This window comes from Apium graveolens, chromosome 9, assembly GCF_009905375.1.
Source record: "Apium graveolens cultivar Ventura chromosome 9, ASM990537v1, whole genome shotgun sequence".
NCBI lineage: Eukaryota > Viridiplantae > Streptophyta > Magnoliopsida > Apiales > Apiaceae > Apium > Apium graveolens.
Genome location: NC_133655.1, coordinates 202,133,757 through 202,205,845, shown reverse-complemented (window position 1 = coordinate 202,205,845; position 72,089 = coordinate 202,133,757). Strand labels below are relative to the sequence as shown.

At 33.1% G+C, this 72,089-nt stretch overlaps 4 protein-coding genes across 5 annotated transcripts; all 4 read left to right on the top strand.

The window, feature by feature from the left end:
• The first annotated feature begins 25,237 nt into the window (after positions 1-25,237).
• Positions 25,238-36,897, top strand: LOC141684817 (chromatin remodeling protein EBS-like). 2 transcript variants are annotated; one of them, XM_074489946.1, is made up of 8 exons: positions 25,238-26,510; positions 26,603-26,671; positions 26,977-27,026; positions 30,682-30,819; positions 34,568-34,910; positions 35,002-35,070; positions 35,372-35,480; positions 36,630-36,897. In XM_074489946.1, exons 5-7 carry the CDS (start codon positions 34,585-34,587, stop codon positions 35,451-35,453), a joined length of 477 nt encoding a protein of 158 aa, XP_074346047.1. In that variant the 5' UTR covers positions 25,238-26,510; positions 26,603-26,671; positions 26,977-27,026; positions 30,682-30,819; positions 34,568-34,584; the 3' UTR covers positions 35,454-35,480; positions 36,630-36,897. The 2 variants fall into 2 exon arrangements, with proteins under 2 accessions (XP_074346047.1, XP_074346046.1); XM_074489945.1 differs by lacking the exons at positions 25,238-26,510; positions 26,603-26,671; positions 26,977-27,026; positions 30,682-30,819 and adding an exon at positions 33,779-34,129.
• LOC141685877 (chromatin remodeling protein EBS-like) lies at positions 25,411-27,055 on the top strand. Its single transcript, XM_074490954.1, has 5 exons — positions 25,411-25,498; positions 26,159-26,265; positions 26,368-26,510; positions 26,603-26,671; positions 26,977-27,055. Exons 1-5 carry the CDS (start codon positions 25,411-25,413, stop codon positions 27,053-27,055), a joined length of 486 nt encoding a protein of 161 aa, XP_074347055.1.
• A 5,695-nt stretch (positions 36,898-42,592) lies between the features above and the next one.
• On the top strand, positions 42,593-43,525 carry LOC141685876 (protein FAR1-RELATED SEQUENCE 5-like). The gene has a single exon (XM_074490952.1). The coding sequence runs from the start codon at positions 42,593-42,595 to the stop codon at positions 43,523-43,525; it is 933 nt and encodes a 310-aa protein (XP_074347053.1).
• A 6,419-nt stretch (positions 43,526-49,944) lies between these two features.
• On the top strand, positions 49,945-52,100 carry LOC141687231 (chromatin remodeling protein EBS-like). Its single transcript, XM_074492435.1, has 4 exons — positions 49,945-50,290; positions 50,377-50,445; positions 50,737-50,845; positions 51,948-52,100. Exons 1-4 carry the CDS (start codon positions 50,043-50,045, stop codon positions 51,972-51,974), a joined length of 453 nt encoding a protein of 150 aa, XP_074348536.1. The 5' UTR covers positions 49,945-50,042; the 3' UTR covers positions 51,975-52,100.
• The last annotated feature ends 19,989 nt before the right edge of the window (positions 52,101-72,089 follow it).

The following is a 72,089-nucleotide window of genomic DNA, read 5'->3' as shown; positions in this document are numbered from 1 at the left end:
TCAGAAAGGCACTTTTGACATCCATTTGATAGACCTTGAAATTGGCATGGGCTGCATAGGCTAAGAAGATTCTGATGGCTTCAAGTCTTGCAACAGGAGCAAATGTTTCATCAAATTTAATTCTTTCTTGATGACAATAGCCCTTAGCAACCAATCTAGCTTTGTTCCTGACTACTATGCCATTTTCATCCATCTTGTTTCTGAATACCCACTTGGTGTCTATTGGATTCTTTCCTTTAGGCTTGGGTACCAGCTTCCATATATTATTCCTTTTAAATTGGTTTAGCTCCTCTTGCATAGCTAAAATCCAATCAGGATCCAATAAACCTTCTTCTACCTTCTTTGGTTCTTCCTTTGACAGAAAGCTGTTGTATAGACATTCTTCCTGAGTTGCTCTTCTTGTTTGAACTCTAGAAGAAACATCACCAATGATAAGCTCAAAGGGGTGATCTTTTGTCCATTTCCTTTGTTGAGGTAGATTAGCTTTAGATGAAGAGACCTCATTGTTGTCTTGATGTGTACTTGAGTTTTGACTAATTGAAACTCCCCCTGAGTTTATGAATCTTTGATTTGAGAAAGGGGAACTTTCTGTAGGTGATCTGTCTTGACTTCCGGCACCTTTTGATAACCCGACTGGTGGTGAATTTTGAGTATCGACGGATGAAGCAGGTTGTCTCCCGACGGATAACGCAGATTGTCTTCCGACGGATGAAGCATTGTACAACTCGACAGATGTTGAGTTTTGTACTTCATTAGTGGTAGATTTATCTATATTATCCTTAGATACATTCTCTTGATCACTTTCATCATCACTGTCATCACTAACCATCTCCACATTGTCAAATTTGAGGCTCTCATGGTAATCTCCATCCTTCAGTCCTTTAATCTTTTTATCATCAAACACAACATGTATTGATTCCACAACAATGTTGGTTCTTAGATTGTAGACTCTATATGCTTTACCAACAGCATATCCAACAAAAATTCCTTCATCTGCTTTAGCATTAAACTTTCCATTTTGATCAGTTTGATTTCTCGGGATATAGCATTTGCAGCCAAAGACATGAAGAAAGTTTAGAGTTGGCTTCTTGTTCTTGAACAATTGTAGGGAGTCATGCATCTTGCTTGATTAACCAGAGAAATGTTCTGAGTGTAGCATGCAGTATTTACAGCTTCAGCCCAGAAATATGTTGGTAGTTTAGATTCTTCAAGCATTGTCCTTGCAGCTTCAATAAGTGATATGTTCTTCCTTTCCACTACTCCATTCTGTTGTGGAATCCTTACTGCTGAAAACTCATGCAGAATCCCTTTTTCCTTACAAAATGTTCTCATGACAGAATTCTTGAACTCAGTTCCATTGTCACTCCTGATTCTTCTAACTTTGAAATCAGGATGATTGTTGACTTGCCTTATGTGATTGATGATGATTTCACTAGCCTCATCTTTAGACTTTTGGAAATATGTCTAAGAGAACTTTGAGAAATCATCTACAATTACTAGGAAAAATCTTTTCCTTGAGATGGACAATACATTAACTGGTCCAAACAAATCCATGTGAAGCAGTTGCAAAGGCTCTTCAATTATTGAATCAAGTTTCTTCCTGAATGATGCTTTGATCTGCTTCCCTTTTTGGCAGGCATCACACAGCCCATCCTTTGAAAACTCCACTAGAGGAATACCTCTGACCAGTTCTTTCTCTACCAGCTCATTCATGGTCTTTAAGTTTAAATGGGATAGCTTCTTGTGCCATAGCCAACTTTCATCCTGACTTGCTTTACTGAGAAGACAAGTTACAGACTCTGCTTGGGATGAATTGAAATCAGCTAGATACACATTTCCTTTTCTCACACCAGTGAGTACCACTATGTTGCTTCTTTTATTAGTCACAACACAGGCTTTCGAGTTGAAGGTTACTGAATTGCCTTTATCACAAAGCTGGCTGATACTCAACAGATTGTATTTGAGACCATCCACTAATGCAACCTCCTCAATGATGACATTGTCCTTTGAAATCAAGCCATATCCCACAGTATAACTCTTGTTGTCATCTCCAAAAGTAATACTTGGGCCAGCTCTCTCCTTAAACTCTGTGAGCAGGGTAGAATCACCAGTCATGTGTCTTGAACAACCACTATCCAAGTACCAAAGATTCCTTCTATTTCCCTGCACACATCAAAATCAAATCAAGTTAATTTTGGTACCCAAGTTTCCTTGGGTCCTGCCTTGTTAGCTTTCTTTTTCTGTTTCTTAGGTCTTATCTCATTTGACTTAGGAATTTCAGATTCATCCTTAGTCATTTGGGTTGGACCTTTGAAACCATTCATTGTAACAGAATTATCATGCATATTGTGACTAACAGGAAATGGCATGCTTGGTGTAAACATGTTATTCCAGTAAGGCATGCTAAATGGCATTTGTGGCATACTATATGCAGCATAATAAGGATTAGGTGCAAATGGCATATTAACAAACTGTGCATTCATGTTCTGTGTAGGCATAGCATTAACAGGCATGGGAGGTATGGCATTCATGTTAGGAAATTGAGACTGAACAGATATGGGAGTAGGCATGGCAGATTTGCAATTAACAGATAAATGATTTACACTACCACACTTGACACAGATTTTTCTAGGAGCACATTTATCAGGTGTGTAGTTATTGTGTTTGTTAATCCCTACTTTACCATTCCTATTGTTTTTCCTTTTAGTCTCTGTTTTTACCTCAATTTTCTCAAGTCTGTCACTTAACTGTTTGACAGTCATGTGACCAACATTAGCCTTTTTTTCTTTCTTAACTTGACTTGACTCTCCTGAAACAAAGTTCTTGGAAACAGACCCATACTTCTCATTCAGCTTAATTAGTTTGGTTTTGCTAATGGGCTTGCTCACAGCCGACGGATGAGGATTTTCATCATTCGATGGATAACACTTTTTGTTATCCGACGGATAGTCCTCATCATCCGTCGAGTCTACATCTGTTAGTAGTCCATCTACCAAATTAGGTTCTAGTTTCTCTTTGTTCTTTTTCCAAGATTCATCACAGAAAGACTCAATTCCTTGAACTTTGGTGATTTGAGCATGGACATCCCTGGATGTTTTCCACGCTTTAATCACCTCTTGTTCACGCTCGAGCTGCTTCTTTAAGATCTCTTCCTTTTTCAAGGACTCAGTTAATTCCTCCTTGGAAATCTTACACTCAATTCTTAATTTCTCAAAATCAATAAACTGAGACTCAAGCACATTATTCAATTTTTTTCTTTGATTTTAGCATTTTCTTTAGTAAGAGACTTAAGTGTAACACGCAAATGATATAATTCTGTAGACATGTCATTTATGGCATCATTATACTCAGCTTTAGATAAATATGCAAGGTTTGTAGTAATTACCTGATTGCTTGAGGAACTTGTCTCTGTCTCATCAGACTGGGCCATTAGGGCTAGATTGACATAGCTGACATCTTCATCTTCATCCAGACCATCTGTTGCCCAGTCATTTTCTTGTGTAATAAAAGCCCTTTCCTTTTGTTTGATTAGATCAAAGTATTTTTGCTTATAATCCACAGACTCAAACTTTTTCTTACTGGAATCTGACTTTCTACACTCATTGGCAAAATGCCCTGCCAAGCCATATTTGAAACATTTGAATTTTGACTTATCCACCATGTTTTTATTTGGCTTGGCTGCTCCAAAGTTCTTCTTGAATTTGAGCTTGGCAAATCTCCTGAAAGGAAATGCTAGGTGCTCATCAATGTCCTCCATGTCATCTTGGCTCAATGAATCTTCACTTTCTACTGCAAGCCCCTTGCCCTTGTTCTCACAGACCTTTGAAGTTGATTCAACAGCTTCCATCTTCACTTCCTTCTCCTTTTCCAACTCAGCAACTAGTGCAATGGATCCTCCTTTCTTCTTTCCTCTCTCCATCCTTTCATCCTGCTCTATTTCAAGCTCATAGGTTTTCAGGATGCCATACAGTCTCTCTAAAGTAAACTCCTTATAATCTTGTGAGTTTCTTAATGAGACTATCATTGGTTTTCATTCCTTTGGAAGAGATCTAAGGAATTTCAGATTAGAGTCTTTAGTCTGATAGACTCTCCCATGCAACTTAAGAGAATTTAGTAGTTTTTGAAACCTACTAAAAATGTCAGTGAGAGACTCACTTTCCTCATTGTGAAAATGCTCATATTGCTGAATCAAGAGCTGCATCTTATTTTCTCTAACTTGCTCAGTACCATCACAGATTATCTATATAGTATCCCAGACTTCCTTGGAAGTTTTGTAGTTGATAATATTGTCAAACATGTCTGCATCAACTCCATTAAACAGAATATTCATGGCCTTTTATCCTTCCTGACTTGTTCAATGTCAGGATCAGACAAGTCAGGATCAGACCATTCATGCCTTGGCTTGGGAACTGATGGCTCGTTTCCTGTTGCAGCTCTCATTGGAACATGAGGGCCTCTTTCTATGCAGTCCACATAGGCCTCATCTTGAGAAAGCATATGAAGATGCATCTTTACCTTCCAATGATGGTAATTATCTTTATCTAGAAAAGGAATCTTGACTCCAACATCCTTCTTGTTCATCTTGCTGAATTGTTTTGATCTTTAAACTCTTTGTTGATTAAGAGCTTGCTCTAATACCAATTGTTAGTCCCTTAACAATATAGCAAGAATTATAGAAGGGGGGGTTGAATGGAATTCTTGAACCTTTTTCTTAAAATAAAAATGTTCAAACTCGAATACAAATATAAGTGTTTTGATTAGCACAATGCGGAATAAAAACTTAATTGAATCAAAATATAAGTAATTAAAAACAAGAGTCTTTAAAAACTTTCTGGTGGATTTAAACAATTCCACCAGAGATATATATTATATCGAGAGAACTCTGTGTGCAAGAATGCTCACAGCTGCTTACAAATTTGAACTACTGAGAATACAGAGAAATGCTAATAATTCTGCTTACAATTGTTTCTCACTTTTTGTATCTCAGATCTTAGTTTCTATTTGCTACTTCTTGGTTTATATAATACCAAGATTACAAAGTCAAAAGATAGAATCATTATAAAAACTATCAGTTTTTATGCTTTGCTACTTTGTTCTGTATTACCCAGTTAATAGGCTTCCTCATTCCATTTGCATACATCCTGACGCATGTGACCAGTTGTCACTGTCAACTGATGTTTGAATTCTTTATCCGTTGGGTTCATGATCATCCATCGGATTGTTGATCATCCGTCGGGTTGTTGATCATCTGTCGGGTGCTTTGTAGTTTATCCGTCGGGTAGCAATCAGGCACTTGACTTCATTTCACTTATGCAAGATTTACAAGACATCATCTACGTACAATTAATCAACCTATTCTGCATATCTAGTTAAAGTCCACATGACTTATATGCTACTACAGACTCTATACAAAGGTGTATGCAGAAATGTGCTACAGACTCATTATTACATAAGCTACTCACTCGATGGATAATAAATTATTATCCGTCGGGACTATAGATTTATCCGTCGGGACTAAAATTCTTATCTGTCGAGTGCCACATTATTTCACTAAGTAAAATCTACTTAGGTGTTTTGTTTGTGAAATCATCAAGTACACAACATATGCACAACAGCTATTCAAAGAAGGAGGAAGAGAGAAGAGAGAGAAGCATATCTTCGAGCTAACAGGAAAGGAAGTAAATGGGAAGATATAAAGAAAAAGATGGACAAACCAGAAACATATCACTATTCAGACCCTGGTAACTCTAATCTGCTGAGAACTGTGGAACATTACAGATGGAGTATGAAAATATCCATGACTTTAATGATCATTTCAGCAAAATAATTATTGGAACTACTGTGAACATTCTAAAGAATGGATGGAAGATCACTATCAATCACAGAGATGGTCTACAGATGAAAGTGTCTACCAGTGTACTGAAGAAGTTGAACATTGTTGAACTGTTTGTCCTAGCCTAAAAAATTCCATGGTTGAAATTGAATGAGAATGAATATTTCAGAGACAAACTTTGGAGAATGATGATGAATGTATCTCCTCAAGCCTTTTTGTATCCATTCGTGATCAGAGTAGTTGCAGATGGCAGGTTGTAAAACATCACTATATCTGACCAACATCTGAGATCCATTCGATATCTACAACTCACTTTTCTTGAAAGTCAACTCAGGAGTAAAAGAGCAAAACTGGAGGCACCAGGAGTCAAGAGATCAAAAGCAGACCTTAAAGCTGCTGAAGTTCTATATGCTTAATGACAAAATGATCAGAGGTACAGAGAAGGACATGAGGAAAGTTGGAAGAGCTTATCATGAGATAGTGCTAATTAATGGAGAATCAGAAATGAATCTTCTAAAAGTTAGTAAACCTATCATCAACAGTGAAGGGGAACTAGTCTTTGAGATTAATCAAGCAAAAATCAATATCAATGATTTCAGAACAAGCTCATCAGAAGCAATTTATCAAGCCTTAATGGACGTCAAGCTCTCCACATGTAAGGAGGATAAAATTGCATTGATCCCAATCCTAAGGATACTTGATGAGGTATTGGAAGAAGAGTCAATCAATGACACCAAGAGAGTATGAGGACATCCTAAAAGGATAACAGTCTTCGTAATGTCCAGAAAATCATTGCTATTATTGATCTTGTTCCTAAATGCGCCAAAGTCAAATACCTTGAGATAATGCTTCATGAACTGAATAATCCACCTCCAGTCAATGCACTTGAGATAGAAGCTCGTGATTGTATGCAAGCTAGATTGAATGAGCTAAAAGAGTCTCCTCCAAAACCTTCAGTTCCTAAGAAGAAAGTCTCTAAAAGAAAATTCGATCAGCCTCAAGAAGGAGAAGGAAGCAGGAAGCAGAAGAGGACAAAGACAAAGAAGACATAGAGTATATGTTCAGGCTAGAGGAACACTTCTTTGTAATTTGTATCTTAAGAAATCTGAAAATGGATATGTATTCCAGAATGTATTTAATATCTTTATCTGTTTTATAGTTCGTACTTTTTCTTATTATCAGTTGAGTTATCTTTGGGGATTTGCTTGTCGAACTCTAACAATCAAATAGGGGGAGATTGTAAAGCATAATGTAATGTAACATGTAATCGAGGATTTATAACTCAACATGAAAACAATAACAGATAAACAATATTAAACTGTGAAGCACAGGGACCCTACAGATGAAGACAGGATAAACACAAAGAACCAAATGATGTGATTAACTCATTAAATCCTCTAACAGATCATGGGAAGAAGTTTATTGTCATGTTCAAATAGCCATGAAGAATAAGACATCAAGGGACTTTAAGCATCAGTTGCATGTATTGATTTCAAGTGTTACAGATCAAGGGTTCAGTGAGAGAAGCAATGGATAAACATCAGTCTATATCAACTCAGAAACACAAGACAAATTGAATTAGGATACTCTCAATGCTAGCTGTTTTTGAACCAGACCAGTGCACCAAACATCAGTATTCAAGAAAGTATTGTGATTCAATTACAGAAGAAAAATGATTGATACATTGAAGAATGGTTTGACAAATAGCTAAAATACTCTAAGTCATGACAGCTCTCTCTATCTAGTCGCCACAGGAGTACTTATCGCCACAGAGCTGTTATCAGAGAAATGCACAAAACAACTGTCACCATAGAGCTGTCGCCACAGAGCTGTCACCATAGAGTTATGCACAAGATAACTCTGTCGCCATAGAGCTGTCGCCATAGAGCTGTCACCACGGAGTTATGTACAACTCTGTCGCCATAGAGCTGTCGCCACAGAGCTGTCACCACAGAGATATGCACAAGACAACTATGTCACCACAGAGCTGTTGCCACAGAGAAGGCACAGAGGATGCTGTCGCCACAGAGCTGTCGCCATAGATGTGTTGTTCACTGATTTGAAGTGCAGCAAATTTAATGAAATGAGTGGATAAGAATTGGCCACCCATTCATTGAATGTGAAAAGTCTACAGAAGCAAATTGAATGAATTTTCATTCAGTTAGTTATCTTCTTCAGCAAACACAGAAAGTTTATGAGAGCTCCATTAAAGCTTCACATTTATTATCTTTGTAAACATACTGTTATGTTACTGAATTTATTGTAGTTAATCAATACATTGATTAGATTGTAGCAACCTCAAGGTTTATATTAATAAAACAATATATTCCTCAAATTTTTTTGTGTTGTTTTTGATTCTGTACTTTAAACGAAGAACTTGAAATGAATCGAAAAAGATTGTAGGTATCGGATTCAATCCCCCCCCCCTCTACGATACTTTGGGACTAACAGAGTCCTTGAATTGGACTGAAGTTAGGAGACTTGGTGTCAAATCTCTGAATTAGAATGGACTTTGGAGTCCTCCAATGCAGGAAGTTGATTCCTTATCCTATGGGATTTCTTGGAGGACAGTCTCCAAGGAATTGTGTCATTATTTGGACTTTATCATCAGCTGATTTATCCCTTATTAATTAATTACGAAATTAATTAATATTCAGGGTTTTGGGCCCTTTCTAATGGGCTTAACTATCAGCCCAATTCGGGAATATTTAATGCGATATTAATTATGCAATCAGGGTTTATTTTACTCCCTATCACTTTGTTTTCTTTAACAAAAATCTCACTCAATAAAATTATATTCACCCCATTATCAAACTAACAAAAGAATACATGCTTTTAATACTTAACTGATCTAACAACAAAATTTATTATGTGTTATATCGGGCTGTAAAATGATCTGGGTAGAACCGTGCACCCCTGTACTAAAGTATCGGATGTCGGGATTATGTTATTCGGATAAAAACTGATCCCGTATATATGAGCTACAGATCCATGCCAAATATGAGTATGCATGTCACGACTGGGATTTTTGTGAAATATATATTATGTGAATAAAATATAAATTATGTGGATTATGTGCAAATTATGTGAATTAGTGAATGCATATTTAAAAATATATTATTCTAGTTTAACGAGTCAGTATCAGACTTAAGATATGATGTGTGATTTATATCTCGATTGAAATATCAGTTGGTCCATTATATGGGACGCGATCCGTAATGACTGATTAAATGAAAAGTAAAATTAAAATTATGATTAGGAGAGGAATTTAAGTGAAGTATGTGAAAAATATGAGATGAAAAGTGGTTTTATAAGTTGATATGATTTTTGATTAAGGTTATGTAGAACAGATGTATTATTTGAATTATCGATTGAACGATAATTGCGAAAAATAGTTATAAATAGAATTTAAATGGAAAAATATTTGAATATGAGATTTTATTGATGTTAATATGTAAATATATGTTATTTGACCCTTATGTGTGCATATTTATAATTGAGGTATTTTTAAATATTTTTAAATATTTTATTTTATAAGAAATGAGATTTATTTGATCTTTAAATATTTTTCTAAAATAATCAGAGTATGATCAAGTTATGAAACATATTTTATTATCTCCGAAATAGTCCTAGATACTTTGTAAAAATAAGGGTCAGATTTATTTTAAGGTCTTGGTATTTAAAATGTTTTTTTTGAAGGTTATTTTTATTTTGTGCGTTAACTTGCGAAATTCGTAGAAAATAAACCGCTCATTTGAAAATTATTTTTAAATTATGGCTGTAAATATAATTTCATTATCTTTATTTTAAAAATCAGTTTCAGATATATTTTTATCTTTTTCCGGATCCTAATATTTTATTTAATTTATTTTCAACATTTGGCACCAAAAGAAAATCAAAAATTAGATACATAAATGCCCTGCCAATTTCAGTCCATATGCTCCATCTCCCTCTTTCTTTTCTTGTTGCAGTCTTTCGACTCCTCTCCACCTCTCTCTCTCTCTCTCTCTCTCTCTATCTCTCTCTCTCTCTCTCTCTCTCTCTCTCTCTCTCTCTCTCGGGTATTTCTCTCTCTCATCGAGTTCATCTCGATTTCTTGCTTGATTCTTCGATCTCAGGTCGATTACATGCCCCTCCTTGCTTCCTATATACATGCGTGTGTATGCATATATGCATAACTCGAAATTTCAAAGACATATATCGACTAGGGTTCGATTTTTTTCCAAATTGTTAACTTCAGTTTTGATGAATTCTTGATATGGTTCACTGATAATGAATGATTACATGTTATATTAGCATTATCGATAGAGTTTTCAGTTGAAAACCCCTAGGGGCACCACCGAGGCTCTTTCGCCGCCGACAATGATAACCGGAGAGCCGGCGGTGATGTTATTACTGAGCCTAATAAATTATAAATTTAAGAATTTGTTACTTGCATGTCATGATTACGAAATTTTAGATTTTTGTTTTTGGTTTATGAATTGAATTTTATTATTAATCGATGTTTATGAGTCCTTAAGTTGTATTTAAGTTGTTAATTGTGTTGCATGTCAAAAATATGAATTTTCAGATTTTTATATTTGGATTAAATGTTTCGATGTGATGAGTTTTATTCAAATATAGAAATTAAATGATTTCCGGTGGTAAATAGTTATGTGATAGATGATGGAATATATATGTAAGACGAATCATAATGTTTGTAATTATGACACTCTATTTTTGAAAGTTGTATAAGATAATAGGTTTGAAGATTTTAAAAGATGATTACAGTAATTGTAAAAAATTGAATTGTTGGGTGTTTGATTGGTTAGAGTATGAAAAAAAAGGTCATGCCAAATTTTTGGCAGGACTTAGAGATAGTAGATAAGAGCTCGATAAAAGTTTTGTATTAAAATTGTGTATATGTGATTATATGTATATGTGGCAAGGTGGATATTAAGTACATGTGTATGCATATGAGTATGTTATTTAGTACGAAAGGGTAGAAAAATTAGATATCAGGGGAACGCCATTCGATTATAAGAATCCATGATTAGGGTTTATTGTTGATTGTAGATTTGAAAAGCAAGAAAACACGAACTAGAAAAGGAAAGGAGGCTCTAAGTGACAGTAACCTGATTCAGATAAAAGGGAAATCTTTTTAGGCAAGTAACTATACCCTTCTTATAATGATAAAGATTATGATTATGAAATAAAAAAATGGATTAAATGATAGTATGAGTTCTGTTAATGTCACACATTTACCTTGCTTACCTGATTCCCTTCTAGATATTTATCAACCCTAATTGTAACCTAAACAGTGTACCGTTGATAACCTTTATGTTCTGTTGATATACCTGTGTTGATTGAATACATATAACTTATTGCTACTCGTGTTTAATCGATAACTTTACATTGATACTGTAAGCCTTCCAGACCCGGGTATAAGTCCGGGGGTTACGAGCTAATCACCAAACCTGTACAAGCTTATTAATAAATAATAAAGAAATGAAACTAAACCCCTTAATTACTACCAGGACCTTTTTAGGTTGAAGTATGAAAATAAGAACCACTAACTACTTTTATTACAAATCAACATTTAGAATCTCACAAACTTTCTTTATTACAAACCATTATCTAACTCATTTTAAAATAAGTTCAGCTTTTATTCAAACACACATACTATCTATCAACACTCCACCTGCTCGGGCAACTCAAAGCTTTCTTCCTGGATTGGGATCAACACCATGGGTATAAGAGGATCTCGAGGCTTGACTCGCTTCTTTACCACTCGTGTCCTGACGGGTTTCATATTCCTTCTTAACTGAAACAATAATGTGAATAACAACAAAAAGGGGTGAGCCAAAATTGCTCAACAAGTCTACAAAATATACACAATGTTAAAGCAATATAACTGAATCTGTATCCCAGGTATATCTGCAAAGATATAACATCATAAGAATCAAAAGAAGGCCATTGCTGGCGAATACAAACGAACTACACTGGACTCAAGTTCGCAGCTATACCCTGCTGATCAGCCAGGATACAGTGCAGATCTATATCTCACTATATAGATCCCGTCGGGCACCCAGGCACTACGGCCCATCTCAAGGATCCGGTTATGTCCCGGTCCTTAGGATTAAGTAAACTTAATCCCCAAAAGTAATGTTATCCGGTCCCTGGAATAGCAACCGGAATAATCGGTATACTTTGATATATTCTAATCACCAGAATATATCAATAATTGTGAGTAATAATTGGAATATGGATAATGAATTCAAATGAAAAGAATAAATCAAGAAGTGAAATGAAATATGAACAAGAGAATTAAAAGAGTGCAATTGTGATAATAATCTGAAGAGAATATCACTATTCTGAAAAAATAGAATAGAGGAGAAACTTGCCTTCTGAGCGACTTACTGCAATTAAATCACTTACATCTATCCCCTACTTGACCTGCCTTGCTGGCTTAGTTTCTGTTAGCAAAATAGACTGGTTAATTCAGTTTGTACTTCGGTTGCACCTTAAATCGACTTCATTTTGTTCCTACTATCTACCCATACGCTTATAACCGACTCGAATATTACATATAAGCAAGTAAGATTCGATTAACCACATAATACACATAAGCACATAAGCACATAATCGTTTTTATAGTTAAAATAATTTTTAGAATCAAAATCGACTCGCTGATTGCTCCATTGATCACCTTTTTCTTCAGTTCCCATTTTTCCGGAATTTTTCGAACTCGTCTCGGCACGTATTTCGACTGATAATCAAGCAATCAATAGAGTCAACTAATTTTGAGAAGAAATTAGGTCTTCATATTATTTTTAGTGAAAAGAATTCATTTTTCTGAGTCAACAGGCTTTCGTTTCGCTCAAATCGGACTAACGGTTGAATTATTATCAATTAAACACTGATAATTCAATTTATTATTCAATATAAATAATTATTGCTAATTTTTTGAATCCCAAAATAATTTTTAAATAATTATTTAAGAAAAATCAAAGTCAAAAATAATTTTTTTTTATAATTTTTGGAGTTAAAATGAAGAAGTTATGATTTATTAAAAATTATGTGACTAATTATCGAAATAATTAATCACTTTTTAAATATTTAATAAATAAATAACTAATAAATAATTAATAGATAATTATTTATTAATTTAAAATAATTAATCTCTAATTATTAGGATTTATTACTATTTATTACACTTATTTATAAATTAATAATACTTACTCGATTAAATCAATTATTTACAAATAATCACTCGATACTATTAACGGATACGCTATTTATCGAATAACTACTAACTGCTCGAATTATAATCTACTCAACGATTAAGTACTCGTATAATTACGAGCTACTCGCAATTCTCACATAATTATCGAACAATTACATTATTATTATTGTACTTATACGATTCGTTAATCAATTAATTATCGGTATTTAATTATACGATACGAACAATTACTGTAATATTATTCGAATAACTAACGCTCGAATAATAATTCTCATTATCGAATCACTACTCGTATAGATACGAGTTACTCATAATATTTACTAATTATCGGATCATTAATCGTATTATTTAATCCTTATTTATTAATTAATTACCTAACTATTAATTAATTACCTAATTATTACTTAATTAGATAACTAATAAATAATTAGATAAATAATTAAATAATTAATTAAATAATTAAATTCGAATTTATAAATTAATAAAATAATTCAGAAATTAATAATACTATTTTTCAGAATTTAGAACTAATTTTTAATTAATTATTAGAATTTTTAAAATCTGATTTTGATTTACTAAAATATAAATAAATAATTAATAAATCAAAAACACAATTCAGGTAATTGGTTAAGGGTTTAGGGGATTGAAGTCGGGTCGAACTCCCGGGTTAACGGGTTGTCCACGAACCCAGTCGGGTCGGGATGAACAGCCACCGCGGCTCCACCGCCGGTGGTTGTTCCGGTGACAACACGGCGATGAAACGCCTTGATTCCGGCTCGATACTTCTGGGCTTTCACTCCTCACGACCCCAGGCCTCCTCCTCCTCCTTCTTCCATCGACCACGACGCCAAGAAGCCGAGGAACGCCGCCGCGACGGCGGTTTTCCGGTGACGTCAAAACCAACACCATACTTGACGAAACAGACATGTATCAACAGGGAATTTAACGATCTACACACTCGTAATCATCAAAACATCAAACAACACACAGAAATTCAAACCCGAATTCAAGAATTAAACCCGAAAATTATGAAATAAAAATCAATACCTCTGATGATGATTTTGACGGGATAATCTGATAGAACAGGCTTCGGGCTTCAAATCGGTTACTCACACTTCGATTTCTGACACTCCTATCACGATCAAATCGGCTTTGATCCGCAAGAACACTCAACAACCCTAATTCCTTTTCTGAATTTTCTGATTTATTTTTCTGATTTTTAATTAAAATTAACTGATTTAATTAATGATAAATCATGTATTTATATTTATGAAAATAATACCCCTAAATAAAATTAAGGGTCTAATTACACTCCTAATAAAAATATTTGGCCCCAATTTTTATATTTTTGGGTATTAATATTGAATTTTTAAATATTTAATAAATACAAAATAAATGTCAAAAATTCCCAAAAATTGTGAATATTACAAAAATGCAAAGAAAAAATGATATATGATAATTTCATGATCATATAAAAATAAAAATGTGATTTTTGTGGGGTTTTTGGTACCCGAAGGGGTCCGGAAAAGTCGTTTTTCGCGAAAAAGGTAAATTTGTAAAACGTCTAGGGGTTCAGAATAACGATATGGTATAAGGCATTTTTGGCAAAATAGGGCCAATGATTTTGTTTGAAATACGGGCTTTTAAAACATGGTTTTGAGCTGTACGAGTTTTGATATAAGATATATAATTTACGATAAAACACTCAATAAATATCCAAAACACGTTTGGATCAAAACAGATAATACGTAACACGTAGCAGTTAAGGTTTAATGACTCAACACATTTAATCACATATAAATGACATATTAATACACATATTTTATTATAAATATGATATAATATAACGTAAATTTTCCGGTCGTTACAGATACAACCAATGCTGATCGATAACCAGTGATTATGAACTTGAGCTTTATTTTATCTCATGTTATTGATACCTATGTTAATTCTCTGATCATTCCCTACCTATTGATTCCCTATATATTTTTTGTTATATTTTCATACCCTGAAATAAAACTAAGAATGGTTTTTGACTTGAAAGAGTCTGAATGATTTCAAAGGTCGGTAAATATTTTAAAATGAAATTAAGTTCTGAAAAGTGAAATGATTTTTCCAATATAAAGGGTGTCATTGAAATCCTAAATATTGGAGGCATAAGCGGCCATATATCAGTGGTCCAGCCAAGTGTATAGAGTCGGCGCCTTGGGTACCTTTAATGACCAGATGGAGGTCAGTATGGACTGATCACTCGTATTATTTGTTTATGAAATTGTTATATACTCTAATGGAAAGTTATTAAATTTACTTTTAAAAAGAGATATTTGTGCAATAGCACTGTTTTATTTAGAAAAAAAGTGAATCCAAAATTTTGAAATGACAATGACTAAAATGTTTTTAAAAAAAAAGATGTCTTGAAAGGAATGGTAGAACCCTGTTTAGTACCATCCTCATAACAGTTGGCTTAAACCCTAAATCACATCAAAACTAAGTTAGGATGGTTAATTAGACTTTTACTACCAAGATTAATTGTTATAATTGATAGTTTAGTTACTTGATGAGCTCTGTAGCTCATCTATTCTGTTTGATCTAATCTTTGGTTGTTAAGAAAAAAGATGGCAATCCTTAGGTGCATAGCGTGGAAGAGTGTTTTTAGTGTCCCCTTACAGACTGTTAGGTTTGTTGTTATAGCGCAGGTAGATGGCAAGTGGGAGGATTTCTTTGGTTTTAATTATGTAAATTTTTATGTTAGGTCACACACACTGTAGAAGGGGGTTGAATATAGTGTATAGTACAATCAAATCAAATTAAGAACACAAGTATGTAACACAAAATAATCTTATTAATAAAACAGTATTGCAATGGAACCGTTCTCTCTCAGTGATGAACAAATATCACGAGAGCTGCTAGGGTTACAATGAATAATATTCTCGATAAAGATAACACTTATAGTGTAAACCCTATGCTATGTTTATATACCACACAGTTACAAGATAATCTTCTAATTGATATCGAATATGATTCTGTATCCTAAAATATATCAATTAGTTATCTTTTCCTCCAAGTCTTCTATTCCTCATAGAATTCTTCTCCATGCATATCTCTTCTTATTTTAGTCTTGATCTTCTTTCCTTTCAATCAGTCGCCTTCCTTATCTGAAAGTCTTCTTAAGTCCTGATATTATCTCCTGATGAATATCTTCTGATATCTTAAGTTCTGATATCTTAAAATCTGACTTCAGTATAAGTACTGATTTCCAGTTAAGTCCTGATTTATCCTGTTAGTCAAGATTTGAAAACTAAACATAAATCATTATTAGACATGACATCACAAATATATCTAACAATTTCCCCCAACTTGTAAATTAGCATAATATACAAGTTCAATAGATATTTGATGATGTCAAAAACATTAAGTACAAATGCATATGAGAATTTGACTAAATAACTACAACTCACAGTCCTTGTAGCTTTTACCATCCTTAAAGTCTGATATCAGCTTTAGCCTGTATATTCTTCAAAATTTAACAGTTGTAGTCCTTGACTTGGCTTCAGTTTGTGAACTCTTGAATGTCAAGAGTTGTTCTGAGATAGTTCTTCAAAAGAGTTCTCTTAGCATATTCAAGTTCATTTATCATCCTCCTTTTAGCATCTTTAAGTTCAACTGTATCTTCTCATGTCTGAAAGATAGCAGCCCTGAGATCATTAATCTTTGCTTTCCTTATTTCCTGATCCAGTTTGATCAGATAAGCTTTGTCAGACTCCAGATTAAATTCAACACCCTTAATACCCAGAAATGTAGTGATCTTGGCGGTATTATGCTTAATCTCAACTAATTCACCATTGTGAGCTCTGTACTTTGGATAGTATGGTCTGTCAGACTTTACAAAGTAAAGTTTCTTCTGCCTTTGAATATCAGATTTTAAGTAACTGGAAGCACCATCTGTTGACCTGTTCTTCACTTGAAGTAGAAATAAAACATGTTGCAGTTCTTCATAATACTTCAACCGAATTGCATCCTTTCTTATCTGGAATACTCTCCCATCTGTCATAAAATAAAGCATTATGTCTTCTTTCAGCTTGGAATTGTAAACCATCTGTACAGATTCCAATTGATTTAATCTTTCTGGAGTTGTCCCTACTCCTGGTTCAGAAAGAGATGTAGGATCTAAGGTAGAGTTGTTTACTCTTTTCTCATCAGCATTACCCAGTCCTGTTTTATCTCTAGCTCCTTCCCTTGGAGCAATCTACCCTTAAAAACATTTGTTGAAGTCTTCATAGGTTGAGCAGATTGTTGAGCTTTAGTAAATCCAGGTAGTAGAATTTTTGAAGGTTTAACATGAGCAATGTCAGAGGTTTCCTTTTCTTCTGATGTCAAGACAACTTGAGCTCTGTCAGAGGTTGCTTGAATATTGCTTTTCTTCATCAAAATTAGACTTGTATCTTCATCAGATTTTGCTTCCAGATCCATAGTTGGTATATATATCTTTACAGGTTCATCAACTTTTGCCTTACCCTTGAATCTAGGATCAACTTCCACCTGTGATTTGGACATAGCCTTAGATCCCTCAGTATCTGTCCTCTCTTTGATCACAATGCCCTTAGGCTTAGGTGGTTTCTTTGCAATGACTTGAGCTTTAGACTTTGACTTAGATATGTCATTTTCAGCTTTCAGTCTAATCTCTTCTTCCTTCAGGCTTTCAAAATCCATGTCTGGATTATCCTTTAGGAACAGCCTTTTGGAGATCCCTTCATCAAGTTTCAGAGTTTGTTCATTAGAACTTATCCTTTTACCAGTATCAGAACTTGTTCCTCTCCCAGCATCAGAACTTGTTCTTTGACTTGTAGTTCTGGCTTTGCTTGATAAAGAACCCCTGCCTTGACCTAGACCTCTACTCCTTTCAGAGTTTCCCTGGTCTTCATTATCGTCATCCTCACCCTTCAGTGGTTGATCAGTTTTGCATTTGGACTTAATCACTTTCTCCTCCTTTTTGGCATCATCTGGTAGAAGCAGGGAGACAAGCAATTCCACAGATTTTTGGATTTCATTGAGTTGGTCTTGTTAAGCAGCTTGATTCTTTAAAATATCAGATAGTTGAGCTTGCTGCTTTTCTTAAGTCTTTTCTATATACTCAATGCGGTCAAAGGTCGGCTTAAAAAACCTTTTCTTGTCCAATTTGACATTCATGTCTTGCTGAATCAGTGTTTCTTGAATTTTGTTCACCTTGGCTTGAGTTATTGAGTGTTGACCTTGAGGGTTCCTGGTACTCAATGCAGTACCTCTAAGCTGTGCTTTGAAGTCATCATTCATCAGCATCTCATCAGCTTTAGCCAGGTGCTCAGCAAGAATATTTGCAGTAGGAACAAAATCAACTTTGTTCCACTCCTTGATCCATTCTTTTCCTCTGGAGGTTTCACTCTAAGGTACAGGTGCATCCTCTCTCACAAACTTTTTAATCAAATCAGCTTTATCAACTGTTTATAGAGGTGCATGTCCTGAAGGACCAGCTACATCAGCATTTTCATTTGTAGCAGCTTCACCAGTACTTTCAATATTTATTTCAACAGAACTTGCAGAATCTTCAGTATCAGCATCTTGTGATAGAATAATTGTATGTGAAGCAATAGAAGATTCATCTGTATTGACATCAACATCTAGCAGTGGAGTTGTTGGTGGAGTTTGTTGAGGAATGGTTGGAGCTTCCAAGTACAGAACCTCAGGCATATTCAAGTTGTGAATATCTATTTCAGCACTTGTACCTGGATTATCAGCATGTACTTGATCAATGATAGGAGACACTGGAGGTGTAGGCATATGTTCTTGAGTATTCTCTGGCTCTTGAATAGGAGATTTGTGAGCTTCAGTAAAGTCTGGTTCAGTAGTGGGAAGAGATTTAATCACAATTGGGTCTTTTGAGATCAGAGATTCCTGACCTCCTTCCTCAGCTGCTGCTTCCATTCCTTCTTCAGAGATTGATGATTCTACAGCCCTCCTTGCTCTTTGCTTTTTAAGTCTCTTAGCTGATGGAGAGACTCTGGGAGCTTGATCATAAGAGTTTAGCTTTCTAAGCCTTTTTAAGGGCCTAGAACTCCCAGTTTCTTGAGCTTTATGAGAAGAGACCTTCTCAGCTACTTCAGCAACAGGTTCTGATGGTTGAACCTGTGCCTCATCATCAGACTCATCTCTTAAAATTATCTTCCTTCTTTTTTGCTATGCTTGAGGTACTGTCTTAGTCCTCTTTGCTCTAGAAGGAGAAGGATTCACTTGATTATGTGTTGATGGCTGTGGTTGCTGTATTTGATTAATGGTTGGTTCTGATGGCTGTTGTGTGTTGGTGGGTTGGACATCAGGATATAGCAATGAGTAGGTTTCATAATCAGCATTTACCAGAGCTTGCTTTACTGATAAAGGAATTATAATGGGTCTCAAAACTCCCTTCTTGTTGTCAGCAGTTAAGAGATCAGTAAAAGCCCTCTTAGCTAATCCAAACGGTTCTATGTGATTACTTGCTAGTTGTTGTTCATCTGATGTACAGTAACTGTAGATTAACTGACAAAACCTAGCAAAGTAAACTACATTCCTGTCCTCATGCATCCTATCTCGTATAAAACATAACACAGTCTTTGCCATAATTAAAATGAGACTGGTTTAAGAGTGCATACCCAATTTGTTGTGTCAGAATGGGAATGACATCAAAATTTGAGCACTTGTTGGCAAACGTCTTCGTGATGCAATCGAAGAAAAAGCTTCATTCTCTTCGAATATGTGGGCGTTTAAGTTGGCCCAACTTTGCCAAACTCTCCTCATAACCTAAATTAGCCATCATTTGTTGTAGCAATGGCTCCTCAACAACAGAACTGAATTGACAGTTTTCAGGTAGGTTTAGAGCTTTTCGAACTGTGGCCGGAGTAACAACATACTCAACCACCTTTGCTGTAAACACGATGCTTGGAGTCCCATGCTTACCACCATCATCATAAAGTCCCGTTTGCCAAAACGTCAGAACTTGATTTCCAGATAAACTGGATGGTTGCGTCAAAGCGAACCCAATTTCACTATGAGATAAGAAATCCTGTATAAAATGAAGTTCCGAAGGAGCTTCACTCTTAGTGAGAATGGCAGCGTAGTTGTTGGGGACGAACCTTGCTCCATTAAAGATTATATCCTTGGGTGCCATTGAAAATGAGTGAAAATTTAGAGTGCCTGAAAGGTGTTTGATAAAATGTCTGGATAGAAAATCGTCAGAGAATATGAGAAAATAAGAAAAAGAGAGAGAGTATTGAAAGAAATGTAAGTAAAAGATTTTTAAAATATTTTATCTCTTTTACTTATACGCTCCACTTGACAGCAGTTATTGAGAAGTGGAACAGACTATACACCTGTCAGCCATGCAGTAATTAAGACAAAAGTTAATGGGCACGGGAAATAAGTAATGATTACTATGCACATGCAGTTTTTCAAAAAAAAATTGTTCCCACTAAACAAATGATTATTACTGTCTTTATCTCACTTAAACCAATATTCTGATAAAATATAACCGTTCAAGTATTGACCCAAAAATAAATCAAGGAAATAAATACTGCCACGTAAGCATCGGAACTTGATTATTATCAGAATTTAAAAGTCATCAGAATATGGCTTCTTTACTCAAAAAGTGAATGTTTGTTCCTGTAATTCTTCACACAAATACTGATATGGTTACCGTAGAACTTAATCATCAGAACTTCCATCAGAACTTGTCCTCAGAATTTATGCAACTGACACTTAAACTGTTCATATAAAACAACATTGATCACCACAGTAATTTTCATCATTCATATGGAGTGTAAGTGTGTGCATTAAGCTAAATATCAGACAAAGAGTAAAGTCTAATTCACTTCAGTACATCTTAGAAATAAGGCATAACTAAGAACTTTGCTCAAAATATGTCATTAGTCTGAAGTCTACTATAGAATGAGTTCATGCATGAGTCCACCTCAACTGTTTTGTGCTCATTTTATGCATCTTTTGAAATTCCTTTTTACAGTGGCTTCTCAGTGTAAGTGAGTCACGACTGCTTATCAGAATTTATGCTGTTATCAGAGTATTTCTCCAGTAATCAGAGAATATGAAAAGTCACCAAGAAAATTTTATTTTGCTTTTCTAATGTATATTACTTAATACCAGCAATGCACTTGGGTCTTCCCTTCCACATACATTTTTCTCTAGATCTCAAAGGAGTACCTGATATGTATTTCTCTTCTTTACTTTTTCTTTTGATAAGTGAGGCTTATCAGCACTTAGTACATCCATAAGATTTACCAACATCAGAACTTAACAGATAAGAAGCAATATTCTAGTTTGTGACTTAGTAATAAGATACACAAAGTAAACCTATCCAAGCTCAATATCATAATTTGCTTATTTCAAAAGATTTCCACATAAACAATTACTTCAAACATGGGATCTTAGGTATATTAGAGACTACTAGGTTAACATCTAGAACAATTATACTCATTGGATTGAATAGTCACAGAAACATTCATATCACTGTCAGAGTTTAGAAATTCACATCAGACAACAATCGACACTTAGGTAAATTTCAATTTAAGCACAGATTACATAAAGATAGTAATATCTGTAAATACTGATCATAAAGTCTGATGAGTCAAGATATCAAATGAGTATGATGGGAGAACTTAGCTATTTTCTGGGCCTTCAAGTCAAGCAGAATGAAGAAGGAACTTTTATTTGTCAATCTAAGTACACCAGAAATTTGTTGAAGAAATTTGGAATGCAAGACTGTTCAAGTGCATCCTCTCCTATGGCCACTGCAACAAAATTGGATAAGGATACTGGTACATCAGTAGATATTACTGATTATAGAGATATGATTGGCTCACCACTCTATCTAACTGCAAGTAGACTTGATATTATGTATGATACCCGTCTTTGTGCAAGATTTCAAGCAGATCCAAGAGAGCCTCACTTAACAGCTGTGAAAAGAATTTTCAAGTACCTTAAGGGTATAGCTGATCTGGGATTGTGGTATCCTAGGGAATCAGACTTTAAGCTAATAGGTTACTCAGATGCAGATTTTGCAGGGTGCAAAATTGACATGAAAAGCACAAGTGGAAGCTGCCAATTTCTTGGAGGCAGGTTAGTTTCTTGGTTTAGCAAGAAACAAAAGTCAATTTCCACATCAACTGCAGAGACAGAGTACATTGTTGCAGGAAGCTGTTGTGCACAAATTTTTTGGATGAAGAATCAGTTCATGGATTATGGGTTAACATATTCTAAAATACCTATTTACTGTGATAATCAAAGTGCTATTGCTATGACAGGTAATCCAGTTCAGCACTCAATGACAAAGCACATCAGCATTAGGTACCACTTCATAAGGGAGCATGTGATGGAAGGTACAATATAAATCTTCATGTTATATAACATACATATTGTACCTGTAAATATATGATATTTGCATGATTTTATTGAAGTAATGATATTTGTGAAACATGTTTTGCAAGATAACACGTTTTAGAAGATATTTTATTTGCAGTTAATGAATGAACTCCGATGACTCCAATTAAAAGGTGGACTCCATAGAACTTTACTCTGATTTGGTAATACTTATTAATATACACTATATAAGTTAGTGATACTACAATTTTAAAAAATAATGTAATGATTGAAGTTTATATTTTTATTGATATATATCGGCGTGTTAGCGAAAAATTATTATATTTAATTAAAAGGTAAATTTTAGCTGAGATCAATAATATAAGAATTGTCATTAGTCTGTTAACCAACCAAAAACCGACCAAATCCAACTAACTATATTCAGATTTATGTTATTTTAATATGTTTAAACCCAAATCAATGGTAAAATTGTATGTGTCAATGACAAATAAATTATGTTAGCTTGAGGCCCGTTATATCAACCAAATCCAGCTAATTATACTTACTATTTTGTTTAATTTTACTTTAGCCCGAGGTGATTATTATTTTATTTTAGACCGAATGGATAATATGTATTATTTTGTTTTAGTTTGATGACATTATATTTATTACACAAATTTTCTTTCAAATTTTTATTTTGTTATAGTCTGGTCCAATAATATAATATTTTTAGTGGGATCAAAAATATTTATTATTTTATTTTAGGTCGATTCTTCAAATTCAACTAACAATATGTAATTTTAAATTTTTTTATTATAAATTAGATCAATAGTATAATTTTGTTTAGTCCGGCCGGGTGAATTTTGTATATTATTTTGTTTTAACAAAAATCATTAGACATATTATAATTATGTTATAAATATTTATCTATTTATACGAAAGTTTTACTTTAAATATTACGGTGACCACTACCATAAATTATCATTGTTTTGTATTTAGTATAATAGTATAATTTTTTTAGCCTGGTCTGGTAAATTTTATATATTATCTTGTTTTAACGAAAATCATTAAATATATTATAATTATGTTATGAATATTTATCTATTTATGAGAGTATTTTATTTTAAATATTACTATAATTACGGTGACCAGATCGACTACCAACCAAATTTTCATTATTTCGTCTTTAATATAACAAAAATCATTAGACATATTAATTCTGTTATAAATATTTTTCTATTTATGAGTATTTTATTTTAAATATTACTATAATCGACCAAATCGACTAACGACCAAAACTATACGTAAATTGTGGTCAAACTTTAGACAATTTGACAATTAAAAATTAAAAAGTGCTACTAATTATAGACAGAAGTAAAAACCGGCGGGAGAAAGTAAAAACTTTGAGAATTTTCAGGAGAGAAGAGAAGAGATGGGAGAAAAAAAGAATAGAAGAGAAATAGTAGAAGAAAATGTGAGAAAATCTTTACAAATCTTCTCATTTTTTGAAAAAAAGTTTCGTATAAAATTATAGAAAATTTTCAATTCCGATTATTTCTTCTCTCAACAAAAATCTGGTGAGTCCGAAGAATAATAGTAAAATTATTTTTCTCTTCTTATATTTTCTCTCCATTTTCAAACTGTGCACAGCGTTACCTATTTCTCCATCAGTTTGAGTTATTTTTATTGTGTGCCATTACGGACAATGGGGATTTGCTTACGAAATTCACGGTGTTAAATCTGGGCAAACATGGTGCAATTTGCCTGATTGCAGAAGTATAAGCAGTTCTGTTTGGGTTGGATATTGTCAAAGACCAAGAGGTTCAGTTTCATTATTAACTATATTATATTCTCTCTACATTATATGTTTAAAATCACACGATCACTACTGTTTCATGTTCAAGCAAAGCCCATTTTCTCAATTTCAAAACTTATTTCACCTGGTTGTCAGATTATTTGTTTCAGCAAATACCATTTAAGTGATGAATATGTTTACTTTACATGCATTTAAGACAGTGATGAATATGTTTAGGTATTAATTTAAGGTTTTTGAAGATGGGTAGTTCTTGATTTAACCTGATTGACTCTGTGTTTTGATCCCATTTTAAAACTTGGTGCTCTTGCATATACACGATATAGACTGGGTTGAAATTGTCCTGGTATTATTTTAAGGCTCTGAAGGAGGGGTAATGATATTGTAATCCAAATCAGTAGTTTGTACTTTGTAATGTAACCTGATTTTTGTACATGCATAGTTCTGTTTGTGTAAATCTCTTGGGAAAATCTAGAGACCTATTGACCCATGCCTTAAGGGAATGTGCCTAGTTATCTCTCTGACTTGAGATTATACAGCCATTTGAGTTGTGTTCTTTTCTTTGTGTGGTATCTTTGGTGGATTTTATAGTGAAAATGAATGTGCATCATGCCCGACTACAAAATCGTTGTGTATTAGAAAGAATGAAGTTAGTACTTTTTTAGTTATACTCTTCAAAATACTATAGACATCGTATATCATATTCAATGTATTGAATTGAGATTAGTAATTTCAGTATAATCTATAACAAAATCCGAATCAAATCAATATTTATCGGTTTGTATATCTACATAATTACTTTTTCTTTCCGCAACGGTTACAAAGTATGCTAGAATGGAATTCGAATTGTTACTATTAAGCTTTGATTTTCTTTAAGAAAGGCGTTTAGTATTTTTACTATTTTTTTTTTCGACTAGCTAATTGTTTTGAATATATGTGTATATTCTACGTTTTACATTTTTTTTCCATATACTTAATCCCAAATCCTCCGGTTTAAGGAATAATCTAGAAGTTTACCTAGACTCTCGGTTCCTCTCGCAGATTATATATACCCTATCTTCAGGCCTTCACTAATATTTGTAATTGCTCCGTAGACATTTTATTTAAATATTGCGCCTTCAAATTTTGTCAATTACATACACCACTGTATTTCGAAGACAGATGGGCAATCTTTCAATGTCAGATAATAGAAAGCGAAAACAGAACACAGATTTTTACAAAATTAGTGGAAGCAGCGAAATTGTGAGGGGTGATGTGTGTGTGTGTGTCTGTGTTTGTCTGTATCTGTGTAAATGCAAAGATCTGTAATGTCTGTGTAGATGCACAGATCTTACATGTAGAGGCATCGCGCGTGCTTGTGTGTTTAGAGATTTAATTTGATTTTATGATCTTGACGATGGCTTGTGTGTTTAGAGATTTAATTTGATTTTATGATCTTGAGGATGGGATATTGGTTGTTGATTTAATCGTAATCCAACATTTTTTTTATGATCTATTTCATTTTTTCAAAAGAAACAATTTGAAAATATGTAGTTCTACACCTGAGATCCCTGTTTCGAAAGAGACGAAGCTTAAGGATAGATAGTTCGACGTCGATTAATCAGTTTAACAGGCACTTTTTTTTTCCTTTACATATTCATGGTGTATGCGATTTTTTATTTTAGGGATATATGAGGATCCTTTGTGGCAATATCTGTTGGTACATTTATACTTTAAACTACACTGAATTGAGTTGTTAAAAAGTTAATATCATATTGTTAATTTACTTTAAGTGAATTCTTGGTGATGAAAATGCCTATACATGTATAAGTGTTTCTATGTATTTAGGGACTGATCAAATGGCATAATGCAAAAGGTATTGTGTTACTAGTTAATACAGTATATCAATGATTTTGCTGATTTTCTGTAGCTGGAGATTGTGTACTCATAAGATCATCTCAACCTGATAAACAACCCTCTGTCGCTCTTTTCGAAAAACTAGAAAAACTAGAAACTGATATAGAAGGTGACCTTATGGTTAAACTGAGGTAGTACTGCAGACCAGAGGAGTCAAGTCTTTGGAGGAAACAATTTCATGGCGCCAAGGAATTGCTTTTGTCTGATCACTTTGAAACTCAGAGTGCTAACAAAATTGAGGGGAAGTGCATTCTTCACTCGTTCCTGGACTACACCAAGCTGGAAAATATAGGCCCTGGGGATTACTACTCTCGATTCGGGTACAGAGTTGGTACTAATGAAGTCACGCCCCATCGTGTTCCAGTGTAAGTACTGTGTCACTCTTCCTGATTGTTAAATATATGTTTGATTATTGGAAGACATGGGTTATCACTTTTTTGCATTTTAAAAATTGCAGCTACTGTAAATGCGAGATGCCTTACAATCCGGATTGGTTGATGATGCAGTCTGATGGCTGCAAAACATGGTACGAGCATCTATATTATATAATTTACATCAATTCCCTTGTGAATATGCCATATGTTCATTTTTAATAGTTAGAGAATTGATATCTTGAGGAGCATACTTGCAACCCTATCTATACTGAAGTTGAATTTAAAAGAAAAATTTCAAGATGAAGTCTTCTTCTACCATGAGCTATCTTTAAATAATAGGAGTAAATATTATTATCTCATTATGCGTATTTAAAGAGTCACTTTTAACAACTTGATACCTATGACTTTCACAGAAGTTTCTAAAATATGCTAATTTTGTTTGATGTGCTCCTTGTAGGTTTCATCCTGGCTGTGTGAATATGACTACTGCACAAGCACGGCAACTGAGTAAGTATCTGTGTGATGAATGTTCTTAACAAGATGGGAAGGACTAGGGGTGTACGCGGTTCGGATCGGATCGGTTTTGGGGTAAAAGTCGAACCAAACCGCGAAGAGCGGTTTTAGAAAATTGTCATCCGCAACCGCAGTTGCGGTTAACCGCGTCAATTGCGGTTGCGAATTTGCGGTTATTGTGGATCGGTTTGCGGTTCAACCATTTATTTTAAAATAATTAATAATTTGCAAAAAAATAAATTTGGAATATTAATAAATTCAAGTTGAAGTTATGTGAATTTACATTCAAAAATAAAATACAAACTAGTGCTCCGTGTGGAGCAAGGATATTAAAAACATACAAAAATATGGAGGCGAGAGAAAAGAAAAAAGAAAAAGATAAAAAAAATTACATGTTAATTACATTTTCCATTTGTTTGGTTATATATTTTATAATGATTCTGAATCTTATGAACGAAATCTTAACATTAACCTAAGATTAGTTAATAAATGTGTATACTTATTAATTTATATGATATTAACTACATTTTTGGAAGTATATTTTATTATAAATATATGTTGCGAGTTGCGGTTGCAGTTGCAATTTTCAAGAATTTAAAACCGCATCCAAACCGCGAATGAGCGGTTTTTAAAATTTAAATCCACAGCCAACCTGCGTTTCGCGATTATCCGCAAAATGCGGTTCGGTTACGAGCGGTTGAGCGATTAGATGCGGTTGAGCGGTTCGTCTGTACACCCCCTAGGAAGGACTCTCCTGGCCAGTGGCCAGTGAGGGAACTTTTTGTCTATTTTGCCTCTTTTGTACCTATAATTTAAGGTTCCTGCACATTGTTTACATTGTTTATTTATACTATACATATTCATTGATTTATATATTGCCGTAAATTTTTCTGAACCCTGTTAATACAATATTATTTTCTTAAAAGTTTTTTCCTTTATAAATGTTAGGAGCAGGTCTTCTCTTAAATATCAATTATTTTTTAAACAAATAATAGGAATATATCACTAGTTATATATATGTGTGTGTTTGTGTGTGTTGTGTGTTCCGGTAGAAATGGGGTACAGGAAGAAGGTGAGTGTAACTAGCTCTTTATTGGTTCTTGCCTTCAAACTACATATAGATACATTTAGTATCCTCGTTAAATGGATTAGAGATAATCACCTTCAGTGAATTCATTGGTGTTGGTCGGCGGAGATGTGGTTACTCTGTGGATGTGAAGGAGGGTGTAGAAGAAATTTTCTTTGGAAATAATAAATAATTCCTATTTCTTTTACAATAATTCAATATTTAATTGTTATGAAATTATAACAGATTTTTATTATATTGATTTTTCTGTTTTGTATTCAAATATTTATATTTTGTAGTGGAAAATTTATTCTTACGTAAATTATAAAATAAGTACTCAAATAATCTTTTTGTCTTTTCAATTTTATTTTAAGGTTGATGTAATTAAAAATAATTATTTTCACAAGCGAACAAATAAACATTGCAATAGTTTTGGCTTCAAATATATCATTTTGGTTTAAATTTCCTTAATTAAATATTGGATCCTAACTCTTGATTCTATATTCAAACTAAAATTTATAAACTACAACATGAATGTAGGTGCATACACAAATCATATATATAATGACAATTTTCCCCCGAACATTCTTACTATTTCTAACAGAGTGCAAATTAACGGTGGTACACCAATTGCACAAAATTTAATAGTACATATACAAAAATTGGATAATTAATAGTTTATGTACACAAAGTGCAGACTGTGTATAGTTCAAGTACACAAAAATGCATTTAACACTTAATTATTCTGTGTAAGCTAGTTTGTTGTCTATGCAAATTAACGATGGTACCAATTGCACAAAATTTAATAGTACATACACACAAAGTGGACAATTAATAGTTTATGTACACAAAGTGCAGATTGTGTATAGTTCAAGTACAAAAAATGCATTTAACTCTTAATTACTTTATGTAAGCTAGTTTGTTTTCTATGCAAATTAATGGTGGTACACCAATTGCACAAAATATAATAGTACATATACACAAATTGGACAATTAATAGTTTATGTACACAAAATGCAGATTGTGTATAGTTCAAGTACACAAAATGCATTTAACTCTTAATTATTTTGTGTAAGCTAGTTTGTTTTCTATTTAATATTCTAAATGCAGCACAACATTTATAATATTAAAATAGATTTTTATTGATCTGTATTTGAGACATAACTTTTATGGATGAGTAAATTTTGAAACTGGCAAATGTTCTTTTGTCCAAAAGTCATTGCACTCATCCATTTTATAGTTTCCTTGGTTCACATTGCATTTTCTGTGAACAATCTGATTTATATTTTTTTTCCTTAAGTCATGCATGGTAGGTATTACATAATAAGCTGTGATCTGTAGTTCCTTATACTATGATATGGGTTACATAATCAGAAGGAATGAAATGGATGTGACTAATTTTATTAAGATAGTACATTGATTTTGGGAAGTGAATGTTTTAGCTTTACTCCTATGACCAACGTGTTTTAACCTGGAAACAGAGGTCACTAAACAGTGAACTGGTGGGTGCAAGAGGTTTTGCAAATTGCTTTTTGTCTTTAATGTGAACCAGCTTTATACCCATGTGATGTATTTACAAATCGATAATACATGTATTTTTTTCCTAATTTATTTGTTTTTTTGATAATTTCTAAAATATTGTCGTAATTAAATTTTAATTTTATTGAATTTTGTTTAAGATCTTTTTATCTCCATTTTGAGTAAGATAATATTATTTTTAATTTTTTTATTTGTTATATGTTTACATAAATTAAGTTTGACTAAACATGCATTATTCCTAAAGTATATTGCATTGTTTATGATACTGCCTGTTCTTTCTTTCTACCTGGTAACAGTAGCGTTCTTTATTTCTTATCACATACTTAGTTAGTTACTCATTTACCCTTGACGACCAAACAACCAAAACTCCCTTACTCCAATTATATATATCTTTAATGTGAATGTGATGTGTACAAACTACTAAGTGGCACACCTTTCTCTACTTGATACCTAAAACTTCTATGATACCGGAATTTGGATTATCTCAAATAAGATCAGGACTTGTGCTAGCCTTTTAACTTTAGCCTATTAACTTTAAACAACGCTGTGATATTGGGTGTTAATAAATGCTGTTCTGATTGTATTGTTCTTCCATTACATAGTTTAGTTATAATAATGTAGATATTACTTGCACAGAACTGAAACTTGGCAATCTTTCATTGACATTATATCAATTTATTATTTGCATTTGCTTTTTTGGACGACAAACTTAATATCATATGTAATATTAAATTATTCGTTGATGTTCTACTGATACTAATGATTGTTTATTTAAGTGAAGAACAGTTGATTAGTGTTGGACCTTTCTTTTTTCTATTTTCTTTTTGGATGATTTGGTACAAGAATATCGATATCATACATTTTGCCTTCTAACAAAACTTACCCTTGGTCACCAAATGACCACTAGTTCGCAATGTTGAATTGTTGACTTTAGTAACTTTTCTAGGATTCCAATACACAAATTACATGTTTAAATTGCTGAAATTCAATGCTGAATATGCCCGTTTATAGATTTTGTCTAAGTATGCATTTGAATTTGTACAGGTGGCCTGCAAAAGTTGAAGAACATTACTGTGGTTGGATAACTACGGCCCAAGTGGTTGGAAGAAGCAGCTGGTTTCTTCTACAATTTTGTTCACTCAACTGAATGACTTTTATATTGGACTATTTCTAGCAATTTAGGTTGGTGTTCTTCAGCAATTAAGTATTTGTTTTTACTATGCATTGTAGAAGTGTTTCAAACTTTGATGGTGACTATTTTTGGCAAGCAGTAATTGTGCAAAGAAAGAATCAGCAATTTAATTGAATTTTTTAAATTATTCTTCAGATAGCTGGTCCCTGAGCATTCATATAGTCGAGCTGCATTCATGTTTTAATTTTTTTCAGTTTTGCATAAACAAAATATCAGTTAAAGCTCTACCTTGATAGAATAATACTCTTGATCGTTGACTAAATACTTTTGACCAACGAAATAGTTCTTGCCCGAGTACTAATCCCCTTACACTTTTTGAGCAAGGGTTAAAGTTTGGTTGAAATAAGTCGATGCATGAATTTGTTTTATTATCAAATATGCACACTGTATGTGTATAATTTATTTATTTCTATGCTCCAACTTTTGTAAATATAGAATTTATATATCACACTAATTAACTTATAATCATAATCTTGTCTGTGTATTTAATCCTTCTTTATCTTATATCTAGTATTGAATTGAAGAAATGTATCATCGTTTAATTTTGCAAGTAACGTAAATTATTTGCCGAGGACGGAGTAATTGAAGGCATGAAGTGTTTGATGGTGCAATATGTGCAACTAACATGTAACATTAAATATAACCCCTTCTTTTTATGGGAGATGTGTGTTGCCATCTTTTCTTATAAGAGGTTGATTAAACTAACAGGTAATGTTAAAATAACAATCAACAAGTGTTTATGACAATTGACCTGTTGATATGGCCTTGTTTACTATACAGAAGTTTAAGTGTTTCAATTGTAACATTTGCTATTTGTAAATTTTGTGATTTTCGAATTCGTACTATATTTTAATCTTACCGTTAACTTATACTGGCTTGGTAGCCAGGAAAGTCAAGTCAGGGAGGAAGGTTATACATGTAACAAATGACAATCCATTGTATTGTCATATTTCCTTTGAGGGAGAATGGTATTGACTTGTTCACTTTACAACATTTTAAGAGTTTTGAATTTGACAATTAGAATCCATTGGTATTGTTGTATTCCCTTTGTGCCCTATGTGGGAGATATAGTAATTGTCTTATTCACTTTGTGGCACTTTTAAAGTTTCCGGTTTGTGCTTTATGTGTATCTTGACAGTAAATATATACATGCAACAAATTACAATCCATTTGCAACACGGCACAATAAATGCAGTTGGTTGGATCACGTGCATCTGATATTGTACTCGCACGTTGTTTCGTGTGCATCTGATGTCGTATATTGATAAGTAACCACACTACAAATACTTAGATGTTTAAGTAACTTGGAGCAGATAGTGAACAGTAATATTTCCAAACTCAAAGTATGATGGAGATACAATAAAATTTCCACAAGGAAGTCATATTATGTATACTTATTTAAAAAAAATTCCCAAACTTGCATCTTCTGAAACCGTCATCATTAATATTGTGAATACTAGCGGATAGTGATCGTGACACAGTTTCAATAATGTACCCCCTGTCCATGACAAATTTGTTGTTGTATTCTTGAGGATTGTTGTCTACATAGTTAATAGACATTTAGAATGTTTATGATCAGGTGTTCTGATATAAGACTAATTTCTCACTACATCGTCTTTTTGGTACGCTTGTCCTTTCCAACAATCGGACCAGAGCTTGCACAACTTCAGCCATTGGAGGCTAAAACTCAGCTTCATGCTAACGACTTTCTAAAAATTCATTCATCTATTACACAAGAAAATTGAACCCACATAAGCTAGATTCAGAGAAGTTTATAGCATGTTTTCGTAGAAATAGACTAGGTCATACTACTGTGAGAGTCTCTTGAGAAGATCTAAAGACCCTTCTGTACATGCCTCAAGAGAATTTGCCTCGTTATCTCGCTGCTTCAGATCGTACAGCAATTCGGGTTGTAAAACTGTTGTATTTTTCTTTCTTTGTGTAGTGACTTGGGTTGATTATCTAGTTGACGAAAATGCATGTGCATAAATATTTATGATTGGCCCCAAGTCTGACCCTCGCCATTACTCTTAAGGTTACAGCCTCTTACTCAATTGATTAGTTCTACCACCCCAAGGGTTTAGCGTGGACCAAGTTTATTTGTTGAAACCATAAAAAAATGCGCGGAAGAGCTCTTGACTTATTGTATGCACTTTACTGATGAGCGAAGGGGCTTTCAAGGAAGGCTATTCAATAGGGTCAACCGGAGATCGACTGAGTTGGAGATGAAGAATTCAGCGCCCTTCCGATCGGTCTCGCGATCAGTTGAGATGTTTTTAAGGCGCTTTTGAGGCCTTAATTGCGGAGAAGAGTTCTCTAATCGAAACTTGAAGTCTCTTTCCGAACAAGCCTAAAGCTTGAATGAGACACCGGGCATCTATCTTCTTTTCTTTCACATTTCCCAAAACTCATTCGATTGCTCGTGACGGGCTAGAGAAAGGTGGGGGTAGGGACTTTTGATGTAAGGTAAGATGCTAGCGGTCTAACTCGGGCAAACAGATGAGCCGAGTAGGTAGGCTTCTATCCGACAGGGTTTGATGGTTGATATCGGATAGGAAGAGAGAGATGACATTTCTAGTGAACCCAAGAAAGGAATGTAATCGAAGAGGCCAGCGTAAAAGCACAGAAAGGGAATACAATATCAATGTGTATTGGAGAGGATAAAGATACTAATTTTTTAAAATTATGCTCTTCAATACATTATAGACACCGTATATGAGATTCAATGTATTAAATCGAGATTAATCCTGTCAGTATAATTTAATAGTCAAAAATCTGATTTGAATTGTTATTTCTCGGATTGTATTTGTACATTTTTTTTACTTTTTCTTGCCTGCAACGGATACAAAGTACCACTACACTGAAATGGTATCAAATTATTACTTCTAAATCTTTTATTGTTCTTAAAAAGGGCTTTTCGTATTTTTGCGATTTGTTTCTTTCACTAGCTTATATTGTGAACATGAGTGTGTTGTGTGTCTGTGACTGCGCTTTATTCTGCTTTTTAGTTTTATTTTCTACATACTTAACCCCAAAAACTAGGGTTTACGGATCAATCTGGAAGTTCACCTAGGCTCTCGATTCCTCTCGCAGATTATAGTTAACCCATCTTCACGCTTTATTAGTATTTTTAGTTGCTCCACAGACATTTCATTCTGATATTACACCTTCAAATTTTATCAATTACACACACCACTGTATTTTGAAGACTGATGGCAAAACTTTCGATGTCAAATACTAGAAAGCGAAAACATTACCGTGATTCTTGCACAATCCAAGGAACCGGAGAAATTGTTAAGGGTAATGTGTTTGTGTGTGTGTGTGTCTATATCTGATTAAATGCAAATATCTTACCTATAGAGGCATCGAGCTTGTGTTTGTGTGTTTAAAGATTGATTTTTATCCTTTAGCTAAAGGCTAGCCGGACATTGATAAACCAGTTCAACTTGAATTTTATTTTGTTTATGAATTTTATGTTGTATGCCATATTTGTTTTAGGAATATATGAAGAACCTTTATAGCAATATTAATCGGTAGATCTTTAATTCAAATTACACCAAGTTGAGTAATTGAATTTTTTTTATCATATTGTTGAGTTACTTTAGGTGATTTTTTTGGTAATGGAAATGCCCATATTTGTTAATGCTATGCATTGAAGGACTGATTATATGGTGTAATGGAAATAGTTATATGTTATTAGTTATTACGTGCATTAATATTTTTGCTGATGTTTTATAGCCGGAGATTGGGTGCTCATGAAATCACCTGAACCCGACAACCGACCTTATATTGCTCGTGTCGAAAAATTTGGAACTGATATCAAAGGTAACTTTATGGTTACGGTGAGATGGTACTATTGGCCGGAGGAGGCAAGTGGTGGGAGAAAACAATTTCATGGGGCCAAGGAATTGTTTTTGTCTGATCACTATGACTTTCAGAGTACCAACACAATTGAAGGAAAGTGCATTGTGCACTCGATCAAGGAATATACCAAGCTTGAAGTTGTAGGTGCTGCGGATTACTACACTCGTTTCGAGTACCAAGCTAGCGCTAAGGAATTCACAAAAACTTATGTTTCAGTGTGAGTAATGTGTCACTCTTTCTGATTGTTAAATATATGTTTGATTGTATGACGACAAATATCATTACCTTTTTGCTTTTTTAAACTGAAGGTACTGCAAGTGCGAGATGCCTTACAATCCAGATGATATTATGATACAGTGTGATGAATGCAGAGACCGGTATGAACATCTAATTTTGTAAATTATGTCAATTTTCTTGTATGTATGCCACCATCTTCATTACTATTAGTTGGAGAAGAAAATTCCTCTGGAGCATACTTGCAACACTATCTATAGTAATAATGAATTTAGGAGAAAAATGCCTAGATGAAGCCTACTTCTCCCTATGTGCTAGCTTTAAAGAATAACTGTTGTTATTTCTTGATGCATGTTTACGGAGTCGCTTTTAAAGAACTTGATATCAAAGACTTCTGTAGAAGTTTTTCTCTTCTACTAACTTTGTTTTATGTGCTCCTTGTAGGTTTCATCCTCGCTGTGTGAAAATTACCAATGCACAGGAAAAGTGGTCAAGTAACTATGTATGTGATGAATGTTCTCCTTGAAAAAATGGGAAGGACTGTCCTGGCCAGGTCAGAGAACTCTGTCTATTTTGCTCCTACCGTTACTTTTGTGTGCCTCTTTCTTTTCTGCTGTGTAAGCCAGTTTGTGTTCTATTTAATTATATAAATCTCACACAAAATAGTTTCACGATTCTATTAGTACGCATTTTAGATGTAACTTTAAGCATGATAAATTTGGAAATTGGAATTATTCTTTGTGCAAAACTTGTTGCACTACCATGTTGATGTTCATCCGGTTTGTATTTTCTTTGTCCTGAGTTCAGATTGCATTTTCTGTAAAAGATCTAATCTGTGGTTTTCTTAGTAAGGATTACATAAAAATTTATTATCTGTAGTATTTTTATAAAATTATATCTGTTTTTACATAATTAGCTATAAGAACGAAATAAATGTGCTTCATTTTGTTAAGATAGTACATGCATTTTCAAAACTGTCTTATAGATATACTCGTATAAACCTACATCTATTTATCTGGAAACAGAGGTCAATAAATGGTGGAAGTGTTTGGTTAAGAGGTTTTGCAAAATGCTTTTATCTTTAATGGGAATGTGATGTATACAAGTAGCACACCTTTGGACACCTAAAACTTCTATGATACCATAACTTGGAATATCTCATATAGGATCTCAGGACTTGTGCTAGCTTATTAATTTTTAAAACCCCTGTAATCTTTGGGGTTAATAAATGATGTTCTGATTGTAAAATTCTTCCGTTACATAGTTTAGTGATATTGATATAGAAATTGTGTGTGTAGAACTTAAATTTGTCAACCTGTCATTGACATTAATATTAATCTATGATTTCCAGTCATCTTTTTCAACCACGGACTTAATATCATATGTTATATTTCATTATCTGTTCTACTGATACTAAGGGTTATAAATTCTAGTGAAGAACAGTTAATAAGTGTTGGACCTCCATTTTGTCTTTTGTCTATTTTCTTTTTGGTTGATTTGGTAAAAGAATATCAGTAATACACATTTTGCCATTTACAAAACTTACCCCTTGGTCAGCAAGTGACCACTAGGATTGAAACGCAATGTTGAATAGTGGACCCATAGTAAAATCTTGAGGATTACATGTTCAAATTGAAGAAAATTCAATCCTGAATATACCCATTTGTGTAGTTTGTCTAAGTATGTGTCTGAATCTGTACAGGTTGCCTGCTAATGCTCAAGGATACGACTGCCGTTGGACAGCTTTGGCCAAAGTGGTTGGAAGAAGCAGCTGGTTTTTTTAAAATTTTGTTTCTTAAATGAGTGACTGTAACTATATCTTGCTGCTTAGGTTGGTGTTGTTCCTCAATTGCCTGACTTTATTTTGTTGAAAGCTAGGCACTTGTGAAAGATTTTAAGATATTGCTGGTGGTTTTTGCAAAGAAAGAACAAGGAGTTCAATTTAATAAAAAAATTGAAACTTTTTTTGATATAGGCTATAGCTTTGTCATTGAGCATTCAGTCAAGCGTCTTTCATGTATTTCATTTTCGTTTCTGCTTATTTTTGCAAGAGAAAGATTACCGATTGAAGATCTACCTTAATAATTTTAATTATGAAATGATAAATTTGTGAATGCTTGGCGAAAATGAAGGTGATGCAGATTCTGGAACATTCTTGATGATCTGAGTTGGGGCTATTTTTTAATTCAGCAGTTGTAGTGGTTTCCAGGAGTATTAGTCTCAATTTAGGCTGTGGTACTAGAAATTTACGTAATTAACTAGTCCGAGTTTTAGCTTCTGGGAGCTGTAAATATCCCAGCAATGTAAGCATCTGAGGGGCTGATCAATAAAGATTTTTCTATAAAACTTCTCATATTCAGATTCTCCTTCAATTCCTATTCCTAGTTCCTACATTCTTTATTGGATGCATCAGAACAGTTGAGAATGAGTAATTATATTTTTCATTGTTCTATAGTATCTCTGGGTCAACAGTTTATAATGTTACTGATCAGTTGTGATCGTTCGTATGATATATCGTGACTTTTGGTTTGAACAAGGAAGTGTATAATTGTGCTACTAAGTTCCGTTTTAGAGCCTAAACCTCATAATGCTAGCGTCACCAGATTGATGATTCGATTGGTTTGATTATCTGGGAGAGGATCCAGTGTTGAGATCTATTTGTGGATGCTGGATGATGTTGAATGCTTTTGTAACTCGGATTTTTTGTATCAATGTAGATCTGGCAGTGAAGTTAGTTCATAGCAACGTCAGTGCTAGTTATCTCCTACGAGAGTAAAGGTGTATAGACGAACCGCTCGATATAGGGAGAGCACGGTTCGATTTGATTCAGTTTTTTGATATAACCAGAACCGAAACCGAAAATCTTCGGTTTTGAAAATCGGAAATGACAACCGCAACCGAATCACCGCCTTCGGTTTCAAAAATACCGGTTCGATTACAATCGATTTGGTTTCGATTTCAAAACCGGCAAGCGATAAATTATTAAAACTAAAATAAAAAAAAGTGTATTTAATAGACACTTTTCCTCACCTCCCCCTCTCTGTTTGCATTCATCACGTCCCTAAGTACTTGGCAGTGGCAATGTATAGCAGAATGAGAAATTTATGTTGTATTTATATTTTTCTTTAAGCCATGCACAGCACTGAGAGTGAGTAAAGATCAAAAAAAGATAAACTATGTTAGTTTTGTCCAAGACGCCAAGTAAAACATTTTATTTAAAATGGTAGTTTACCAAGAGCTACTTCCAAGCTCCGGGACTCCGTAATTTTCTTGATATCGGCGGACTTGGGACATGCCCAACTAGTACAAATCGGGCCAAAGCTAGTACAACTCGCTAATTTTTTCATTATATATTTATTTATTTATTTTATATATAAAACTTTATATATAATATAAATATATATTAATGTATTTTAATAATCGATTTGGTTTCGGTTTCTTCGATTCGATTCAACTCCAAAATCGAACCGAGCTATTAATATCGGTTTCGTTTTTTTGGTTTTTTGACTTTAACTCGGTTTGGTTATAATCGATTCGATTTCTATCAATTTTTACCGTTTTGGTTTGGTTTCGGTTTCGTTTAAATTTTTCAGCTCACCCCCATCTCTACCGTATTAACCGCTCGCAACTGAATCACATTTCGCGAAACGTATGTAGTTTGATTGCAGATAAAAAATTTAATAATCCCTTATTTGCATATTGAACCAGTTTAAAATTTTTAAAAATTACAAAATCGCAACTGCAAATCGCGAAAATATATTTATAATAAAATATATTTTATACTATATAAACTAGGAAGAAAACACGTTTATTTTGTTAAACATTTTTTAATTAAATATTATAAGATTAATAAATTAACCTCTAAATTTTCAAAAATAAAAATTAAATTACCCTCTAAGCCTAGTCCATTACATGCCTCAACGTGTAAACTCAATTAATCAATTATCTATCCACACATAACCCACTTCACTCTATTAGGGGCTCAAGAGTCGGACCCGATCTCTTAGACTCTCATTTGCGCTTTGTTAATTGTTTTATATAAATTGCATACTTTTATTACTCGATGAAAATCTATCAAACTACTCGAATTCAAAAAAAAAAAAAAATCTTTCGTAAAGCACTCACGTACAATACCAGTATTCCTTTCACATACAATACCAGTATTCCTTTCAGAATTTTTCAATAGTACGGTTTATTTAAATTACTTTTACAAAAAAAAAGCAAAAAATTCTATTTGTAAGATATCATTCTTCAAAAATTTTTGCAAAAAATAAAAAAAAAACAATTTTACAAAGATGATTATGCAACTCAGCGCACCATGCAAGTTCAAATGTAATGGAAAAGAGAATCACCAAAATGTTTTTATCCCCTTTACTCACCCTCAAACACAATTGATTTTACGAAACCGAATATTTACGAGTATTTGGGGCCAAACTATAATTGGGTATCAAGAACATGAAAATCGGAAAATTTTGGGATATCATTCAATCGAAAATAACCTCACATGCAATTAAAAACAATTTCATTTATCATTCAATAAAAGCGAAAAAAACTATCTTATTATAAAATATTATCGAAATGATTAATTAATATGATTAATTTCAGAAATACTTTTAATAAAATAAATTTGGCTTACTTTTGTTTTTAAAAGAAAAAGTTACATTTAGCTAATTTTAGTTGTAAAATGTAATTTCGCAAATAATTTTAAAAAACGGTAAAATCATAAATATATTTTATAAATAGATAGTTTTGATAAGTTCTCTATGTTTACACATATTTGTATAATAGAATAAATACAACTTCTTCTGTTTTAACTTTAGTATTAGGGATATTTGGGAGAAAAAATAAGAAAATTTGTAAGTTAACTGTCTAAACTAACGATATTTATGTGAGGATCCAAGTATATTTTAACTTAGTTGCAGGGAGATGGACCGAGTTATAAATTTTTTGCACAAAAATGGCTGACCTGTAATAATAGGCACCCGCATGACTCAAGTTTAATTTTTTAACCACCCGATTGCATTCCGTCACATGACTCAAAGAGACGTTAATTTTGAAGGGGTAAAATTGAAAAATAATGATTTTAGCTACTTATTTGATATAATTTCAACTGTATGTATACATTTATATATATAAATATATATATATATATAGGGAAATAATCAGGAGCCAACGTGGATTGGGGGGACAGCCGGCCAACCCACAGCAATGAAACATTGTGGGGGAAAGCAATGTTTCAATGCGGGTCTTGACTTCCGCAATGAAACATTGCGGGATGTCGTCATGCACAGGAAACATTGCGCATTCCGCAATGTTTCATTGTTGGGCCGCAATATTTCATTGTTGGTTCGGCTCCCAGTTTTTAATGTCCAAACTGCCCCTCTCTTTAACTTATTCTAATATTTAACTTATTTATATAAGTATAAAAATAATATTAATGTTCAACAGTAATTAATTTTTTAAAATATGTTAACATTAAATATAAGTAGTAGTAATATTTTAAAATATTATCAATTTTAATAATAAATTTATCAATTTAATTTTTTATGTACTTTTTCTTTAAATTATCGGATGAATAATTTTAGTTTAAAAAAATAATATTATTAATTTTATACTTTTTATCAACAGCCAAACTTATTTTGTGTGCAAAACTTATTTTTGTGCCAATATTAATAAGAATTGACTGGTCAATAGAGCAGAAGTTTGACCGACACACTGCAATGAAACATTGCGGCAGTTGAATTGACTGGTCAATAAAAAAGAAGCTTGACCGACACCCCGCAATGCTTCATTGCGGCTATTTCAACAGTCAAATGAATTTTTTCAGCAAAATTTTTTCTGTGCTAAATTTAATTTTGTGAATTTTAAAATTCAGATTTTCACCTATAAATAGTCCTGCCTCCTCTCATTTTTTTTCAACATTCTCTTCTCATTTTTTTTCAACATTTTCTCTTCAACATTATCTTCTCTAATTTCCGAAAAATGGTTTTCTACTATGATTATGACAATAATAAGGTAATTATCGATGGTGTGGCTTATGACGGGCCCGAAGGAGAGGAAGACATGGCAATAGCTCTCCGCCGTATTCAAATGGCGCTTGAGCGCAAGAAAAAAAAAAGAAAATGAAGCTAAAGGGAAGGCGGAAAAATCGAAGAAAAAGAAAGACGACGATAAGGGTGATAAAGGCGGTTCTTCCAACACCGTTAAAGTTTGATCATTCTCGTCGACATAAAATGTTATTATGTATTTTTTTTGAAAAAATATTTGAATGTACTCCATTTATGTTTTAATGAAATAAATTATTTAATGTTTTATTTTTCTTGTACTTGTCCAATTTATTTTATCAATTTTAAATTTTAATAAACAAATATAATACTAAAATTTGAAAATGTGAAAAACTAAAAAAATGAAAATTTATCGAATTTTCGTTATCTATAAAAAAATATAAAATAATTTAGCCCCCAAAATGTTAAACATTTCTTGGTAACAAACTATATATAAATACCGTATTTTATTTAAGAAATAATTTTTCTTAATTATTATAATCATTATATTTTAACATTCATATAGTTGGATCGTTAAAATTTGTACTTTACAACTTACACGTCAAGAAATATCATTTGACATAACTATTATCGAAATTTTCACAAAACTATGTAAAATAGTTGCATATTATAATTAAGTTACTCTTATAAACATTTATATTTTCAAAATAACATTTAACATATTAAATGAAATATAATAAGTCTAGAAACTATTTTTTATATTTTTTTTGATTAATTTTCTAATTTTAAAGAAAATAACAAAAATAAACATCCCAACCGCAATGTTTCATTGCGGTGGACACTTCCCCCGCAATGAAAAATTGTTGGGGTACGTTGTAAAGTTTTTTTTAAACTGCAAATATTTACAGTTGTTGGCTTGGGAGTTTGTACAGTGCCGCAATGTTTCATTACGGCCATCGCAATGAAACATTGCGGGCGTGCATTTAATGCACACACCTACCTTAAAATGTCTGTATTTTTGAAACATTGCTGTTTCACTGCTTCTTAACATTCTGCTCAAATTTATTCTTCTGAAAAAAAAGGTTACTATTCAATATCCATGGCTTCTTATTTATTTGATTATTCAAGTTCATCTAGTGATCATAACGATTTTAATTATGTTACCCCTCACACAAAAAAGGGGGTTTATCGTAAAATCTTTAATGATGATGAAGTAATAGATGTTGATAGTATTGAAGATAAAGTTAATGATCCGGGGAAGCGAAAAACACATAGTGATGATGATGTTGGTTTCGGTTGGAAGAATCACGATGTTCACGGTGATTCCGATGATAGTAATGATTCTTTTAATGGCGATGATGATGATAAAATTAATGATGAAAATTTTATTGGAAATATGAATGATGTAGTTCCTTGTGTTGGTATGATGTTTGATTCGTTGGATGAAGCGGAAAGTTTTTATCGAGGTTATGGTCGAAGTATAGGGTTCGAGATAATTATTCGAAGTAGTCATAAGCATTCAAGAAATGGTGGTATATCGTCACGTTTGTATATATGTCGAAAGGGTGGAAGATTAGGCCCAAAACCCTAAGAAGTTGAAGATAGGGCTAAAGGGAAACGACCTCGAGATGTTATTTCTCGAACTTGTTGTCGTGCTCGTATGTGTGTTGCTCACAAAGTAAGCTCAAACAAATGGGAAGTAACCAAGGTCAACCTAGAGCACAATCATGCTATGGTTACATCGGATAAAGTAAATTTCATGCAAAGATCACGCAATATAGATCCGTTTACCCGATCTTTGATTGAGTTATTCAACAAATCGGGTATCGAGACCCCGAAAGTGATGAATTTACTTAGTGAGACGTGTGGTGGTATTGAAAAAATTGGTTTTTCCGCTCAAGACGTACGAAATGTAATACGTGACATTCGAAGACGGGTTTTTGATTCCGGTGATGCGGAGTGTGGATTGGTTTTGTTACGAGACTTGCAAAAACAAAGTGATGGCAATTTTTTCTACCGAGTGGATGTGGATGAGGAGAATCGGGTTAGGGGTTTGGTGTGGGTTGATCCTCGTTCGCTTAATGCGTACAAGAATTTTGGAGATGTGGTGACTTTCGACTCGACATATCGGACTAATAGGTATGACATGCCTTTTATTCCAATTACGGGAGTGAATCACCACTACCAAAATATTTTGTTTGGATTTGCACTTATAAGGGACGAGAAAGAGACTACTTATAGATGGGTTTTGAAGACTTGGTTGGAAGCGGTCGATAACAAGCCACCTATTACCATTATTACGGATCAAGACATCGCTTTAAGTAATGCCATTTCCGAGGTTATGCCTAACACCAACCATACATATTGTACGTGGCATATTAGTAGCAAGTTTCCCGAGAAACTATCTACTTTGTATACTCAATACTCGGAGTTCAAGACAGATTTTAATGCATGTATCTACAAGTCATTGTCACCAACGGAATTTGAAGGTAAGTGGGAGGACTTGAAAGAGAAATATGATCTTGAAAATCACAATTGGCTAAATGATATGTATGCAATTAGACGGCAATGGGTTTTTGCTTTCACGAAATAACATTTTGCCGCCGGTATGACTACTACCTCAAGGAGCGAGTCTATGAATTCATTTTTTGATGAGTATGTGAAAGCGTCGACCGGTTTGAAAGAATTCATTAAGAATTCACAAAAAGCTTTGGACTCACAATATTTACGGGAGGTTCAAGCCGATTTTGACACCGAGTACAAGGAAAGGAGACTATTCTCTAACTCGTCAATGGAGATACATGCCTCCAAGATATACACAAAAGAGATGTTTAAGCGATTTCAAAAAGAGCTTCAAAAAAGTCAATCTTTTGTTGTGAAAAGCATGAAAGGTTGTGGAGATTATCTTTCAAAGATGTATTTGGTAGAAAAGTCCACCTTGTCGGAGATTAATAGAAGGAATTTTTTCTTGAAGGTTTCCATCGACGGGAGTTATTCTTATACATGTAAAAAATTTGAACATTCCGGGATGATTTGTAGACACATGATCCGTTACCTTAACAAGAAATAAAAGACGATGATACCGCCAGATCTTGTAACAATGAGGTCGATAATAAATGGAAACAAAGTTGCGGGACCTCTACCGTGTACCCCTCAGATGCTTGGTAATGTTGTAGAATCTCAAACGGCAAGATATAGTGGATTGTGTAAAGCTTTCCACGGTTTATCCGTTGTTGGTAGTTGCTCCGTTCCGCGGTACAATTACTTGATGAGCGTGATCAAGAGAGAAAAAGAGTATGTGATTAAGTCTTTTCCGGGAGAAGAGAGAGAGAAAAAAATAAATGAGGACTATGAAAGTGATGAAGAAGATGATCCGTTATTAGATCCCCCAAGGTCACAAACAAAAGGACGTCCAAAAGCGGGTAGATTCAAAAGTGGTATCGAGACGTCAAGTTCAAATAAACAATTTCGAAAGTGCAGTTTTTGTGGGGCGAGGGAAGAAGGCCAAGATAGAAGAAATTGTCCCTCGAGATTATTAGGAAAAAAAGAAAAAAATGATTGTAATTTCTTATCATGTACTTCAAAATATTAATGAATTTTAATTAAATATTTTCAATGTTGTTAATGTTAGTACTTGTTGCCATTATTAATAATCCCAAAAAAAGAAGTGACTCCAAAAAAAAATTTGAAAAAAAAGTTATTTTTGAAGATTTTTTTTTTCAAAATTGGGCAGAAAGTTTTCTGTAAAACAGAAAAAGTATTATATAAAAAATAAATCATTTGCAAGTGCAATGACCAATCTGCAAATTTATGCAAAACCCAGATTACCCCCGCAATGAAACATTGCGGCATCCGCAATGAAACATTGCGGGCGTAAACTGGGCTTTGCCGAATTTTGCAGATTGGTCACTGCACTTGCAAATGATTTATTTTTTATATAAAACTTTTTCTGTTTTACAGAAAACTTTCTGCCCAATTTTGGAAAAAAAAAATCTTCAAAAATAACTTTTTTTTCAAATTTTTTTTTGGAGTCACTTCTTTTTTTGGGATTATTAATAATGGCAACAAGTACTAACATTAATAATATTGAAAATATTTAATTAAAATTCATTAATATTTCAAAGTACATAATAAAATTTGGAGGTATAATATTTGTGTTTATTTGACATTATTGATGTTTAACATTATTAATATTTTCAAATATTCAAATATTTTCATTTATTATTAAAAATATTGAATAATTAAAATATTTAAATATCAAAAATATTTTCCTTTATTATTTTAATATTTATTATTAAATATTTGAAGGGATTTGAATTTATTAATTTCATTTAATATTTCAATACTTTTAAAATATTGAATATTAAATATTAAATATAATATTTAATTTACTATAAAAATATTTTATAGTATTTTTTAATATACAATGTTTAATCAGAAATATTAAGAATAATATCTTATTAAATTATTATTTATGTAGATAAAAAAGTATTAATAAATGAATTAATATAGATAAAGGGCAGAAAGGGAAATGGAGTATGTGGGCCAGGCCGCAATATTTCATTGCGGTTGCCGCAATGAAACATAGCGGCAGTAGCGAATCCCAGCCATTCATCTTTTCCTTCAACGGTCCTGATTTGTTGGTTGTAAGTGGACCCTATCCAACTATGGCTGTGGATAGGGTCCCATATATATATATACATATATATATATAGCCAAACCCTCGAGACTTCAAGATAAACCATGAAAAACCAAGCCAATGAATCTGGAATATTGCAACACAGCATATCATAAAATTGTCCCACGAAATCACCCTCATCTGCATAAGAACACAAAATCCAAATAATCACACCCCAGAAATATCTACCCAACCCTTCGAGATAAAACTCCAACCTTATATCACCAAAAACCAGCTCTAAATCTCTGAAAACAACCCGAAAAACAAACCAAAATCCCCAATTGAAAACGCAAGACCCCAGGACCCTCCCCTGCCCCTGCAACTACACCACCCCAACACCCCTGAATACACTTCCTTAAAAATACAGGAAGCGCCAACTAACCCCAACCACCAACATCCCCTTCCCTTTGACCATATCTAATTATATTTAAGTATTTATAATGGACATCTTACATGTTTAATTGGAATAATTTAAATCTACCTGAATTTTTTTGCTTCACATATGTTTTAAAGAAATATTTTGATATAATCAGTTGGGTTAAGCAGTACGATTAGGGGTGCTAATTTGGTTCTTGAATGTTAGCATTTATTTATATATGTGATAATTATGAGTGGGCAACGGGTCAGAACCGGACCGAACCGAACCGGAACCGAAAGAACCGATAACCGAAACAAGAATATTTTAAAAACCGAACCGAACCCGTTTATATGTAAGAACCGGACTGGAACCGAACCGTAAATTTCGGTTCGGTTCGATTCTTGACCGAAAGAACCGAATTTATTTTTTATTTCATATTTATTTATTTTTCATATTATTTTATATTCTTACTTTTTAAATTTTAACTAGTTTTCATTATTTATTAAGGGTAACTTATTAAAATAAGATTTTTATTAATGGTGGATCATTTTGAATTCGATTACTTTCTAATATTTAAGAAGAAAAATATTTATAAAAATATTCAAAACTCCATAAATATTTAATGAAACGAGTAATACAATAAACATCATATTTTTTCTTAAAATTTATTAAAGTATTATAAATAAGAAAGCATATTACGTAATATATATACATATATTTATAAATATTTTTTATATTCATTCATTTTTATACGGTTCGATTCTTACGGTTCTAGTATGTTAGGAACCGAACCGAACCAAAAACCGAAATTTCTAGAAAAACAAAAACCGAATCGGACCCGAATTAGTTAAGAACCGAACCGGAATCGCAATTTTTGATCGGTTCGGTTCTCGGTTCCGAACTGGGAAATGCTCACTCCTAGTGATAATATATACACACAACTCTGATTGTATCACATTAGAAGGTAGAATAACTTTATTCCAATTTTGCCCCTTCAAAAGTAACGTTCGTTTGATACTACTAACAGAATGCAATCAAATCCTTGAAAAATTAAACTTAAGTCATGTGGGCGCCTATTATTATAGGTCAGCCATTTTTGTGCAAAAAAATTATATTTCAGTTCACATTTCTGCAATTAAGTCTATTTTCTAATTGTTTCTTCAAATTTAATTTCCACCTATCAATTATTTTCTAATAAAACTTTTAACTAACTTTAACTGATTATCATAAAATCAATGATGACTACCCATTTTTAGTAAAAATGATATTTTACCCATTTTCGTAAAATCGAGTGCATCAACACTGATAATAAATCGGGCATTCATGCCCGTCACTTGATAATTTAGCCTCATAGAGGATCTTTTAAGGGTAGGACACGTGTCCCCTAAAAAAAATTAAATTTTTTTTATCATTAAATATTTTAAAAATATACAAAATTATCACATAAAATTGAAAAATAAAAAATCTATTAACAAAATATAATGGGTGTCCCGCCCCTAGGTAGTGTCAAAGTCTGATTATCTCTTTCAATCCCATCTTTTTTACAAACCCATGTTTTTAGTATTTCTACACCGTTGTTGCAAAATTGTTGTTGTGCTTGAAAGAATCCCATTTCATGGATCAGATCAACGGGACTTGGCACCAACATATTATATGAGGTAATGTATATGTGTATAAAGATCAAATTTTTAGACAATGTATGTTTTTATTGTGTGTGTACAGTGTATGTTGTTATTTAAGTTTGATATTTGGTTCTTGAAGATGAGATTGGGCTAATCGCTCGCACCTTTTTACACTTTGATGGATATGTTTACTATACAATCATGATGCATTTTAATATTTCATTGATCAGATTTAATGGGACTTGGACGGTTACACCATTAGGGGAACCAACATGTTGTAAGAGGTAATGTATGTGTGTGTGGATGTAAATATTAAATTTTTAGATACAATGTACGTGTTTTTAGAGTGTGGATATAAAGATCAAATTTTTGCAGACAATGTGCTTGTTTTTAGGCTGTGTATTTAGTAATTAAAATTTGATTTTTGGTTCTTCAACATGAGATTTGGTATAATTGCACCCTTTTAGACTTTGACGGATATGTTTGTTGTACATGCATACTGCATAAAAAAATTGCTTGTTTTTTCAAATAATTCATGCTTTATTTTCTTGTACTTTATATTTTTTGAAGAATTTGTGTTGTTCGGGTTCTCCAATTTGAGGTTCTTTAAGATGGGTTGTTCTTGATTGAAATCATTAGAAGTTGTTTGTTTGATCCCATTATAAGACTTTGTGTTTTTACTTTTTACTTTATACAAAATGTAGACTAGGTTGAAAATGTTCTGAAATTATTTTGAGGTTTAGACATTGGGGTAAATTTGTTGTTATCCACATTAGTAGTTCGTAACCTAATTTGTTTGTTTGTCTCAAAGGAATTTTCCAACTTATCTCACTGTCCTTTAGACTAGACAGCAATTTGGGTTGTTAAAATGTTGGAACTTTCTCTTTTGTGTGTGGTGTCAGGGGAAAATTCTTTAGGGCTAAGTAATTTGGTTACTTAATTCATTTTTCTGTTTTAACCAAAATTTGTAGTTCGGATCTGTCTAAATGAAATATATTCAGTTATTGGATTGGTATAGAATCCCGAGCCTATTCAGTATTCGGCTACTGAATTATAATTCAGACATCAAATAATCGAATACTCAGCCCTAGATTTTATAGTTGATAAAAAAGCATACACATATGTTTGACTATATGCTCATTGTGTATTCGAAACAATAAGAATTATATGTTTTTTTATTTATACTCTTCAAAATACTAGAGACACAGTGGATCATATTCAATGTATCAAATCGAGTTTATTTTTGTCGGTGTTATCTTTAAGTCAAAACTCCTAATTAAATCATTATTTCTCGATTTTAATATCTACATTATGTTTTCTTTCTGCAACGGTTACGAAGTATACTAAAATGGTATTCAAATTAACTGCTTTTAAATTTTTATTTTTCTTCAAGAAAAGGCTTTTCATATTTTAGCTATTTTTTTTAACTTGCTTTTAGTTTTGGATATATGTGTGTATATTCCATTTTTTAATTTCATTTTCCATATACTTACCCCCAAAGTCCTAGGGTTTACAAAACAAATCTGAAATTTACCTAGACTCCCGATTCCTCTCACGGAGTATGAATACTTCGGTACAAATCATCCATCTTTACATCACTAATATCTACAGTTGATCCTAGACATTTCTTTGTATATCACACCTTTAAATTCTATCAATTATAGACACCGTTGTATTTCAAAGATTGATGGCGAATATTTCCATTTCAAATACGAGAAAACGGAAACGGGACCCGGATTTTTGCACAATTAATGGAATCGGCGAAATTGTGAAGGGTAATGTGTGTCTGCCCGTACTTGTGTGTGTGTAAATGCAAAGAGCTTACATTTAAGGCATCGTGCACATGTGTGTATGTGTTTATAGATTGAATTTATTTTTTCGTTCTTGAAGATGGGAATTGCGCGGATAATTAAGTCTATTTTGATAAGTCTATCTATATTTTCATGTTATTCTTGTCAAAAGGAAAAATTTAAAAAATGTAGGTCTACACCTGAGATAAAACTCATGTTTGGAAAGAGACTAAGCTTAAGGATAGTCCGACATTAATATACCATTTCAATTTACATTTTATATTGTTTTATTTAATCATGTTCCGTGCCTTATTTGTTTTAGGGATAAAGAGGACCCTTTTTAACAATATATGCCGGTGTATCAATACATCAAATTACACTGGACGAGTTGGTGAAAAAATTATGTCTATATTGTTGAGTTACTTTAGTTGAATTTTTTGGTGATGGAAATGCCTATATTTATAAAATGTTTTATATGCACTTAAGGACTGGTTATTTGGTTTGATGGAAAAGGTATTGTTTTATTAGTTACTACGCAGATTAATTTTTCTGCCTGAATTTTTGTAGTTGGAGATTGTGTGGTCATAAAATCATCAGAACCTAATAACCGACCCTATATTGCTCGTGTCGAAAATTTTGAAACTGATATCGAAGGTAACCCTATGGTCAAAGTGAGATGGTACTACTGGCCAGAGGAGGCAACTGGTGGGAGAAAACAATTTCACGGGGCTAAGGAATTGTTTTTTTCCGATCATTGTGACCATCAGAGTACCAAGACAATAGAAGGAAAGTGTATTGTGCATTCGTTAAAGGACTATACCAGGCTTGAAGCTGTAGGTCTTGAGGATTACTACTGTCGCTTCAATTACAAAGCTGATACTAAGCGATTTCCACACAATAAAGTTTCAGTGTGAGTGTCAATCTTCCTGACTGTTAAAATATGTTTGATAACTGGATGACATGTATCATAACATTTTTGCATATTTCAAATTGAAGGTACTGTAAGTGTGAGATGCCTTATAATCCAGATAATTTAATGATACAGTGTGATGACTGCAAAGACTGGTATGGGCACTTTTTTATTATATATGTCAATTTGCATGTATGCCATATCTTAATTTTTAATGTCAGAGAATCGCTATCTTCAGGAGCATACTTGCAATCCTAGATGTGCTAATGATAAATTCAAGAGGAAAATGTCAAGATGAAGCCTGCTTTTACCATGAGCTAGCTTTAAAGAATAATTATTGTTATTTCTTGATGCTTGTGTACAGAGTCCGTTTTGTTGAACTTGATATCTAAGACGTTTGTAGATTTTTCTCCCTTCCGCTAATTTTTTATATGTGCTCCTTGTAGGTTCCATCCTGGCTGTGTGGAAATGACTAATGCACAAGCAGAGAAGTTAAGCAACTATCTGTGTGATGAATGTACTTACAAAAAAGATGTGGAGGACACTCCTAGCATGGTCAGAGAACTTTTGTCTATTTTTCCTCTTATTGTTACTTTTGTGTGCTCTTTTTATATTCGTCATGTGTAAGCCGGTTAGTGTCTATTTTATAGGATAAATATGGCGCAGCATAGTATCACAATTTTTTTTATTAATTTTTACAAATACAAGTCATGATTCTATTCTTAAGTATTTGAGAAGGATGAGAAAAATTAGAAATTGGAAAACTGTCCTCTTAATCAAAACTTGTTGCACTACCCATGTTGATATTTGTCCAGTTTATAGTTTTTTTCATGGGTTCAAATTGCATTTGCTGGGAACAATCTAAACTGTAGCTTTTTGTCACTTATAGTAGGTATTACATAATCAACAATCATCATTCTTTAGTGCTTTTAATCGTAACATGTGTAAATAAATATAATAAACTACGAAGAAACCAAAAGAATGTGGCTCATTTCTCTGAGACCTGAATTTTGTAGTTCTAATATGACCAACACATTTATATCTTGAAACAAAGGTCAATAAACGGTAGAAGTGGTGGGATTTTGCACTATACTTTTATATTTATGTGAATGTGATGTATAAAAAGTTGCGGACCTTCAATTGTCAACACCTAAAACTTCTACGATAACATAATTTGGAAAATGCCATATAGGATTAGGGCTAACCGATTAAATTTAATCAACGCTATAATATTTGGGATTAACAAATGTTGTTCTAATTGTATTTTTCTTTTAACAAGTAGTTTAGTGATAGTTATATAGATGTTACTTGCATAAAACTTAGACTTATCAATCTGTCATTAACATTTTTATTAATCTATGTAATGGTTATTTGTTCAAGTGAGGAACAATTAAGGAATGTTTGACCTTCCTTGTCTTTTCTTTTTGGATCATATGGTAAAATTATAAAAAAAATAGTAACACACACTTTGTGTTTAATAACACTTGAATCCTTGGTCACTAAATGGTCATAGGCTAGAAACCCAATATTAAATTGTGGATGCTTAATAACATCTCTAGGATTACATCACACAAATTGTATGTTCAACTTGCATTAAATTCAATCCTTGAAAGCCTGCTTATATATTATGTCTAAGTATGCATCTGAATCTGTACAGGCAACCTGCAAATGTCGAAGGACATGACTGCCGTTGGAAAGCTATGGCCTAAGTGGTTGGAAGAAGCGGCTGTTTTCTTATACATTTCCTTTTCTTAATTGAATAGACTATAATATTCTAGCTACTTAGTTTGGTATTCTTCAGTATTACCTAACTCTATTTTGTTGAAAGCTATGCAATTGCGAAAGTATTATGTTTATATGGTGACTTTTTAGGTGATGGTATTTGGTGCTTGGTGCGAAGAAATAATCATGAGTTTAATTGATAATCTTTGAAATTTTGTGGACATAGGCTATTTTTTGTTACTGATTAGTCACTCAGTTGAGCTTCATTCATGTAAGCTCATGTATTTTATTTTACTTTATGTTCAAATTTGCAAGAAAAAAATATCAGTTAAAGCTATATCTTGGTAAATTAATTCTCCGACGTGACTATTATTTATTAACTAACAAGCTCTTTACCAAATGGTATTGTCATCAATCTATTTAAGCAAGGTTGACCAAAAAGTTTTTTTTCTTTTTGACTCATCCCAACTCTATTTAAGAGAGAAAAATTATCCTCTTGGTCACATGTTCAAATCCCACGTGAGATAAATTTATGATTATGCCTCCTGAACCAGAGTTTGTCGCTTAAGTACGGTTTATCTTAATTTACGTGGTTTGCAGGCTATTACGTGAGCCGTAGGGTTTACCCAGTACGCACCCGAAGGGTAGTGACTGCGGGTTCCCTACGATGAAAAAAAGGCACACAGGGTTTAAATTTTGTCGAACAAAACTGGAGTTATGTATTTGGTTAATTACCAAAAAGATAGATTAAAATCTAGTTTTTCTAAAAGATTGTTGTTAAATGTGATGGTTTCTTTTTGTTTTGATGTAATTTACAAATAATTCGTGTATTTCGAGTAATTCTTTTTTTATAAAGTTTAATTATTTTTAAAAAAAGCCATGTCAATTATAGAAAAATTGTATTCACTTTCTTTACATAAGTTGTGTTGATGTCGTGACTTAAACTTGTAAGTTATAACATGATTAGCATGTAATAAAGGATGAAAATAAGGAACTATCAACACCTAGGAAGAACATTGAGTTTAATAAAAAAGAATGTGTTGCTAGTAACCAAAAGAAACAAAGTACTTGTAGAAAGATTTTTAGGGTAAATCAATTCCTTACTCTTCTAAAATACAAAGATGTTGTTTCTCGTAAGTTATTTTTGACAGAGTATTACTACTCGGACACAAAAAAAGCCTAAAGCTGCAGGAGTATTAAAACATTCATAGTTAAAACCGTGCTTCAGCAATTCAGCATTTTTCATCGTTCAAGCAATTGGTAGTACATCGGACATCAACCTGGGAGCTCTAAATAAGACTTCCCAATCCATCATGTCGAAGTTAGGAAATAAGCGCACAGAAATATACTTTACCATCCACTCGTCTCTAACAAATAAACAACATTTCATAATATCACGCAAGTAACACATTTTAATTTAATAAATCGACAAAAAAATTCCTCTTCCTCTAATGCTTTTACATAAGTCAAGTTTCACAATACTGTAAATTTCGAGAAAAACATGTTAAATTCAAACAATCCAACCACACATACCATCTTATTGACCAAAATCAAAGCAACTCAAAAACTTACATAATAGAGTATATCAATGCTAACCTAAAAAGCAGCAAACTTGGGTCGTATGCCGATTTCACGTATCGGGTTCTCAGACACACATATTTCCGTACTGAACACACGAATTCTTCCATGATACTAATCTGTAATTTTATCTTCAGCTAATGTAGTCAAAATTTATTTTTTCAAGCTACATGCACAAAATTAAGTATTCATGTCTATTAGTTACTACAAAAGTATTAATTAACGTTTTCACTTTTGCATGAATTAAAAGATTATAATTGATTTTTTGTTATTTAGATTAATAAATAATGTATTTAATTCATTTTTCATGCAATTTTTGATTTTGTTAGTAGGTTTTATTATGTTTAATATAAAATATATATGAATTTTTTGTTTACTTTTTCAGTGTCCACCCATACTCGTATCCTCATATTTTTATATTTGTCGAATTTCTGTATCCTCGTATACCAAAACAAGATGTTTATGATAATTGAGGAATTCAAGCATAAAAGGGGAAAGTCTTTTTAGGGTATTTAAACTAGCTGGACTATGCTATAATAACTAGAATTATGTATAATTTGGTATGTTTTTTTTGTTAGTTTGGTTATCCCCATTTATGACTTTCGGATCTTTTTAATTAAGTGATCAGGACCGTTAGATTCAAATACTAAAAGAATATACACTACTCAAACTCCCATATTTGAAACCCGCCAATAATAAATATTTATATTATTATTTATACACTACTAAAACTCCGATATTCGAACCTCACCAATAACAAATATTAATATTATTATTTATACATTACCCAATATTCAGGTTCGAATCATGCCAATAACAAATATTTATATTAATATTTATATATCTATCTACTATACTATTATAAGCAGAACACCCTCTATTTGGTAGTTGGTCGGTTGTTTGATACGGTAAATAACAACAGTCAAATTTAAAGATAGATAGATGGGAACCGTTGGATGTAATAATAAAATAATATTATATTAATATTTAAACTGCTCTCATAGGTTCAGGGTTCGAATTCCGTCAACGACATATTATATTAAAACTTTTATATTCTTTATTTTTAACAACTTCTACGGGTTCAAAGTTCGAGTCCCGTGAACAACATATTATATATTATATTATTTATTTTCAGTTAAGTCTCAAATTATCATAAAACATATATTATTATAACTTATTATGTTTTTCAATTTATTTTTCAACTATTAAAAATTTATATTAATATATTAATAATTTGAAGATAAAAAATATTATTAAAAATTATTCGAGTGTTAAAAAAACCATACTACACTATTATAAGCAAAACACCCTATATTTGGTAGTTGTTCGGTACAGTTGTTTGGTAGGTAAATAACAACCGTCAGATTTAAATACAGATAGATGAGAACTGTTAGATATAATAATAAAATAATATTAGATTAATATTTAAACTACTCTCATAGGTTCAGGGTTCGAATCCTCTCAACAGCGTTGTTAGGTCCCGAATTATCGTAGAAGGGGGGGGGTTGAATACGATAATCACTAATTAAAAATTCTTTCGAATCTTTAGCGGATATAGATTTAGTGCTCGGTTAGTGATTTCGTGTTCTTGAGGTAAATAGTGTTTGGAACAATAAAACGAGGAACACAAGATATTCGGGGAAGTATATAATCATATATAAATCCACAAGGGGTGTTGCTACAGTCCGGTAAATAAATTAACCGGCTACAATCTAAGAACAACAAAGTTCCTAGCTACTACAAAGATTTATAAATCAAATCCTATACAATGATCTAGCTTTTGTTTGTCTAAGGATTTAATTACCGGGTAACGATTATAATGCCCCTATGAATATACAAGAGTTAAATCGGGCATTATAACGTTACTCCGGTGAGAAGTTAAATGAATATTTAAGGTGCCGGAGCCTCTCTATAAATCTCTGCTTCTTTTTTTCATCACCTCTTGTGAGAGAGAAGATGAACAGAACTTATAACAATGATAATTTTGATTGTTATATATTCTGCTTCTCTGTGTAGACTTTCAATTCATTTGGACAGGTGGCAGCTTTGTGTCCACAAATATCCTTGAATTGCTGCTGTATAATTCACTGTAAAATCAACCAAGTGTTCTATGACGACCAATTGAGCTCTATGGCGACCAATTGAGCTCTATGGCGATCACTGGAGCTCTATGGCGACCACTGGAACTCTATGGCGACCACAGGAGCTCTGTGGCGACCACAGAAGCTCTGTGGCGACCACTGGAGCTCTATGGTGACCACAAGAGCTCTATGGCGACCATACTTACAATTTTATGGCGACCAGAGTAAAGAGTCTTCTGCCTTAAAATATTTTGCTTCTGTCTTTCCATTCTTCACTATATCAACACCTTCTTCTGTAATTGAATTAAAATCTCTTCTTGTATATTGATGTTTGGTGCACTGGTCTGGTTCATAAACAACTAGCATTGAGAGAACCTAATTCAATTTGTCTTGTGTTTCTGAGTTGATACAGATTGGTTGAATATCCATTGCTTCTAACACTGACTGTCAATAAACAACTGTACTTTCACTGGAATCCTTTTTGGTACTTTAAACAACATCTTCATTGCTACTACAATCTTGAACACTTCATTCACTATTCTTCACCGACACTTGAACATATAAATGAGCTCTCTCTAAGTGAGCTCACTTAAGGAATATATTTTTGGCTCTGTGTCAAACCATTCTTCAATGTATCAATCATTTTCCTTCTGTTAATTGAATCAAAATACTTCTTGAATGCTGATGTTTGGTGCACTGGTCTGGTTCACAAACAACTAGTACTGAGAGCATCCTGATTTAATTTGTCTTATGATTATAAGTTGATATATACTGATGTTTATCCATTGCTTCTTTCACTGAACCCTTGAACTTGTAACACTAGAAGTCAATACATGCAACTGATACTTAAAGCCCCTTGATGTCTTATTCTTCATGGCTGCTTGAACGTAGTAATGAACTTCTTCCCATGATCTGTAGGAGGACATAATGAATCAATCACATCATTTGGTTATTTGTGTTTATCATGTCTTCATCTAAAGGGTTCATGTGCTTCACAGTTTAATAATGTTTATCTGTTTCTATTTTCATGTTGAGCTATAAATCCTCGATTACATGCTACATTACATTATGCTTTACAATCTCCCCCTATTTGATTATTAGAGTTCGACAAGCAAATCCTTAAGGATAACTCAACTGATAATAAGAAAAAGTACGAACTGTAAAACAGATAAAGATATTAAATACATTATGGATTACATATTCATTTCCAGATTTCTTAAGATACAAATTACAAAGAAGTGTTCCTCTAGTCTGAACATATTCAATTTTTCTTCTTTATCTTTGTCTTCTTCTGCTTCCTGCTTCCTTCTTCTTCTTGAGGCTGAACGGATTTTCTCTTAAAGACTTTCTTCTTAGGAGAAGATTCCTTCAGCTCATTCAATCTAGCTTGAACACAATCACGAGCTTCTATTTTAAGTGCATTGACTGGAGGTGGATTGTTTAGCTCATGAAGCATTATCTCAAGATACTTGACTTTAGAATATTTAGGAACCAGATCAAACAATAGAGAGGACTTTCTGGACATTACAAAGACTGTTATCCTTTTTGGATGTCCTCTTACTCTTCTAGTGTCATTGATCGACTCTTCTTCCATTACTTCATCAAGAATCTTTATGATATGGATCAGATCAACCTTGTCATCTTTACAAGTAGATAGTTTGACATCCGTCAAGGCTTGCTGAATTGAGCTTTATTCACTTGTCCTGAAGTCTTTGATTCTGATTCTGCATTTGTTGATTCTAAAGACTAACTCTCATTCACTGTCAATGCTGATTATGGGTTCATTGTCTTTGAGAAGATTAATTTCTGCTTCTCCATTAATGAACACCATCTCATGATATTCTCTTCTGATTGCCCTCATATCCTTCTCTGTGTCTCTGATCATCTTGTCATTGAGCCTATAAGCGTATAGAACTTTAGCATCTTTGACATCTGCTTCAGATCTCTTGACACCTGGAGTTGTCAGATTAGCTCTTTTGCTCCTTAGTTGACTTTCCATAAAAGTAAGTTGTAGATACCGAATGGTTCTTATGTGATGGTCAGACATGGTGATATTCTGTAATCTACCACCCGCAACAAGTTTGATCACGAATGGATACATAAATGCTTGAGGAGATACATCCATCATCATTCTCCAAAGTATGTCTCTGAAGTATTTTTTTCATTCGATTTCAACCATGGGATCTTTGAGACTAAGACAAACAGTTCAACAATGTTCAACTTCTTCAGTACACTAGTAGAAACTTTCATCTGTAGACCATCTATATGATTGATAGTGATCTTCCATCCATTCTTCAGAATGTTCACAGTAGTTCCAGTAATTACTTTGCTGAACTGATCATAGAACTCATGGATGTTTACATATGTCTCTCTGTAGTGCTCCACAATTCTCAACAGATTAGAGTTTCTAGGGTCTGAATAGTGATATATTTCTGGTTTGTCCATTTTCTTCTTTATTTCTTCCCATTTACTTCCTTTTCTGTTTGCTCGAAGATACGCTTCTCTCTCCTCTCTGTTCCTTTTTCTTTAAATAGCTCTTTGAATTCTTGCTCTGGATCTTTCTATTTCTTCTTGAATTTCCAGATAAGAGCGATTGATTTTCTCTGTGATTTCATAGGATAGACAGTCGTCTGAGAAAGCATCTTCTTCTTCAAATTCTTCATCCTCTGTGATGATCATTCTCTCTTCCGTAGCCACTTTTTCAAATCTTGGCTCACACCCTATCGGAACATCACTTTCATCTATTTCACCTTCTTCTAGTTCTTCTTCAGAAAATAAGGGTCTTGGAGCATATATCTGAGACAGCAGATTTCTCTGTGTTGTAATGATTCGGCTAAGATGCCCTGATTGCTCCCCTTGAGATGTTGCGCTTTCCTTAGAGAATCTTTCCTTTAGGAGCACCCTTTCATCAATTCTCTCCTCTAACTCTTCCTTTATCTCTACTTCAAATTCATCATACGTACCAGTGGTCTGAAAGGCATCTTAAAGTAGATTAACAGCAGTGTCCACTTTTTCTTGTTCTACTACCTTTTTATCCCCCTCAGTTGGGTTATCCTTCAGAGCTGGTGTTGATTGAGCATGTAAGGTTGAGACAGGGATCTCAAGAGAAGCAGGAAGTTGCTTGCTGACTGAGGTCTTTGGCCCAGTACTGGAAAGAGTTGCTTAAGATGAAACCGGGATCGGCGCCTGCTTGCTTACTGAGATCTTTGGCTCAGTGTTGGCAGTTGATTTTCCTTTTCCTGTATGAGAGAGAGATCGCTCAACGAATTCCCACAAACTGGCGAATGCTGCTTGTTGATGTTCAAGTTGATCGGAAAGACTGGCGATCTGATGATCTCTGAGAAATAGTTCTGACTGAAAGTGTTGATCTTTAAGAGCCGGCTGTTCTTTGAGATATCTGTCTTTGAATGCTAGCTGCTCTTTGAGATAATCTTTAGTGACGTAGTATGATAGATCTATAGGTGTAGTTTGGATGGCAGGTGTCTCACAGGCTTCTCGCAGTGTATCGCTCAGCACTCTATCACTCGGTTTAGGGTCATATGTTTCACTCGTTCTCACAAGTTCATTCCTCTCAAAGCTCTGAGTTCCAAGTGTACCTGCAGAAGACACTGGAGCCATCCTTAAGGAGGTCAGCAGTGGTGCAATGGGAGTTCGCAATTCCCTATCCTTGTCTGAGACAAGTTGCCTGTCATCAGGAGATGATTCGTCCATAATTTGAATCTCTGGGGGGAGCACTGGGGCCTTCATATCTGGCATCTGATCCCCAGCTTCCCCTTGTATCTGTGAAGATACATTCCCCTTAGGCTCACCAGTTAAATCTGGTTCATCGCCAATGGGTTGCCGATCCGCACCTACGTCGGATCCACTATCCGCAGATGTATCCAGGTTTAAATGTTATGCTTGATTTGGCAGCTATTACAACACTCTCTCCTAACACCTGTGAAGACAGTTGATCCATTGAAGGACCTTTAACATGATATTCTAACCGTAAAATGGTTGAATTCCCTGTTACCGTCAATACTTCCTCACCAAATAGTACTCTTCTAATTGACTCATTTAAAGCTTCAAGAGCTTGGATATTGGATAAGGTGTTTGACTCGTTACAAGATGCCGTGGCTGACGGGCGAATTTCAATATACATACCTTGTTGAGAAGATAGATCTAGTAACTGTGTAGTTGCCTTTTTAGCCAGAGAATCCTTTTGAGAAGATACCTGGAGGTTTGCAGTTGTCTCAGGATGTTCACTACTTTGCTTCATAGGAGACAGAGCTGCGGGTTCACTCAAAGTACCTTCCTTATTTGCTGCATCTAGTGCAGTTTCTCCCTCTATTTGTATAGGGTCCTTATAGTCCAGGGTTTGAGCTAGGAGATATGGCGGTGTATGGTTTGGCTCTAGAGGGTGGTTATGAATTTGTGGCATGCCAAATTCACTCCCTAGCCTATCAACTTGTTCAACAAGTATTTATGTGTGCTGAGAATCAAGGTGTAATTGATCTATGCTAATGAAATCAGAGCATGCTTCAAAAGTATGACTCATAGAAGAAGTACCCATACCTGAGAAGACTGGTCTATAGACAGAGGTATTAGAATAAGTAGACTCAGCAGCTTGATGTGGTGGACTAGCAGCTTCAGGTTAATGTGATATTCAGTAATTTTAAGAATTTATATTATTAATATCTGGATGATTTTATGTGATTGTTTCAAATTGGGAGGGAATAAAATTATGGATATTTTATTCCGATTTGATGAATTCATGTTTTTAAATGATTAATGTTTTAATTGATAATTGTGATATTGATTCCTGTCATTGATGTGAGAGTATTTAATTACTTTTACTATTTTCAAAATATACTTGGTTTTATTTAGATTCTCCCTCGTAGCAGGTGAGTTGTGAAAATATTCGAAAATAGTATATAACGACTATTTTGTTACGTGTTAAATGAATAATATTATATGAGTTATTTGAATTTTATGATATTTATGTGAATTGGTGAATAAATATTTAAAAATAGATTATTCCAGTTTGGCGAGTTAATAAGAGGTTTGAAGTGTGATCAATGATTATACAAAAGGAATTATAAATAAAGGATTAAATATAAAATTGGTGAGTATTAGATTTTATTATCTGAGAGATATGATTATGTGTTATTTGACTAATATGTGAGTGACATTGTGGTCAAAATGTTTTTTTAAGATTTTTTCATGATTTATTATGTAAAAAAATGGGGTTTAGTGGATCTTTAAATATTTTTATTAAATCATATGTATATGATTAAATTGTAAAATTTATTTTATTATCTCTAGAATACCCTTAGAAATATTTTAAAAATGATAGTTGAATTTATTTCGAGTTTGGAGTATTTTAAAATGATTTAATGAGCTTTATTTCTATTTTGAGCATTATCTTACAAAATTCGTATAAAATAAATCGTATGCTCAAAAATTATTTTAAAAATATGGGTAGAAATCTAATTTTGTGTTCTACATTTTAAAAATATACTTCACATCATTTTCAGCTATTACAGAATAGTTTTATAATTGTTAATTTCGTTTTAAGCAATTAATATAAAAGGAATACAAGATAAAAAAAAATCAGATTTTAATTGTTAAATTACAAAACCACCCCTGTATTCTCTTCACTCAAATCAGCAGCCCTTTTTCCTTCTCATTCCATCGACCTAATATCCATCTCTCTCGGTCCTCTCTTTTGATTTTTGGTCGATTGGCCAAATTGGGAGCGGATTCTTGCTGCTTTAATTCTCCTAAACATCGATACATACTGTATGAGCTTATAGTTGTATGTATAATTTGAATTCCATGAGACCCACTTTGGGTTTGAGATTGATTTTTGAATTCCGAGTTTGGTTCTTAACGAATCATGTTAACGATGCGTGTTTGTATCGTGTTAGGAATGAACCCGTGATAGGAAGCCCGAAAACGGGAACCTCCGGGTCGACCCGCCGCCGGCGATGAGCTCCGGTGAGCAGGTGGGGACGAAGATGTGTTCCTGAGTCCGAAATTATAAATATTAATTCGTTTAGATGTTAAATCAGAATTTCATATGTTATGCGAGTGAATTTTCAGATTGTTATTTTTTTCTATTGATTATGAATTTTGGGATCGATTAGGATATTTGAAGATATTTTGTTCTGTAATTGTGCTTATTGTGGTTTTGACAATATTAAGATATTAAGATTTGATTAATTGGTTTGCATGCTAAGTGTTTGATAATTGGATTAATAGAGACTATGGTTTTAATTAATTGCTAAGAATTGATTAAAGTTGTTAATAAAATCTAAGTGCAGAAAATTCAGCATTCGTAAGGAAACTGTCCTGTTTTAGATGGTTCTTTTGAGACGTTTAGAGACCTAATTGGTTTATGGTTAAAAAACAAGAATTATAGGTTTATGTTTGAATTATATGTCTGCAAAATTTGGTTACTTCCAGACTTGTACAAATTGAGATACAATTTATTTATTGCAGGGTGCGCAGAATTTCTGGACAGGGTTTGTTGGCCATATTGACGACTCTGTTTAGGAGCTCTAAACACCTTTCTTTCATCTGAAATTATTATGGTAGTTAGATATGTGAGTCAGTTAAGTCTCCACCAAATTTCACTACAACAGACCTATTTATGAATTTATTAAAATTCCAGAGGCGAACTTAGTTTCTGTGAAATCGAGCAGCCAAGATACTTGTTATGTGTTTTTATATGTTTAATTATTTACAAAGCTTTTGTTTGCAACTTGATGTTAAATGAGAATATATAGCGATGTGTTTTATGGAAATACATGTTAGTATATGCCTATTTGAGATTGAGTTTAGTTGCTAATTATTAGAGTGTGATTTGAATATGTGTATAGTTACTAGTCTATGTGATATATGTGCAAGGTGATTTATTTAAGTGTTTACTCAAGTTGAATTGGTGATGCTAAATTATATAACTGTAAGTTCAAATATTATAAATTATTAAGTATACTTAAATTTTTAGGTGCCGCAAGTCTGAGCGGTTAATTTTCCTTAATTGTTTAGGTGCCGCAAGTCTGGGCGGGTACTTTTCTTGCTTGTTTACTTTTATGTTGCTGCAAGTTGAGGCAACTTTATTTTGTTTGGTTATAAGATTAAATTGTGGAATTGAAAAACAGGTGGATAGTCCTAATTACGAATACTTCATGGCAAAATTTTCTAAAATTCCCCTGTATCTAAATCTATTTGACTTATTTGATTTCAATGGTTTGAAAGCATGTTATGATTGTTAGTCGTAACACGTATAGGATATGTCTGGGTAAAAACATTGAAATGACTTGTGAGTTGTATTTGTGGTGTGGTTATTCAGGGTATTGTCCATATTACGAATAGGTCATGCCAAATTTTCCGTAGAAATATTATCATAAGTTACACGTTCTCGTGTTAAATAATATTCTGAGTTGGTAGTAAGTTTTAAACTATAATGTGTGCTACTTGTTATATGCTATATATATATCGCGAAAGGGTAGAGATAAGATAATCGTTTCAGAAGGATACTAAAGTAGTATCTTTTTGCTTATGATAGGATCGGGCATTAAGGGCGTGAGACCAAGCAAAAGAAAAGAAAAAGGGAGAGTTGCATAGTGGTTCAGTAGTTACGGATGGTTCGAGACGGATAGAACCAGACGTTGGGGATCAAGACTAAAGTTGGATAAGATTTCGTATCAGACCGCAGTAACCGCATTAGCGGCATATCAAAGAATTAAGAATAAGAAATGGTGACATCTTGAGAAAGCATCATGAGATATTTGTGTTATTGCGAGTGTGCTAACTGCTAAAAACCCAAAGGCAAGTATTTCTATCATCACTTATTGTTCAAGTGATATTTATTTTGAATCGTATCATGCAAGTATTGCTTTCCCTATTCTCAGTTTAGAATCGATAAATATTTTACATATCGCTGAATTAAATAATTCTGTTTATGCAAGTATTCTTCCGCTATTCTATGTTCAGAGTAGCTAAGTGATTTTACTTATCAAATTACTGGATTTATAAATGTTTTAGATTTTGAGAAAGATGATGTTGTTTTGGTTTTCTGCCCAAGTGAATGGGCGAATAAAATTTATAAGGGTGTCGAGTATTATGACCCCTTTCAATAAAAATGTTTTAAGATTGGATGGTTGCGTAAGAGGCCATGGCGGCGGTCCAGCGTGAGCTATGTGTTATACAGGATATAACACCTTGCTAGGCCGATATGTGCCTTGGGTACCCCTTTGTTTAGTTGGATATGCTTCAGCATACCGGTGTTGCTCCGCGGCTGATCACCGGCGGTAACACACCGTCGTTCGAGGATTCCAATCTAAATTATTATATTGCTTTTGACATCTTACAAGGAATGATTTATTAAGTATATTATTTTCGGATAAAAGATGAAATGTGGTTTTGATTCAGTTTCTTATTTTGAGAATACTTAGTTTGTTGATAAATATAAAAGGTGGTATTAATACATATGATTGATGTTGACTTTCCTATTTTAGCGCGGGTAGGTTGTGAGTATCAAAGTTCGTATTAATATCTAATTTGATATGACAACAAAATAAGTATAAATTTCAAGAGTTCAATTTTGAATAAAATTTATGATTCAATCCATAATCATTGTTTCTTGTTATTGTTGTTTACGATATTTCTGTAAACACTGTTTTACGAGTTTTATTCTCGTCAAGATTCAAAGTATTGCTGAAGCATTTCGCTCAAAAATATTAAAATGGTTTTGAATACAATTAAGGAATTAAATCTGGGATTCCTCAACTAAAATTTTATGATTCAGCAACTATGATTTTAAATGTTCTGCTCTAATGCAGATGTCGGTTTTATATCAAAACGACCCTATATATGTCATAATGATCTTGCTGAGCATTTCTTTCGCTCATACTTTCCTGTTTTTAAATTTAACCTCCAGTGAGGATTAGCTTGCTGTTTAGCTGTGTAATTCGAGGAAGCAAAGAAGAAACTCTTGGAAGGTGGTTGGTCCAGGGTTGCGGGCTAGTGTAAGTTTTATTGTGTAAAGTTGTTTATATTATATTATATTATATTATAGTTGTATATTTTATTTGGGCCTAGTATACTTCATTTCGAAGTTATACTAGTGGGTTTAGTTTCGAGTTGGAATTTATTGAAAGGAGTTTTAAAAGAAAGTGAAAAATTTATTTGTGGAATTTGGAATTCTTGTTTCTAGAACTGTAACCTTAAAAGATCTTGGATTAGTTGGGGTCATTTATATCAAATATCTTCCACTGGCATTTATTTATCGATTAAATAGGTTGTTTTGGATTGAGGTTTTTTCGTGACGACCAAATCCGCTGACCCCGGATTTGGGGGCGTTACAGGTTGGTATCAGAGCTGAGCTTATAGTAAACTAGAAACGAGAGTGTGTAGGAGTGTGTATAGCTATGTGAGGACGTTTGAGCTCATATCGAGTTCCTGTTGGACTATTGGATATAGTACCAACGAGTAAGTTAAGATAGGCGCATTCGTTCGAGATGGTTGTGCTGAGCTGGATGGAACTCCAGGAAGCTACAAATTCTATTGTGGAATCTTCCGAGACTATGATTCGACGACGATGAAGATTATCGATATCCTTAGAATATGAAGAATGGTCTAGAGTTGGATGACGAGTCAACAGAAGAGTTCAAATAGAAGATAAGTATTAAGACTTTGGCAATACCTTCTATTTTTATAATTTCTTTTGTCATCTTTCAAAAAGAAATAATTGTTAGCGGATATATTCCCTAACACCCGTTTATTCATTTTGTGCCAGAATTTTGTTCTCTGGACTTCATTTCCTTCAGAAATATCATCTTTGAAATCTTTTCAGTTTTATTCATTTGATTTTGGATTCTTTTGATTTTCTTTTATTCTGACTGAGATGAACAACCCTAACTATAGGGGACACAAGGTATACATGTCTGTGTGATAGGAGTTGGATGGGACGCCATCACTTGTGTGTATTGTGAATACATGAAGGTTAACAACCTTTAGTAGTGTCTTAATTTGGACACACAATACCAAGTTCATTTGATCATATTGATATCTCAGTTATTATTTCATTTCAACAATACTTTTTCTCAAATTCAGATTCTATCCTGTTATGATATGAAATTCTTTTCTCTTTGAAATTCTATGATTTTATCATCTCAAATATTTAAAGGTATGCCAATCAAGTTAAGCTGAGTTATCTTGGTCAAGTCAAAGTAAAGCGATGTGATGGAATTACCAAGAGCAACAGTGGACTGCGATGCGATTAGAATATCAGTGGCGTATAACGAAGTCGATCTGTTTCTTTACTTCTTTCTCTATCTCTCTCTTTCTTTTCTTTCTCTCTATCTTTCTCTCTATTCTTCTTTCTCGCAATCAGTAAAAAGTAATTCTATTGAAGAATTGGTCAAAGGATGTGAATGGAACAGTGGTGCACAGTGAAGCTCCTGTAAAAGTATTATTATACAACAAATACAAGATTTATTCGAGATTTTGGAAAATTGAGTTTATTTGGAAATGGAAAGTTGGCTAGAAGATCCCTTAGTGCTTTCTTCTGCTGATTCCGAGGACGGAATCCTTATAAGGGGAGTAGATTGTGATATTCAGTAATTTTAAGAATTTATATTATTAATATCTGGATAGTTTTATGTGATTGTTTCAAATTGGGAGGGAATAAAATTGTGGATATTTTATTCCTCTTTGATGAATTCATGTTTTTAAATGATTAATATTTTAATTGATAATTGTGATATCGATTCCTGTCATTGATGTGAGAGTATTTAATTACTTTTACTATTTTCAAAATATACTTGGTTTTATTTAGATTCTCCCTCGTAGTAGGTGAGTTGTGAAAATATTCGAAAATAGTATATAACGACTATTTTGTTACGTGTTAAATGAATAATATTATATGAGTTATTTGAATTTTATGATATTTATGTGAATTGGTGAATAAATATTTAAAAATAGATTATTCCAGTTTGGCGAGTTAATAAGAGGTTTGAAGTGTGATCAGTGATTATACAAAAGGAATTATAAATAAAGGATTAAATATAAAATTGGTGAGTATGAGATTTTATTATCTGAGAGATGTGATTATGTGTTATTTGATTAATATGTGAGTGACATTGTGGTCAAAATGTTTTTTTAAGATATTTTCATGATTTATTATGTAAAAAAAATGGGGTTTAGTGGATCTTTAAATAATTTTATTAAATCATATATATATGATTAAATTGTGAAATTTATTTTATTATCACTAGAATACCCTTAGAAATATTTTAAAAATGATAGTTGAATTTATTTCGAATTTGGAGTATTTTAAAATGATTTAATGAGCTTTATTTCTATTTTGAGCATTATCTTGCGAAATTCGTATAAAATAAATCGTATGCTCAAAAATTATTTTAAAAATATGGGTAGAAATCTAATTTTGTGTTCTACATTTTAAAAATATACTTCACATCATTTTCAGCTATTACAGAATAGTTTTATAATTGTTAATTTCGTTTTAAGCATTTAATATAAAAGGAATACAAGATAAAAAAAAAATCAGATTTTAATTATTAAATTACAAAACCACCCCTGTATTCTCTTCACTCAAATCAGCAGCCCTTTTTCCTTCTCATTCCATCGACCTAATATCCATCTCTCTCGGTCCTCTCTCTTGATTTTTGGTCGATTGGCCAAATTGGGAGCGGATTCTTGCTGCTTTAATTCTCCTAAACATCGATACATACTGTATGAGCTTATAGTTGTATGTATAATTTGAATTCCATGAGACCCACTTCGGGTTTGAGATTGATTTTTGAATTCCGAGTTTGGTTCTTAACGAATCATGTTAACGATGCGTGTTTGTATCGTGTTAGGGACGAACCCGTGATAGGAAGCCCGAAAACGGGAACCTCCGGGTCGACCTGCCGCCGGCGATGAGCTCCGGTGAGCCGGCGGGGACGAAGATGTGTTCCTGAGTCCGAAATAATAAATATTAATTCGTTTAGATGTTAAATCAGAATTTCATATGTTATGCGAGTGAATTTTCAGATTGTTATTTTTTTCTATTGATTATGAATTTTGGGATCGATTAGGATGTTTGAAGATATTTTGTTCTGTAATTGTGCTTATTGTGGTTTTGATAATATTAAGATATTAAGATTTGATTAATTGGTTTGCATGCTAAGTGTTTGATAATTGGATTAATAGAGACTATGGTTTTAATTAATTGCTAAGAATTGATTAAAGTTGTTAATAAAATCTAAGTGCAGAAAATTCAGCATTCGCAAGGAAACTGTCCTGTTTTAGATGGTTCTTTTGAGACGTTTAGAGACCTAATTGGTTTATGGTTAAAAAATAAGAATTATAGGTTTATGTTTGAATTATATGTCTGCAAAATTTGGTTACTTCCAGACTTGTACAAATTGAGATACAATTTATTTATTGCAGGGTGCGCAGAATTTCTGGACAGGGTTTGTTGGCCATATTGACGACTCTGTTTAGGAGCTCTAAACACCTTTCTTTCATCTGAAATTATTATGGTAGTTAGATATGTGAGTCAGTTAAGTCTTCACCAAATTTCACTACAATAGACCTATTTATGAATTTATTAAAAATCCAGAGGCGAACTTAGTTTCTGTGAAATCGAGCAGCCAAGATACTTGTTATGTGTTTTTATATGTTTAATTATTTACAAAGCTTTTGTTTGCAACTTGATGTTAAATGAGAATATATAGCGATGTGTTTTATGGAAATACATGTTAGTATATGCCTATTTGAGATTGAGTTTAGTTGCTAATTATTAGAGTGTGATTTGAATATGTGTATAGTTACTAGTCTATGTGATATATGTGCAAGGTGATTTATTTAAGTGTTTACTCAAGTTGAATTGGTGATGCTAAATTATATAACTGTAAGTTCAAATATTATAAATTATTAAGTATACTTAAATTTTTAGGTGCCGCAAGTCTGAGCGGTTAATTTTCCTTAATTGTTTAGGTGCCGCAAGTCTGGGCGGGTACTTTTCTTGCTTGTTTACTTTTATGTTGCTGCAAGTTGAGGCAACTTTATTTTGTTTGGTTATAAGATTAAATTGTGGAATTGAAAAACAGGTGGATAGTCCTAATTACGAATACTTCATGGCAAAATTTTCTAAAATTCCCCTGTATCTAAATCTATTTGACTTATTTGATTTCAATGGTTTGAAAGCATGTTATGATTGTTAGTCGTAACACGTATAGGATATGTCTGGGTAAGAACATTGAAATGACTTGTGAGTTGTATTTGTGGTGTGGTTATTCAGGGTATTGTCCATATTACGAATAGGTCATGCCAAATTTTCTGTAGAAATATTATCATAAGTTACGCGTTCTCGTGTTAAATCATATTCTGAGTTGGTAGTAAGTTTTAAACTATAATGTTTGCTACTTGTTATATGCTATATATATATATATATATATATATATCGCGAAAGGGTAGAGATAAGATAATCATTTCAGAAGGATACTAAAGTAGTATCTTTTTGCTTATGATAGGATCGGGCATTAAGGGCGTGAGACCAAGCAAAAGAAAAGAAAAATGGAGAGTTGCATAGTGGTTCAGTAGTTACGGATGGTTCGAGACGGATAGAACCAGACGTTGGGGATCAAGACTAAAGTTGGATAAGATTTCGTATCAGACCGCAGTAACCGCATTAGCGGCATATCAAAGAATTAAGAATAAGAAATGGTGACGTCTTGAGAAAGCATCATGAGATATTTGTGTTATTGCGAGTGTGCTAACTGCTAAAAACCCAAAGGCAAGTATTTCTATCATCACTTATTGTTCAAGTGATATTTATTTTGAATCGTATCATGCAAGTATTGCTTTTCCTATTCTCAGTTTAGAATCGATAAATATTTTACATATCGCTGAATTAAATAATTTTGTTTATGCAAGTATTCTTCCGCTATTCTATGTTCAGAGTAGCTAAGTGATTTTACTTATCAAATTACTGGATTTATAAATGTTTTAGATTTTGAGAAAGATGACGTTGTTTTGGTTTTCTGCCCAAGTGAATGGGCGAATAAAATTTATAAGGGTGTCGAGTATTATGACCCCTTTCAATAAAAATGTTTTAAGATTGGATGGTTGCTTAAGAGGCCGTGGCGGCGGTCCAGCGTGAGCTATGTGTTATACAAGATATAACACCTTGCTAGGCCGATATGTGCCTTGGGTACCCCTTTGTTTAGTTGGATATGCTTCAGCATACCTGTAATATCCGGGATATCGTGTAATTATTTTTGCTATTATATAATTATTATGTGTGTTCAGTATCTATTCTGTGAGTTAATTGTTAAAGTGTTATCTGTACTTGGTTATTCAAAAATAATATTAATTGAGTATTTTAATTTTTATATGTCCAAAATAAAATATAGATAATTGTCATATCTTCCTAATTATTTTTATGTTGGTTTATGGATTTATAAGAATCATCTGAAATTTCTAAAATCTTTTTTCGGGTAATTAAAATCTATTTTATAAAAACGGGAACCAACCGACGTCAACCGTTGTTACGTTTTTGGAACCCGAAACTCTTTCGAGAACTCCTTCCTAACCTAATTGTAATATTCCGAGCATTTTCCATGTTTCGACTTTTTCGATCCGGCGTAAGGTTTGTCCTGCGCGGGTCCCGGCATAACATTTTCGATACAATATTCGTTTCGGTAAATCAATAAAACCCGTATTTTCGATAAACGAGAGCTTTTTATTAAACTATCACAATTATCACTTCGTAATACGTGTAACCAGGCGCTGAGACCAAGACCGCAGTACAAATTGTACTGATTTGGATAATTATCCCGAAAACCGATACCGTTTGGATCAGTTTTTACAAATAAATGTACCGTTTTATATCTGAAATGATCCAACGGGATACTAATTTTCCGTAATTATAAATAGCCTTATACCGTATTTTATTTCGTATCAAAATCAATTGCAGACAGATAATTATATAATTTTCAGAGAAAAACCCTAATTTCCTAAAACTGTTCTAAGAATCAAACAAGCATTTGGAGGTGTTATTGAATTCGGTTTGGAAAGCTCGAGTAACCAATCTGAAGGTCTTGAAGAGCTCTACCAGATTCTGTAATCCATACACCTGCATAAATCAAGGTTATTTTTCTAAAAATTTATTTATTTTTGAATTTATTTTATTAAAAATATGAATTTTTGTTCGGATGATTGTTTGTATGATTTCATGATTGCATGTTGTAGAGCTTGTTTTCCTGATGATTTTCATATGTCATACGTCTGATTTGGAGTTCAATATCATGTTCAAATTTGAGTTTGATTTTCGAATTTGAAAATTAGGGTTTATAACCGGTATGAATGTTCTTAATTGAAATTTGAGGGTTTCTTATTCTGTGATAGATTGATGTTGTGTTATAGTGGGTTGTGTTCTCTGTGAAATTTGCAATCTAGTCGTATAAGTTTCATGAACCAACGAGGTCTGTAGGGAAGGGAGTTGTGTTTTGAAGTTTTCCGATGTTCGCCGGAAACTGAAAAATTTCACGGTCAAATTCCGGCCAACTCAGGGATTGTTAGGTTGTTTTGATTGCATGGTTGTGTTCCTGGTAACCTATAGATGTGATCAGGAGGTGTTGGTGGGGTGAGGACGCCGGGAACGTGTTCTCCGGCCATCCCCGACTGTTTTCCGGCGACCCCCTGGAAAATTACAGTTTAGTACCTATAGTTTTAAAAACGATGCAGTTTGGTCCCTGTAGTTTCCAGACTTTGCAAAAATTGGATTTCTGTTTTAAAAATCATATTTTCTATTTATTTTTATTATAAAAATTCGTTTTTAATTTCTGAAAATTCTAAAAATTATTATTTTAATTCTAAAAATTATTTTTAATTCACAAATAAATCTAAATTAATTAGTTAATTAATTTCAGTTAATTTCTAATTGATTAATTGGTCAATTAATTAGAAAACTAATTGATTTAATTAATTATTAATTGATTTTAATTAATTATTTAATTAGATTTAATTATTTAAAAATGATTTAAAAATTTTGAAAAATAGTTTCGAGCTTTAAAATATTATTCTAAATTATTTCCAAGGCTCGATAATTATTCTAAAATTATTTCGGAGCCAGAATTGGCCAACCGAACCCTGTTTATTAACCCGAAATTGATCCAACGACCCGTTTTAATTCCGAAAAATGTATTAAAAATCATTTTAAATACCAGAAAGCCTATTTATGACCCGAGACTTCTTTATAAATGATATATCATTGATTACATGATGTATTATATGCTATATGTGACTTGTTAATTGACTATCGGTCTATATATTCTGTGTTTACTTGATTATTGCATAACTTTCAATCCGTTAATCGGATTTGGGTAAAACGAAGGGTAGATAGAAGTATGTGTTGAATA

Excerpts from the sequence above, each read along its gene's own strand:
- LOC141685877 (XM_074490954.1), top strand. The coding sequence starts at position 25,411 with ATGGGCAATCTTTCAATGTCAGATAATAGAAAGCGAAAACAGAACACA. Across the intron at positions 26,266-26,367 it reads ATATAGAAGGTGACCTTATG|AGTGCTAACAAAATTGAGGG; the intron begins GTTAAACTGAGG and ends TTTGAAACTCAG. Across the intron at positions 26,672-26,976 it reads TCTGATGGCTGCAAAACATG|GTTTCATCCTGGCTGTGTGA; the intron begins GTACGAGCATCT and ends TGCTCCTTGTAG.
- LOC141684817 (XM_074489945.1), top strand. The coding sequence starts at position 34,042 with ATGGCAAAACTTTCGATGTCAAATACTAGAAAGCGAAAACATTACCGT. Across the intron at positions 34,130-34,567 it reads AACCGGAGAAATTGTTAAGG|CCGGAGATTGGGTGCTCATG; the intron begins GTAATGTGTTTG and ends GATGTTTTATAG. Across the intron at positions 35,071-35,371 it reads TGTGATGAATGCAGAGACCG|GTTTCATCCTCGCTGTGTGA; the intron begins GTATGAACATCT and ends TGCTCCTTGTAG.
- LOC141685876 (XM_074490952.1), top strand. The coding sequence starts at position 42,593 with ATGTGTGTTGCTCACAAAGTAAGCTCAAACAAATGGGAAGTAACCAAG.
- LOC141687231 (XM_074492435.1), top strand. The coding sequence starts at position 50,043 with ATGGTCAAAGTGAGATGGTACTACTGGCCAGAGGAGGCAACTGGTGGG. Across the intron at positions 50,446-50,736 it reads TGTGATGACTGCAAAGACTG|GTTCCATCCTGGCTGTGTGG; the intron begins GTATGGGCACTT and ends TGCTCCTTGTAG. Across the intron at positions 50,846-51,947 it reads TGGAGGACACTCCTAGCATG|GCAACCTGCAAATGTCGAAG; the intron begins GTCAGAGAACTT and ends GAATCTGTACAG.